The sequence below is a fragment of the Battus philenor genome, unplaced genomic scaffold, assembly GCF_028537555.1.
Source record: "Battus philenor isolate CCGP_79_NKW_IND1 unplaced genomic scaffold, ilBatPhil1.0.hap1 SCAF_22, whole genome shotgun sequence".
Taxonomy (NCBI): Eukaryota; Metazoa; Arthropoda; class Insecta; order Lepidoptera; family Papilionidae; genus Battus; species Battus philenor.
The window spans coordinates 11141368-11213456 of NW_027181685.1; the positions used below are offsets into that span (position 1 = coordinate 11141368).

General features: G+C 32.9%; 1 protein-coding gene across 1 annotated transcript; it reads right to left on the reverse strand.

Moving 5' to 3' along the window:
• Positions 1-43879: 43879 nt before the first annotated feature.
• On the reverse strand, positions 43880-45607 carry LOC137923842 (leucine-rich repeat-containing protein 24-like). The gene has a single exon (XM_068767121.1). The coding sequence runs from the start codon at positions 45605-45607 to the stop codon at positions 43880-43882; it is 1728 nt and encodes a 575-aa protein (XP_068623222.1).
• Positions 45608-72089: the final 26482 nt, after the last annotated feature.

Below are 72089 nucleotides of genomic sequence, written 5' to 3' on the forward strand. Positions count from 1 at the left end.
GCAAGCGGTCTGTGAGACCGCGCGTCCTCAGTTAAAGGTTAAAAGAAATTCAAAGTCTCTTTGCACTATTCTTCTTTATTAAAAGTATTACGTATAATTACATTGGTCGTGACTTAGCTTTTTGGTGATAATTATGAATGAATATCCAAGTTTCTATGTGATCATTTCCATGACAAGACATATTATGTCTAATTTAACCTATATATGGCGTAAAGTACGAGAGAACTAGAGATTTCATGTCGAGTCTGATTAATTTATAAAACAGTATGGACATAGCGTGGGAGAACATCTAAATCTCTTTGCGCAATATCTCCTGTCAAGGTGGACAGGACACGTATATCACGTGTGTGCGTGTGTGCGTGTGTGCGTGTATGCATGTGCGCGTGTGTGCGTGTACGTGTGTGTGCGTGTGCGTGCGTATGCTTGTGCGTGTGCGCGAGTGTGTGTGTGTGTGTGCGTGTGTAAATGTCGCATCGTTGTCGATTCTTTTTTGTTAAAGTCGATTCTCGAGCTATGTCCTTTTTAATTGCGTTTTAGCAGAGAAACTACTAGCGCCATCTGTCGAAGCCAACAAACTACAAAAAATAAATATGTGTGTGTATATGTTTTGAGCATAAGAGATAATAAAAAAATGTTATAACTGAATTTCGTTGAAAAGATGTCAACAACGTTTTAAACCATAAGTATATCACTTGCACCATACGTATTACACACTAATTAATTAATTTTCTTTATTAACAAAATTTTATACTTGGATAATTTCTACTCTGCAATTAAAGCTTCAACTCGGCTTTCCCGCGTAATTGAGCTAATAGTCCATAATTAAAATGTTACGTTTAAACATTTTCTTATTTCGGTGGACATAAGATTTCAAGTTATTCAGGATTCGTAAATAAATTAACGCGAATTTATTTATAAAATCCAAGATTTCTTATTTATTGAGATAGAACCCTTTCAGAAATATCTCATGAATAAATACGAAGGTTAAACTCCTCACGGTATACGGGGCAGTAAATTTTCATTTATAATACTGCCTACAATCTATATTTGATAAGTAATAATCCAATTTTATAAGATTTACGTTCACTAAATTGTGTTTCACAATCCGTTTCCAGAGAATCTCTAATATGGATTTCGGTATTGTTATCTAACTAAAAATATCTCTATGTTCACTATAAAAATGTGTAATTATAATTATCTTTATTTAATAATAAGGACATAAAATTTTGTATGTTAAAATAGTCTTATGAAATATAATTTTCTCTCGATGTTTCCGCCATGCGTGGGAAAAGGACAGTACGAATCGGGCAATGTATTTTTTTCATTTTCTTTCTATCCTTCACAATCTCTTTCTTTACATTCAAATCATCTTCTTCGCATCGTCTTCGTTCTTAGAGCACAGGTTGGTATATTACCACAGTTTTGACTCGATTTAATTTCATTTTAATATTTGTGGTAATTTTTATTTCTGGTTTTATTTTAATACTTAGTTTTATTTTTATTATTAATTAATTTATGGTATTTACAACCCTTTATCAAAATCTAAGGTTTTAAAAACAGTAAATAAAGCGAAAATTGTAATATGGTAAAAAAACGTATTCGAAATTCGGAATAATACATATTTAAATTAATTACTGTTTGCTATCTGTCCCTACGGACTTTGAACTTCCAGAAGAGATTGACTTATGACAATAGAAAAAATATATTAATGTAATTTGTTTCAGAGTGTTTAATGGAATCAGGCGTTACCTTGCGGAAGTCCATCCTAAGTAAGAAAAAAAACAATATTTAGCCACTTCCGCACATGCAGTGGTAGTCGTGCAACAAAGTGCACCGCCCGCCAGCCCGCTGATAAATGCGTATGCGGGAAACAATGCGAATCACATAACTGCCACCGCCAAATCACTCAACATGTGTTTCACCCCTTCACGGGGCATTTTCAGGAGTTATGTTACACCGATTAGTGGCACTCTGTGTTTGGCACTTGTGAGTCTTTGTTTTGGGTGGTCACAAATAGGAATGCTAGTCTAGTGGTAGTCGTGCAACAAAGTGCACCGCTCGCCAAACTTGCGTATGCGGCAAACAATGCGTACGCATTTATCAGCGAGCTACTGCTAACAATAAAATCCTTAAAGCTATAAAAAAAATACATACATTCACTCCTATAACAGTTTTAATACCTAGAACCAATTACACTCTGTATATCTATATCTACTATATATAAAGGATCCTAGGGGAACAAATATTTATATACGTGAAGTATATGTTAAAAAGGATTCGTTGGCCTCTGTCTGTTGTATGACTAACTGTAATGACCCTGTAATACATCGGACCCTTATCTCGGCGGAACACAGCGTCGTCACACACCGGATTGCAGGGTCGGAAAGTACCTCATAAAAACCATTTTGCTTCACCGTCTATGTTAGTGTAAAGAATATACGCGGCCGTTATCTTAATATTAACGTTCGTAACTTTACATAATGGCATTTTATAAAGTTTTCTGAACTTGCTACACATGCAAAAAAATGTCGATAGCTTTTTTTTTAAGTGAGATGTTTACAGGTAAAGCTCACATGATATCGTCATTGTTTCAGCCGATGAACGCCCACTGCAAGGCGCATAACTTTCCCAAAAATGTCCATAGGGGGATATAACATAATCGCCACGCTTGGCACGCGGGTTGGCGATCGCAGTGTGGTATTATGGTAGGCAGAGGACGCTGCTGCCCATCCTCTAGAAACTTGTTTGTGAGCAGTGGCAATTCCATATAATTAATGCACAAAATGTGAATTATGTGTAAGACTGCATTCCGGGAATCGAACCAATAAAGTCTCAGTTCTTTACCACTGGACTGCCATTGCTAATATTATAGTGTATATCATTTCATGTTCGGGACATTAAGGTGTAAAATTCTTCGAGATAAACCAACGACTCATTCTTACTATATAATTACTAGCTGATCCCGCAAACGTTGTTTTGCAAAAAAAAAATTGAAGTTTTTTATTAACAAATAAAAAATAGGGGTGGTTCGTAGAGAGGTGAAAATTTAGGGTTGTATGTTTTGTATGCTGTATCAAAAATCAAAAATATATATACACTTGTATGTATGTAAGTATATATATATATATATATATATATATATATATATATATATATATATACATATATATATATATATATATATATATATATATATATATATATAATAGCCAATTTATAATATTAAGTAAATAAGCATTCATACTATGTGAACATATTAATCGGATGTTTGAAAGAGAAAAGAAATTATACGTAAATATAAAAAAAATGCAGATAGCAGTTAGGGTAAAAAAATAAAGGTCAGAAGCGTAATGGGACCATATTTTTTAAAATAATTTGTGATATACTTTACTTAAACTTTAAAATTGCAAGGAAGCGAACACAACAGTTCCAAGGTGTCTATTTCCCTTGAAGTAATTTACAGTATTTACTACATTTAGTACACAAACATATTTTGACATTTCTTTTAAAATCTACAATAGAAGTTTTCTAAATATCATCTTGGATCCTATTGTAAAACCAATATGATAAGTCGAGTTTTAAGTATACACAATCTATTTTATTGCAACATAAATATATAAAAGTTAAACCGCATTTTTATCTTTTACATCGATGTAAAGATTTTGAAAGAGGATGAAACTTAATTATATATTTAGATATGACATCATACTATGACCAATCAAGGTAAATTTGTTAATAATGTAAATTATTTATTCACTACTTCAAATCAATTTCATTCCCATTAAAGCATTCCCGCCCAATAAAAAGCACTTTTACCAACAATTTTTTCAGTCCTCGGAACAGTTGGAAGTCTCTTTTTCAGTATAGCCTTCAAGACCTTCGATTCGGTTCTTATCTCCTTAATTATGACAAAATGGCAACCTCACATTGAACTTGTGAATTTTCTGAATAGCCAGAACACGGAGTGAATTCAGGCGAATACGGTGGTGGGACGATATGAGTCGAGTTTTTAACGCCTTTTTCAAAAAAATAGCGCCTTTGAGACACAAAGCGTCATTCATTTGTTTGGGATGTGCCAAACGATATTTCAACTTTTGTTGAACAGACACTTGGCGAATGTTATAGACAGTCCTACCAACCTGGGAAAAATACCTGTCTTTCTAATGCCAGGATTTTTAAATTTTAATTTCACCTTTTTATCACAGATAATTATACAGTACTTATGTTAATCCGAAACCCTAATCTTAATATTCTTGATCCAACATGTCTTTACTTTCAACTTATAAAGTATTTATGTAATCGAGGGGAAATTTTGTTTTCAAATTTATAACATGATAATTCTAAGATATGAAACGGCAGTTTATTACTACAAACAAAAGAGTTAATTTATTTATAAAGCCCGAAGAAAGATAAAACAACATCATTGTTTCTAGTGTTAATTTTATGTACCGTTTTTTTTTATAATTTAAACAGTACTTATGTGCACACACACACACACACTTATATATATACATATATATATACATATATACATATACATATATATATATATATATATATATATATATATATATATATATATATATATATATATCGCTACGGAAATGGAGTCTTCAGACCGAATCCTATAGAATGTTTGTAAAAATCCTGTAAAATGTAATAGTGATCTTTATGTTCAGCAGTGTACATACATATACTGAAATAGTGATACATATGAATTTGATATTGGACAAAATTTTATATAAAAAAATTTCATCGTTATAATTTATTAGTGAAGAATAATCAATGACTATCACACTTACTTTAATATTAAAAAATAACTAACGAAACAAGGAAATACAATTTCATTTCGATTCGGTTTAGTTGATGGAAAATCCGGCCCATTTCCTACAGTTGTAAAACCTTTTATCCCGGGCGTTCAACCGTATTTCACACAATAGTACGGTATAGTAATAAAAGCATCTGGGCGTCGTAGGAGTAAGCGATTGTTGCTTTCTCATTTACCCTTTCCACTTTTACTTTTAATCTACCATAATATAAAATAGTTCAAAGTAATTAAAATAATATATATAAATAAATAGAGAAACTATTACACTTAAATTTACTTATAATCCCGTGTTACTAGAAATATTATAAGAACGAACACAAAAAAATACTCGTCAAAGTTTGTAAAGGACTCTTCTTAAATCACGACACGTTTGGAACTCTCGTGGTTTCAAGTTAAATGATGCCATTGTAGTAGAGTGCAGGTAGAGTTCTGTAACCTTTTTCTTCTCCTTTTCAGCCGATGGACGCCTACTGCAAGGTATAGTCCTTCTAAAAGGTTACCACAATGACCGATCCTGAACTGCCTGCAACCAGCGACTCCCCGCAACCATAAATTTGTCGTCAATCCTAGCTATTTTTAGAGCAATGTCGGTGATCTTTGTTCTTCTGAATGATGGATCGATTCTTGGATCTTTTCATTATTGACTCGATCTCGTAGCGTAACTCTGAGTATAGCCCTCTCCATTGCTCTCTGGGTGATGTTGAGCGTTCTTATTAAGCCCGTCGTAAGGGATGATGTGTTGGATTTGTGACTCAATACTGGCAACACACATTGGTCAAAGACTTTATTCATACGCAGCGGTATTTTGGAGTTTCCTGAACGCTGCCCTTCCGAATCTAGTTTATATTAAATTGGGCTTTTAAAATTTTTCTCATGAAGTGCACAAATGGTAACTGTGAATGCTTCTTTCTATGTAATAAGAAATAATCTGAGCAATGGTAGCTTAGATAGAGGAGTGAGACTACAATCCTATGTAATTCACATTGTAAACAAATACGTAGGATTGTTACGACTTACGAACAAGTTTTAAGAGGATAGGCAGCAGCACCCCTTACGTACCAGAATACCACAGTGTGATCGCCAACCGTACCAAGTGTGGCGATTATGGTATATCCCCCATAGACATCTTTCGGGGAGGTTTATGCTTGTCGTGTGTGTTTATGGACTGAAATGTCGAATAATATTTAAAAAAAACCTTTAAGGTCTCTCTGTGATCTGTCTTGCATTTTACTTTACCTCTTTACGCGATTTTCTGCTGCATTTTTTCTAATAGAGTATATTGTCAAGTTTTCACAATATATTGAACGCCCATATAGTTTGAATAAAAAATGTTTTACTCGTTTAGAGTCATTTATTTCAATGCTATCAAAGCTATTTATATAAAAATCAATAATGAATCTAATAGCATTACACATAATAAGTATCAATCGATGTATAAATTCGAACAAGTGTGTTTTAACTTATTGGAAAAGGAAATCCACCATTTAAATTAACATTACTTTACATTTTCTTTAGTACGACAACGCTTATATTTTCTTTGAGTGTACCAATCTATTGCTTACCTTGGTATATATGCAGAAATCATACGTAACACATATTCAATACTATTGCTGTTTGATATTTGTGATAACTCTCAAGACGGCGCTGGAGAGACTTGTTGTCCAGGGTAGGGTGAAGAGTTTAGTGAAGATTTTCTGTTTTTATATACAATAGCACTGTAAGAGGCTTTTATATGTATATTGTATCTATACGTATTACTTATCGGTGTAGATGTATCGTTATAGAAGGCGAAATGATACCTTTGATGCTAAGTTCAAATAATTATAACTGGAGTTAGAATTATAATTTTCAAGAGTGAAATCCGAGTAGATCTTTATTAGAGACATGCGCTGAAATCTTCACAAATGCTATCTTGTTCAACAAAGATTTTGTACTGAAACGCAAATGTAGATTTACTCGTTAAAATTTCGTAATTTTTAGTACCATTATTGATGTATATACATGAAAAAATTAAAAGAGTATAAATAACAATAAGTTCACTCATCCGTTAGTTTCAATCAATAGACGCCCCAGTGCAAGGCATACGCCTTATTCAGGATATATTATAAAGGAGCAAATTAATCGAAGAGATAAAACCAGAAACAATACTAGGCGGATTTTTTTAGCACAGTTGAAATTTACAAGGATTGTATTTTTTAATTAAAATTCTATTTTTTATTTAATCCTTTGTGTCTTTTTTCTAACCTTTTTTCTTGGTTAATATATTAGTTATATTCTTTTTAAAATTGTTTTTGTTGTATCTAATTTAAATACAAATTTCGTCCTCGTTTCAGGCCATAGATGTATGCCATAGGCCTTCCCTAAAAATATCTATGGGGAGGATATTCTGTTATATAAAGCAACTGAAATTAATATGAACAATGATTGTATATTTATTTGACGTTCTCTTTTTTATTTAATCATTGGTGTCTATGCTTTTCAAAATGTTTTCGTACCTGGACTTATTTGTAAAACTATTGTAGTTGTATCTAATTTAAATTAAAATGCTATCGTCGTTGTTTCAGGCTATAATTCGCACTGCAAAGGCATGGGTCTTCCCCGAAGATATCTATGGGTGCATATACGATAATCATCACACTTGTCTGGCAGGTTGGTATTCACAGTGTGGTATTATGGTACGCAGAGGACGATGATGCTCATCTTCTAGAAACTTGTTTGTGAGAAATTATATTAATTATTTAATTAATGCAAAAAGTGTAAATAATATAAGATTGTATACCAGGAATCGAAATGCGATTTACTGTCGCAAGTCTTCGTCTTCTACCGCTGTGCTACCGCTACTTACTGATTATATAAAAATAACAAAAATTAAATAAACTAAAATAAAAATAAGAATTAAATAAAAATTAAATGTGCAATGATTTGAACATTTTGTCGCCAGTTTTAGACATCTTTGAAATACTATACAAGTTTCAATGAATTGATATAGTTGGTAAAGTTGAATAATGATATTAATTTTGTTTTGTTATCTAGTATATAGTATATGTGTATATATAATATAATCTATGCGTGAAATTAATAAATCTTAACTTATTTTTGTAAGTAATGTTTTGTAGTACGCCACAGGCATTGCAACATATGTACACATCTTACATAAATAAAAAAATATAACACTTAATTGTACCATTTTAATGCATCTATTTATGGTGTGCTTTTGTATATAAATAGAAATATTATCCATCAACAGCACTGCTAGAAATGCGCCAGGAATTTTTTTGAAGCTTTGTATCATAGAAAACTTTTCGTTGAAAAATCTAAATCACGCTTCTATCCTTTAAGGAAAATTCGTAAAGGCATATTTTACCAGGAATAAAGCAATTCCTGGAACCTAGGATTCGATAAAACAGTCTTCTTCTATTGCACATAGATATATATTTAGTAAAATACACGACTATTGCTTATAGGAGATATTTTCGAATTTTCAAAATAAAATACGACCGATAGTTATATTTTCAAATTCAAAAAACGCTTAAGAAATTCTGTAGGATTAACATTTTCTGAAATTAATTTTAACAAAATAATATAATACTGAATCTATGTCAATAAGTAAAAATTCTTTTGAATAAATATTGTGTTCAAAAATTAGTAAGTAACTTTGATCAAAATATGTTTAAAAATTCGTAGTTAAAAGTAAGCGAATAAATTTTGCAAGCGGTTAGTAAAAAATACAACCATTATACAAACATATGATTCGTATACATACGTATATATACGATATATATACACATAAACATATATATTGCATTTGTTGTGTGTCAAGTTAAGATACTAGCCGATTAAGGCTTTGTGCATCTTCATCGAAATTGAGTCCGCGGAAACAGGAGGTCCGCGCTCTAAAAATTTACTCTGAGCACGCACAGAGTGTAGATGTACAGTGTAGTGAATGAGGTGTAAGTTGTGAATGCGATGCGAAGACTACTTGGCAGTCAACATATATATATATATATATATATATTAGCTGATCCCGCAAACGTTGTTTTGCAAAAAAAATTAAAGTTTTTAATTAACAAATGTAAGATAAGGGTTGATCGTAGAGGGGTGAAAATTTATGGTTGTATGTATTCTTGTATGCTGTATTATAAAAAAATAAAAACAAAAAATTTCGTTAAAAAATAAAAAAAAATAAAAAAAATTTTTTAAGTGTGAACAACCTTTATCACTTAGGGGTATAGAAAATAGATAGTAGCCGATTCTCAAACCTACTGAATACGCATATTAAATTTGGTAAAAATCAGTCAAGCCGTTTCGGAGGAGTTCAAGTTCGAACACCGAGACACGAGAATTTTATATATTAGATATATATTTGAAAGTGTTTCTTTATTGGCAATTGGCATTTGTAAATCATCATTATTGCTACTATTGCTGTTTCATTTGAGTGACAAGAATTTTCTTGTATATGGATAATATGTTCCAGAATCTAAAAATTTCTAGTATAGTGTTCATGTATTATTTTTTTATATCTTCGGAGACGGTCATTTGTGGTAGATAGTTTGAAGCACACATATTCTATCTAGATATCTAGCTATGATTTATATGTTCGCCCCCGTAACTAGTGATATATATTCTGTTGTAATGATAACGTATATTTATTGTAATTTTTTTAACCTTCATGGGCTAAGCATTTGACTTCTGTCTCGCATGATCTTATGCGATGACTAGGCCTTAGATGGGACATGCTTACTCAGAAGAAACCTATTTTGAAGACTCCTAAGTTAAAATTCGCTGGAGACAAAGACGACAATATTGTTCCACTCCTTAGCTGTTCGCACTATAAAAGTATTAACAAAACGCTTAGTGTGAAAGTTAGTTTCCGTAGTGTAGCAATTATCACGTGTGCTTCTTCAAACGCACAAGGTCTTCGGTTCGATCCCAGGCGCTCCGTGAACTCTTATTAGACAACATTGCAGCAATAACATTATCGAAACAATAGCTTAGTGCGATTTTTAAAGCGATTATTTGTGTACATTAGGACAATAATGCAAGAAGAGCCTTATTGTATGTAATAAACTAGAATTATATTCATTTCCCCTGTGTGTAAGTTCCAAATTCAAATTGATGTAACTTGAACTCACATGAAGTTCAGAGCGGAAATTTTTTTCTAATTTCGTTTTAAAATTCGAAAAATACGGCATAATGTATACAGTTAAGATATATGAAGGAAAAATATATATAATAATATATATAATTTACACATATAGCCCGAGTTCGTAAAGGCGGTGAACTTTTGCGGAGTAGATTTCAAAGGAAACAGAGCGCCAGCGGTCGTATTTCTTTCCGCAAATTGCTTATAAATTTTCATTTCTACGTTTTTTATATCATTGTTCGACTCGAGTTTCGACCTAAAAAAATTTATGTCTATAAATGAAATAGAGAAACGTTTATTTTTTTAAAAAAAATAAAGTACTAGGAAATATATGTAAAATTTTGTTATTCCGGAATCAAAATCTAATCTAATCGGTTCAAAATGCTAAGTAGTTCTTTAAGCTTGATGATTCGATAGATTGCCAGAAGTAATTGGACTGTCGTATTCCAACATATTTTAGAGTAATTGAGATTATCACTGATGATGCAATAAATATATAAATTTACAGAGAGTGAAGTCTCCAACGCGCGAAGTACAAAGCGAGCTGCCATATGTGCAAAATTTCAAATTATCGAAATGTTGCTGTTTATAAGTAATTTACAGTTCAGAGCAGTGATAGTCTAGAGCTAGAGGAATGAGACTTGCAATCATATATCGCGGTACTCTTTGAACGCACGATACATATGTACTTAGTACTGTAATAATATTGCTACATAAAAAGCCGCCATATATGAAAGTTCCCGCGGACGTCGTCACAACGCTCAACCGTTTGCTCGTCTCGCCCACTCGTCTCGCTTACTCGCACGGCGAGCACTATACGCGCTCTTGCTTGCGCCTGGCAGGTAGCCAAGGCGCAGCACGTGCGCTCGCGGCAGTTCTCGGGGAGTCGGATTTGTACTAGGGAACGATGCGCAACCGCTCGTAGGCGCATTATTTATTTTCCGGGCACAAATTATGTTAATTATTCAATAGACATTTTTCCACGTCGCAGTACATCTTTATCTCTAAGCCCTATCTTAAATCTATGACTGCGACATTTGTTTTAAATAATTTTCCGTACATTTTTATTAGCGTTCTCTCCTGTCATTCTTTCATTCTTTTCGATTTCTTATATACTCTTTTCATTTCAATTGAATTCAATCCCTTCACACATGGCCTCTTTCTTCGTCGCATTTAGCATCACAGTTTTTCATTTTAGTCATTGTATCTATTATTACTGTTTCTTAATTAAATTATTTTGAAACTTTGTTAGGTTTATTTAGTTTATTTTAAATAAGGCATTTTATTATACGACATATCTCAAAAATTTTTGGTGTAAAATGGCGGAATTTAACATCGTCAAATCTACAGCTTCGGTGGCGTAAGTAGCAAACATTCGTCTTCATCCTTTCAGTCCACAGACTCCAACTGCACGGTATATGCCTTCTCCCGAGATATCTATAGTGGGACATAACATGATCGCCACGCTTGACTGTTAAGCAAAGGACCCTGTTATCCATCACTTGGAAAAATGTTTTTTTTTTGCGCAGTGGTAATCCTGTTTAATTAATGCACAAATTGCGAGACCACGATAGACGATCGTAAGTCGTCTACCGCTGGCCTGCCACGTATCTGAAATAAAATATTCAAGAAATTAATAACATTATATTTTTATATTTAAAGCGCCCTTTATGACCATCCTTACTTTATGTAGATAAAAAAATCATTTTTTTTAATGTCAACAGAAACAACGTGAGTGCAGTATATTTTTTATTTCTCATTCTGTTTACATACACAATGTCAGTGTACGGCTCGAACTGTAGGTTGATTGATGCAGCCGTAATAAACGCCGACGATTTTTGTGCGATGTAAATCGTTTTTTTTAGTTTTTTTTTTTATAGAAACTCCCGGTGCGGATTCATGTGGGCGAAAAGACTTGTCACTGCGTTATAAAAACATAGTGTTCTCTTTTTAAAACGAAAAGTTTAATTGGTGTGCCGTTATACGGTTAGGTATTCCAAATATTTTGTCAAATAAATTCTTAAGTTATTATGCCCATGTCACTCTAATATTAAAAATAGAGTAACTGGATGGTAATTTGTAAACAAAAAATTAATTTGCTTAAAACAAACAAATTTATCTGTAAAGGAACGTATCTTGAAATCAAACGTAAGTTTGTCGAGTTATTGGTGTGAACACGTAATCCTTTATTTATTGAATTACAATAAAAACTTCCATTCATTCGTGGAAAACCGCCTTCTTTTCAGGAAAATATCAACAGTTACTTTTTAGGCCATTTACTTTTCCTTCTTCTTTTCAGCCGTTAGATGCTCACTTCAAAGCATAAGCCATATTTGTTAATAAGGATATATATTATTATATGATCTATGTCTTATATATATACATATATATATACATACATATATATATATATACATATATATATACATACATATATATATATACATATATATATACCTTACTCTATATATATAGGAAGCCTAGATAAAGCATTCTTATATAAAAGTAAAGTTATTCACCATCAGATTTGTTTCAGTCGTAGAACGCTCTATTCTGCTGGACGGAAAGAAGCCTGCACTACGCGTCACCACTACCTTAAAGCCCCCTCGTGAGGAAGGTGACCGTCCTAAACTATAAGGATTATAAAGAACAAGTTCGCAGTTTAACATTGCACTGTCATGGGTTGACCGTATCGTCCACTACCTGCGTCGCTATTTATGAAAAAAAATATAACTGAGGCTTCGCTTTTCCAATATTTTCACACGACTTTCCAGTTCCAGTTCGCTTTTTGACCAAATTTAATTGATACCTTAACGAACAGCGTTCTTTTATTTTTGTACGAACGTTTTACGTCAATATTTTCAATATAAATATATACGGGTAAAAAGAAATTTACCAGGATAAATGTGCCATAAAAGGCATCACAATAGTTGCTGAAAGTTAGCGGATTAGGAGAGCAGTATTCCAGGCTTTAATTCAAAGTTAACATTTACTAATAATAAAAAAGCCTACTTATGTAAACAATGCGGAAAATTGTTTATTATGTTATTTAAAAAATAAATGTATTAGTTGAACAATAACAAAAATTGAATACATTAGTTATGTCTGCGGCAAAAATCGACTCCTAGTTCTGTATTTGACGCTGATTGTAGAGAGTCGATCTGTCATTTTGAGAAATTGAAGTATCGCCTGCTTAGCATGGAAATAACTTTGCAAGGTGAAATCGGAACTCTGATCATGACGTTTGATAAATAGATATAACTTTTCTTTGTATACCTTGTGCGAATAACATTACCTGTATCATTTAAAATAACTTTTATTTATGGCTTGTATGTATCAAAATGTAACTTGCTTAAAGATAAAGATAAAATTAATTTATTCAATATTGGAACTTAAACATCAACCTATTAACTACATATTTTTACTACTGCTTTGCAAAATGTTATAGTTCTAGAAAATAAACAAGAAGAAACTCCACAACAACACATATTTTAATAAAGTTTAAAAATACAGATTTATTCATATTCAATGGAATCAGGCGTTATTTTGCGGAAGTCCATCCTAAGTAAGAAAAGGACCAATATTTAGCCACTTCCGCACATGCAGTGGTAGTCGTGCAACAAAATGCACCGCCCGCCAGCCCACTAATAAACGCTTTTTAGTTTGAGAGTCGAGAATTTTAGAATTAGAGAGAGTTTTCTGTCATTAAAAAAGTAAATAACTATTGTGTTAACTAAACCGCACCATATGAAATGCCTATACAGAATGGTTATAAAAACAATGCGAATTACACAAATACCCCCGTTAACCATTAGTAGCCTGATTTACGAAAGTGATTTTTTTAAATATTACTGAGTTTGCTTGAGGGTTTAGATGAAGGGAAAAATAGATTTGTTTTTAATTTCGTTGGAAAGAATATTATACAACAGTAAAATACGTACAGCCAACCTATAAAAAAACTTAAACATTTAAACATTCATTCGGTTTAAAAGATTGGTATCAAAATTGAAACTCTAGGTTATTAAGGATTAAATCACTCAACACGTGTTTCACCCCTCCACGGGGCATCTTCAGAAGTTATGTTACATCGATTAGTGTCAAACACAGAGTGAACTCACTGTTGCAAGACTACCACTGCATGTGCGGAAGTGGCTAAATATTGTTTCTTTTCTTACTTATTCATATTCACCTAATTGGATATAGCCTAATTGAAATCAAAATAATCAGATGGTATCACTGCCAACAATTATTTTCATTTAAATATTCGTTTATTGAATAATAAGCTTTTGCTTAAATGGACATTTTTTAAGTTCTTATTTTGTTACCACGTTTTTCGATGACGCCATTTCGAATTCTCTGATTATTTTCTAACTGCGAATCCAGAATTCTTCTCGTCATTTATACAAGAGATCATTGTAAATGATCCCCCATTTTAAAAAAATATGAATAAATGAAAAAAAAATTCTTATCATGGGACCTCTTACCAGGCAGAGCTTGTATTGGAGATATCATTAACATAATTTGGAAAATTTTGAAATTAAATGAGTCATTTCAGTTTTAAATCCTCTATTGGCAGGCTCAGGCCTTAGCCATAGATTTATAGGGGGACCGGTTGGTAGCGGTCCGAATCTAGCGTCTTCCAACTATCTTAACAAAGTCGTCTGTCTACCTTATGTACATCATGCCTATGATGCATTTGATTATCTATGTGGTTCAATATAGAACCTTAAGGCCTCTCTGCTGGGAAAGCAACATAGTTCGATCTTCTTTCGATCTCGTAGAGAAATGTCAAGTATAGCCATCCCTTATATGTTCTCCAATGAGACCCGTGTTCCTTTTTCGTAAGTTATCAATATTAGTACATATTGGTCCGAGACCTTCGCCTTTAAGTACTGAAGCATTTCGTACCTTCTATCATATTCCACAGATGCTTTAACTTTGATACGTAGTGAACTGTAGTGTGATACGTGGAGAAACTCTTTTTTAATACTGATTTTTATATAAAAACTAATTTATCCAATTAAAACTTAACTCTGATTTAAAAACAAACTTAAACTAATTAATATAAACCATCTATGTTACGAGGTGATGTATGTGAGAGATACAGTACCTCGTTTTCTACTTCCTGAGCGCTGGTATGAGAGATCGTCACCTGTCATTTCTATCAAATCTTGGAAACGCTAGACTTCCGTAACACTGGCCATAAAAATATAAAAAAAATAATTCAAGTTATAAACATTACCTTTAAGAACACAATTGTTATAAACTAATATTTATGTGTACATAAAATGTTTTTACCACGCAGTTTCTCTATGAGGATATAAACAATATTGCAAAAGAATTTTGCTTTGAAAAACATATGAATAAAATTGAACATACTCCGTTTTCAGAAGTGACGTAATCTTTTCTCTTTAACCGAAGGGTTTAAAAATCTGTCCAACGACCGAGCTTACCGCTAACGAGGGCAGGAATTGGCGCGCTTAAGCGCTTTTAGAGTAAAGAAAAGCTCTGGAAAAATGTCATTTAGCCAACCCTTCGTATCCGTATGGAGTGTGTGTAATTTTTCTTCCACAACACTTTATATCAGTATGACCTCATATAAGGAGCTATTTTTATTTATTTCCACTCTATTTTACACTTAAATATAAAAAAATGTAAAAAATAACAGATAATATCTAAAAATAAGATACAATTTGTATACAGGTACAAGAGGCGTTCTTGTCGCTCGAGGCAATTTCTACCGGATAACCTTTGGAAGGAGATGAGATACATGAAGGAGAAGGCAGTACTTATTATTAATTAGCCTGAGGAAGAAAAATAAGGAAATCATTATCTGCGGTTAAATCCTCCGTCTGACTACTCCGAGTGACTTGGCACCCCTTTAGATGGACCGACGACATAGTTAAGATCTCGAGGAGTCGCTGAATCTTTTAAGGAAGCCTTACAGTGAGCGTATATTGGCTGAAAAGAAGAAGAAGTATCCTCCGCTGATTTTACTCCGTATTATTGACAGTAAAAATGCGTTATGTGTCCAAATTACTACGCTTTGTAAGTTTTACTTGTCTTTTCACCATTAAATTCACTAAGTAACCCTTTTGCAAGCATTATTTTTATTTAGAGGAAGCCTTGCAGTGGGCGTATATTGACTGAAAAGAAGAAGAAGTATCCTCCTCTGATTTTAATCCGTATTATTGACAGTAAAGATGCGTTGTGTCCAAATGACTGCGCTTTGTAAGTTTTACTTGTCTTTTCACTATTGAATTCACTAAGTAACCTTTTTGCCAGCATTATTTTTATTTGGAGGAAGCCTTGCAGTAGGCGTATATTGGCTGAAAAGAGGAACTCCTCTGATATAACTCCGTATTATTGACAGTAAAAATGCGTTTTGTGTCCAAATAACTGCGCTTTGTAAGTTTTACTTGTCTTTTCACAATTGAATTCACTAAGTAACCCTTTTGCAAGCATTATTTTTATTTGGTAGAAGCCTTGAAGTGGGCGTATATTGGCTGAAAAGAAGAATTCCTCTGATTTTACTACGTATTATTGACAGTAAAAATGCGTTATGTGTCCAAATTACTATGCTTTGTAAGTTTTACTTGTCTTTTCACCGTTAAATTCACTAAGTTACCCTTTTGCAAACATTATTACTTTTTGGATACAAGTCTAAAGGTTAGTAGTCGTATATTTCCGTTCCTATTTCAATGGCGCCGTGCTCATAAACTTTTTTTTAGTTTAAAGACGAGAGCAGTTCGATTCACATGATTTTATATTAAAAAAAAAAAAACTTTGGGTAAATACATTATAATATTTACGACCTATTATTAAACGTCATTTTATTATCGTTTTATTAAAATAAAAATATCTAGAGTTCGGTATAATAACATACGCAGCACTGTGCTGCTAGACCAGGGGTGAGCAACCTTTTTTGGTCGGAGGGCTGCAGTTTCAAAAACAGTGGGCCATGAAAAAAAAAAAAAGTATATATTCAAGGTTCAAACCATGTTCTAAACGTAATTTATGTTCGTAATCAACCGATATACAACTAAAGACTATAAAACTTGACACCTTTATTATCTTTAAAGCCTTAATTCTAGCATTAAAAAAATAAAAAATTAATTAAAATTTACTTGCCTCGAGGACCGAATGCGGCCCTCGGGCCGCGGATTGCTCATCCCTGTGCTAAACCAATAATCAATGTCACGCACAGTGTATTCGGACAGTATTACCGCACAACACTCGCCACACCACATCCGCCACACAGCATCAACAGCCACTGCACCTGCGATACACCGCACACGACATCGCGTTCTCTACAATAGAGCGTAACATTATTAACCACATGACATGATCCGTATTGGGCACATCCTTCCGCCCTGCAATACGATCTGCGAGAGAATCCGGATCGTTCTTTGCATTCCCGAGTGGTCCACGCCGCCGTTCCAACCATACACATCTATCACACTACACATCTCTACTCAGGTAGAGCTGTTTGCTACGTATGAACGTCATAGTGCATCTGGAGTACGACTGTCCTAGAAAATTTCTTGATAAGTCTATGGACCCTTCTGTTCCGATGAAACTGTAAAAGCCCCTGGGCTAACAGCATCGACATCAACAGGAACAGTCCTATATTCGACTTGCGGAAATATTGAAGGACAGTGAGACATACAAGAACGTATATGCAAATGACAAGCAAGAACTCATCCGTCTGAGAACTCTTAATGATTCCGGTAAAGTTTAAATTGATTCCGTCCCCCAACTTAGAATTTCTCATTGCCGCAGGCGACGAAATTGATTATAAAATTATTGTTAATTTATCTAACTTCACTTATAAACTCTTGTACGATTTGAACGTGCACATAGAGACACATAATTTTAATTTTATATAAGACAACGCTGTTCAAGGGCTAAAATGAAGACTTCGGAATGGCAAGCATAAGTACGCATGCCCATAATGTAGACAGATAAAATTGTTAACGTTGATATTCCGTCTGACTTGACTGAAGACTTTGTCAAGGTAGTCGAAAGCCGCAAGATGCAAGCTGTTTCACACCAAAACTATTGGAAACCAAGAAAGAAGGCCCGTGTCCAGTATTAAACACCTTATGATAGAAATACGAAGATTTTCTTCTTTATAGTTGAGTGATATTGATAGCCTAGCATTAAAGAAATGGGTATTGTGATCTTAGATCCTGGAAAACAAGTTTAAAATATTCCCACTTAGTGCTTTCATTATATAGGATCACCAATGCTCACAAACATACTTCCAGAGGAAGATCAGCAGCGTCGCGTGTACTTGTCCTGTATATTTATTGTATATACCTCCATAGGTATATTGGGTGTTTATGTATTAAAACGATGCTACGTTTTAATACATAAACACCCACAGCAAGACATAGACCTACCCAGAAGCTACGAGTATGTATGGGGAGATATTCCATAATTGCCGCACTTGGCAAATAGGTTGGCAATCGCAGTGTATTATGGTATTATGGTACGCAGAGGATACTCCAGCTCATCCTCTGTAAAATTGTTTTTTTGGTCAGTAGAACCCTATGTAAACAATGTTCAAAGTGTAAATAATATAAGTTTCGATCCCGAAAATCATACCTACGACCTACTTTATCAAGTTTAACATCTCGACCGCTGGGCAATTAGAGAAACCTCAAATGTAATCACTTCACCAACAGAGGACTAAACAACATTATATATCTACATAAATTTTCAATTCCGGTAAAGTTATTTTTTTAGCGTTTACACGAGTAACACGGGAGTTGTTAAAAGAACAAAGATTGCGCTGTGAAGGTGAAAATTTTTTTCACAGCCAACATAAGAAATTACGGTCTCCGGAGGCCGTATTTCTACCCACAAATAATCCATAAATTCTCATTACCGCCTTTTATTACGACCATATAGTAAATCAGTTTTTGTTATAGCGTTAAAAAAATTGGCGATGAATTCGTGTAACATGAAAACGTTTAACAGAAATCTACATTAACTGTTTTGCGCAGTAATGTAATAAGTTACATATACATTATATTGGCAAGCGGATTATACACGCGATATCTACGAAATCGAAGCAGAAATAAGGAGACCTATTGACGAACGAAAGAATTCGGTATAGTTCAGCGAATTTGCTACTAGAAATGGTAGTAAGCAGGCCACATAGCACGCAAACAGCTGTTAATACATAAAGGTTCTAGCGTACATACAACGAACCACTCGGACTCTGTGTTTGGCATTAATCGGTGTAACATAACTCCTGAAGATGCCCCGTAGAGGGGTGAAACACGTGTTGAGTAATTTGGCGGTGGCGGTTGTGTGATTCGCTTTGTTTGCCGCATACGCATTTATCAGCGGGCTGGCGGACGGTGCACTTTATTGCACGACTACCATTGCATGTGCGGAAGTGGCTAAATATTGGTCCTTTTCTTACTAACGGACCACTCACAAGGTCGACAGATGACCTTGTTCAGGTCGTCAAAAGACGCGGAATGCAGACCACTTCCAATAGGTCTCATTGGAAATCTGGAATCTATAAAATGTCAATGGAATCTATAAAATATGATAATATGGAAATAATCTAATCTATATCCAGCTGTGAATATCATGCGTCTGAAATAAAGAAATCGATATACACCATTTCAACTAATATAGTCTGTTTCGTAAGATCTAATTTGAAAAATAACTTTTATAACCAGTTAGTTTTGAATTAGTGTATAAAGTTCAAACTACATAAAATTTTTTGGACATTGTATCAAAATATAATATTCAATAATACATTATAAATTATCTTTAATATAATTTAGTAGCGTATTTAAGTGTATATTATCTTTGTATATACTCTGTGATCGAAAGGTAAGGTGGAATTGTGTTGTGATGGCAGGTATTTTTGTTTCTAGGTTGGTAGGACTGTCTATACCATTTTCCAAGCGTTCTTTCAGTTAGACAAACGCATCAAGTCTCGATTGGTGCCAAAAAGCTAAAAATTTAAAAAAAAAGCTTCAAAAACTCTCCTTATATTGTTCCGCAACCATTTTCACCAGATTTGACTCTGTGCGACATCTGGTTATGGAATTTAAAGGGAATGAAATTGATTTGGAAAAGATAAATAACTAATTCATATTTTATAAACAAATTGACCTTACTTTTTGAGCACAGTAACCATAATTATTAGTTTCTTTTTATATTTTGTTTCTTACTTAGTGACTTCCCTTCTTATGATTTTCTGATGATTGTAATTTTCTTCAATGAAAAGCAAGTGTAATTTATTCACATACTTTCAGTTTCATAATAAATAATATATAAAATATAGCAACGTAAAATTTTAGTTAAACTTAATGTTTTCTAGTAAACAAATATACTCAAAGACCTCACAACTAAACCAAACAATTACTGCGAGCTAGTCAACGAAGTAACAAGGAATATATTCACAATGAACTCATATGCGATGGAGGGAAAGAGAGAGAGGTATAGCAGCGAAATTTCTCTATATCCTGCTGAAGAATTTCGACTTGTCAACTCATATGGAAAGAGCTTTCAAAGCATTATCGGGACAAATATTCCAAATTTGAATAGATAGGCAGAGGACTCTGGTGTGCGAAGGTGAATGCCAATACAATTCCTGGGAGGACGCCCTAAACTACGATGATCATCAGCCCCCTGTGCCGTACCCTGTCACTCTACTACTCACTACCTACATGAAATCATGAAATTCTATGTTATTTCACAACATTGTAAATAGTATGATAAGTACCGTTGTATACTTACATTGGGCCTTATAAGAAGGTTCAGAGACCCAGAGAGCAATGGAGAGAAATCTATTCGAGGTTTCGCGAGATCGTATCAGAAGTGACAAGATTCTCAGAAAAACTAAGGAAACATGGCATGAAGTGTGGAGCACGTTCCTTGTGCAACCAACGGTCTTTTGAGACGAATGTTTTTAGAGTGGCGCCCATAAGCCGGTTGGCGTAGATAGGTTCCTTACTAGATAAACCGGCGATATAATCAAGGCCACGGAAAGTCGCTTGATGCGTTCATCGCAAGATCGGACGAAGTGATCTTTGAAGAAGGCCTAGGCCTTTTGAGCTGAACATCTATCAGCTGACATAATTAGGATGATAGCTACATATTTTGAAACCTGTAAACTTTATATTTCCTTGTCAACTGACAAACATATTTATTATAATTATAAGTATCGCTCGGAGCTACGATATTAAAATTAATTTCATATTTCAGACGAAACTAAAAGGCAATAAATGTAACATTTATGACAGGTCTCAATAATTAACATTCCAATTACAATTTAATGCTATCATTAAAATTTATTAAATATTTTATTAAACAGATTTTCATTTTGAATGTAATAAATTTTTAAATAGCGGAAAGTTCTCATATATAATTAATTAAGGTGGATTTCCTCTATATATATCTTTTTGAGGTTCACTGCGGACATATACCACCATAAAAATATATATTTTTTAAGTGTCATTTTTTATTTTATTTTAAATATTTCACAAAAACTACTCGACATTCCGAGCCGGTGATAGTTTACCACTTATAATGTTAAAGTAATCGATGATTCAAAAACGTATGTGAATTCCTACTTGAATATGATAATCTGAATTTGAATTTGAATTTGATAGGTTGTATGGTGCTTTTGAATGCAACATTAATGTAACAACCAACAATCAAGGCAATTATTGAGTTACATTACTCTTTATTATATCCATAACACTAACATACAATTAAATTTAAGAGTACATTGCGTGTTAGATTAGTAAATGAAATAAAATTTTGATAGTACCATGACTACAACACACTACACACACTACCCTTGAGCATCGTCGTCGAGCTGCCAGCTTATCGTTTTTTTATAGGATGCACTTTGGAGAGTGCTCGAAGGCTCTTTTCGAACTGATTGAGCCATCTCCATTCTTTTCTAGAACTACCAGGATATACCCAAAAGTAAAACTAAACAGTTTGACAGCTCGTTTTTGGTCAGAGTCGCCAAGATTTGAAACGACCTGCCTTGGTCTATTTTTCCTGATGAGTTGAACTCTGGAGCCTTTAAGAGTAGAGTGAACAGGTTTCTTTTGGATGGGCGTGTACCTTCGTCTTCATCTACACTTTCCATCAGATGAGATGGAAGAAAAACACCTATTCCATTACAATTATATAAAAAATACCATGCAGCTTACATGTAGAACTTTGAAAACAATAGAAAAGATTTAAGGTGGATATATTTCATAGAGGAAAGTAAAATTTCATTTCAAAGACGTTATATTCACCGAATAAATTGCCTATAAATTTTTGTTACAACCCTTTCGTACAACAGTTCTGTGAATTATATAAAAAAATTGTTTTCACTTTACATAGTTTAGATTCCCTCTCGTATCGTTAAACCCATTGCTCCATAGACACGAGGTCAACTTCGTCTTATTTTTGCTCCACCATTACCATCATGGCGACAAGTTTCCGACCAACTGATGGGATTATGTCATACTCTATTACGAGATCGTAGCTCTCTTTCGTATTTTCCGTTCGGTAATACATCCAACCTTTTTGGCTAAGTGTCGGATAAAGTTCGAACTTAGTTCAGCTTTAAATTTTAGATTATTGAAAAATATATAAGATACTAATATTTGTGTAAAATAATTTGTTACAATATATATATAAACCTTTACTATTGCAACGTTCAAACAATCTGTGATCAAAAAACTGTGATCTTATAGAACTATGTAATCAAATAAGTGTTCATTCTACATCAAGTTTTGTTCAGGAATAATTAATAGATGGAGAAATAGAAATAGGATAAAACCTAAAAATCTTTTAGTGCGTTTTGTCAATTTTTTGGACATTATAGGGGTATACTATAATATACAAATAGAAAATTCGTCTACACGAACTAAAAGATATGGATCGAATATTTTTTTTTATGTTTCACAGACATAGGCGTCCGTGTCTTTGTTTTAAAAAGTTATATGTTTTATTTAAAAATTTCCGTTTCCCTACATTTCTGCATGTCACAATGATTACTAAGTCTCTTAAACTATTTCATTACTTATATCTTAGGTTCTTAAATCATTGGTGCCTTGTTTGTTTTTCACGACGCCCTTACAATATCCAGTTTTTAAAATGACGACTCGTGTGGCCACTTCTTTATTTCTACTTCATATACCCATCTTCAGATTGTACGCTAGTATCTGTGCGATAATAGCTGTTTTAGCCACATCGATGAAATTTACGATCGCATCTTGAGTCTCGTCCGTGCAAAACACGCACGAGTTCGTATGACGTGTTATTGCTAGCACCGCATGATGGACACAGACCAAGGGTATCTGTGGTTCGACGAAGAACTAGGCTTCGCTCCTAGACCCTGCCTGTATACAAAAGCCTTGGCTAATGAGAACTTATTTATTGACTTAGGTGTGAGTTATATATAGGCTATAATTAGGGATATTCTTCCCAGAGTAATAAAACCTAATCAGAGAGTGCACCACCAAGAGCTTACTAACTGTAAAAAGATCCATTTCAAATCAAGATAAATGTTTTAAACAATATATTTCATAGGTTATTTTTAAATAATTTATGTCTTGTGGATGTATATGTATACATATATTATAAAATATAAATCGCGCTGCTTCACCTTCTTCACCAATCTTTGAAAACTGAAAGATATGTTCTTAATGAGAAGCTATAAGCGTAGTGTGTCTGTAGTATATAAATAAATAAAAATAATGTAAATAAATGTATCTTCTATTTCTTTGTGAGATGGTGCTCGTGATGGTATATAACCACAAAACAAAACACTAGCTTCTGTTATACCTACTAGATCATAGTTAATTTTAAGTTTATTTCTTTATTTCACACAATGCATCAAAATTTCATTATAAATTTTGGAATTATGTAATTATTTAGTAGTCGACTCAAAAGTCAAGAATTAAGAGCTGATGCCAATAATGCCATCGTTAAAAAGTCACCTTTACTTATGCTCTTTGCATTAGGCTTGCAGGCCTGTATCGCAGACATCATGGTGGTTACAATTTTCTATAATTTATTAGTTTTTTTTATTTATGTTGTATTTTATAAAATAAATAATTATATAATTTGTTAAAGTGTGTATTTGTGTTTAAAACTGGGTGTTCGTACGTATTTGTTTGGTTTAATTTATTCCTTCTTTGGTAACAAAATACATAAATACGTATAAGTTAAATAGAAACATAACATAACCAAAGTTAACGATGTAGTTTGCATAAATGTACATCTGTAATGGCAGTGAGCAGAGTATATCGCTCATATAGCCAATGGCCTTTGTGGTTTTTTTTTAATTTTTCGAGTTTTTCAGGATCTCTCATATATCCTCTTTCATAGGCAGACATTTTACAGGAATATTTTCACATGCTTTATTATTAGCATTCTCATCATTTTCTATCTAAATGTCATTTACTCATTCTCCTTTTATTCATCACAAACTCTTTTATTGCTATATTTTTCTCTATTTCTTTCATACATCGTCTCACGTCGTCTACTTATCACTAAAGGCTTACATTTTGTTTTATTTTAATTTACTTGAATTTATTTTTACATTCTCTTTACTTTCTATTACGTTATCATTTAATTCTTGCCTTTCTATTTTTCTTAATATTATATCACAGATTTACCACATGTTTTAGTAACTCGTTCTTTATGTTCTTTGTCTTTCCTACCCTTCTATTCCTCCTTATGGTCTCTCTTATGACCTTCCTGCAGTACTCCAAGAAGTTCCAGCGACTCTTCTCGTAACCAATTAGCGAGGCGACGAGGTTCCTCGACTCTTTGCTCCAATATACACTGGTATTCTGTTCTAATTGCGCCAAATGCAGGACAGCGGGTGATTAAGTGCGCTAAGGTGTTGTCCTCTGAGGAGTTCAGGAGTGACGATCACGAGCCGGTAGACGCGGCGTGGGTAGGTATACTACTAGTTTGACCGATGACATAGTCAAGATCGCGGAAAGTGTATTGGAAAAAGAAATGCGGAAGCCTATACCTTGCCATGGGTATTTATTAGCTGACATGACGATAATGTATATTGTCATGTAAAAATAACCTAACCTTTAAATTATATATATATATATATACTGATTATCACTTACTGATAATTCGTCGTCTTTACTTAGCACCATTATACTCATAGCGAGCGATAGCAAAATCACAACCAGAACGTAACCTCCTGTGTAACTTTATTAATATACTACTACTACTACTACTACTCCGCTAGCTCAGTGACCCAAAGTGGGTCTTGGCCTCCGAAGCGAGAGACTTCCACTTTCCTCTATCTTGCGCCATCGTCTGCCATTGGTTTACATTCAATTCGCGCAAGTCTGCCTCAACGCGATCGATCCAGCGATACCTGGGTCTACCCACTGGTCTTCGACCTCTCGGTTTTTCCAGGTACACTACCTTCACGCTCCGATCCGATACCATTCGCTCCTAGTGACCAAGCCAGCGGATTCGTTGAGCTTTATATTCGCCAATGATATTTGGCTGTGCTACTAAAGTCTCAATTTCGGCATTCTTTCGGAGCCTCCAAGATCCGTCTTGATTTCTCGCTGGTCCCAAGATCTTCCGAACTTTATTAATATGGAAAACTAAATTAAAATTTGGAATAAGATAATTAGGATATAATTTGTACTAAATAATAAAGATAAAATTTTATCGCTCTCAACTTTGGCCTGTTTTAGCGAAGTCAACGAATCAATTAAAACTTTGTTGAGATTCTTGCATTTGACATTTGTGTGTAGTGAAGTTCCATATTTTTTTTAAATACTGTACAGACAGACATCGACTGCCATTTTTATTCTGTATATATATACATATATATATTTTTTTTTTCAAAAGTTAAAGTAGCCTAAGTTAGTCTTTATTACATCAACTACCTGCCACAATAAGTGTCGTCAAAACTGGTCTAGCCATTTCAGAGATTTGCCAAACAACAGGCAGTATTTATCTGCCTGTTGTTTGGCAAAAATTAAGAAATAGTAATTTTGGTATATGTACCGTATATATTCAAGTAAATAGCAGTTTTTTTACTACAAACAGACACTCTAATGTTATATATTTCTATAGATTAAACCTTATTTCTCTTGGTCACGTTATAACTTGTACAAATGTGGGTGAACGTGGACGTTTGCATAGATTTGTAAAAAATTATTTCATTATTTTACTTATATACACATGCATCAAAAAAAAACATAAAAGCAGGTTATTTATTTTAATGGTTAACTAAAACAATAAAATAAATGTTATTGTTACCGTACATGTTATTGAACTAATGATTTATACTTTTTTTTATTTCATTTTATTTCACATAATACAGCGTAAAATTTAAAAATGTAATGTTTTTAAATATTGCACCATATTAACTATTTGTTTTGGTGTCCACATTCACTTGCATTTCCCCTTACATTATAGAGTAAATGAATTAGACCAAAGTATCCCCAGCAAATTACAGGAAAAAAGATTACGATGGTATGGCCACATTCAACGAAAACCAGATGACCACGTAGTAAAAACTGCCTTAAGCCTCCCAAAATTCCCAAGAGGGAGAGGGCGTCCAAAAGCTACGTGGTGGTCTAATATCAGAAAGAAACTGGAAACCCTTCAACTTGATGCACGGACAACCCAGGATAGAGTGGCCTGGCGCAAATTGATAAGGAGACCCGACCCCTAATAAAGGGAAAAGGGAAGGAAGAAGAAGAAGAAGAATTAGACCAAAGTAATACATAAAGAATAAATAGCTACACATTTCAATATATGATTTCTGTTATTTATTTTTAATTTAAACTTTTCGGTTACAACACTTTGTATGATTAAACAGTACAGTATTTAATTTTAAGATTATCATATATGCAACCTTTATGTACATTTGTTTGTTTTGCTAATAAAATTTAAAAAAAAAAATAACATGATTAAGACTAACGATTTCTTTCATTTTTTTAATTCAAGTTTTCTACAAAGTATCCTTTTTAGAAAGTACCTAAAAACTTATTGATAATAAAATGACTATTCAACCTTACCACATTTGACAGTTCACTCGCTGAAAATCTATATTGTCGTTTAATAACTACTTCTGTATATATCAATCATATTTTTATTAATTTACTTTACATTTAATTAGTTAATTAATTGATCACTCCAAAATATGTTACAGTATTTTTTTTATTGGAATGCGAAAGGACAGTTACTTCTTTTTACTTCTGAAGTTACGCTGCGAGATCGCATCAAAAAGAATATTCGCAGAAGAATTAAGATCACCGGCATAGCTCGAGCAATTGCTCGTCTGAAGTCGCTGTGAGCATATAGCCCGAAAGAGCCGGTAGACGTGGCATGACTTTGCCCTCCACTAGTTGAACTGACGACATAGTTAAAGTCGCTGGATGTGGTCAGGACAGGAGTAGTCACCGTGGTGATCTTTAAGTGAGGCCTATTCCATGCAGTAGCCTTCTATCGAAGCTGAAAAAGAGGAGAATAACATCTGCCAGTACTTCTGTCATGACAGCTAATTATTTATAAAACAAAGGAACGTATCATTAAAAAGGTGAAACTTCGTTATAACAGAGGAGTTGACAACGCAATCGTCGCATAATTTCTAAGCATCTCACGTCAGAACGACAGACATATCCCATTAAAAGCCTTGTGCTAATTAGCACTTTGTACTGCATATGATAACACGAGATGTATTCAACAACACGTATGAAAGCAAGATAAATTAATGGTTGAACAAACAATTAATTTACGATATATTTTCACACTTTGTAAATATATCGCATTACTTTTTATCAATGGTTATGATAATTGAACGCCGTAGTGAAATATGGCTAATTTATCAAAACTCTGGACATTTGCAATAGAACTTCTAAAACTTCTACTTTTCAGCCGATGAACGCCCATCGTAAGTCATTGGCCTTCTAGAATGATCGCCATGATGATCAGTATTGCGCGCATTTAGCGACATCCCGCGATATTAAAAAAAATATAGTCATAGTCATAGTAGTCATATTAGTCGTACCTTATTCAAAGTAATGAGTAAAGTACGACTATGATCATTCGAAGGCACTAGATCAACGTTTTCTAACCTTTTTCTTGTGCCCCGCCCCACTTAAACCTTTTCAAAATTCTTACGTCCCCCTGTGTAACATATATAATATTTATATTAAAACGAGAGGATTAAATTATATTTTCAAATTGCTCCACTTAGCAATCAAATTGCCCTCCTGTGGGGCATGCCCCACGTTGGGAAACACTGCACTAGATGCAGACCTATTTCTACCAGTCGTATTGAAAATTTTTAAATAAGGCGTGTCCAGTAGTGGACGTCTTATCGTTGACATGGTGATGATGATGAATACCATAATTATGATAAGAAGCAGGTATACAACAATATATTCCAAAAATAATAATAATATTAATACGATTATTATAAAATAAAAATAAAATCTTTAAAAAACTGTAAACAATCGAGTAAATATATTAGCATAAATATAATATTATGAATAGACAAATGATACTGGGACTTGCGACTGTGGGTCGCGGGTTCGATTCTTGCGATACACTCTTATGTAATCCTCAATTTGTGCATTAATCATATAGTTTTGACATTGCCCACAAACAAGTTTCCAGACGATAGGCAGCGGCATCCTTTACTTACCATAATAACACACTGTGATCGCCAACCTCCTTACGGAGGGCGTATGTTTTGATGTGGGCTGAAACAAAGATGATGAACATTTTTGTGTTTCAGCCTTCCGAACCGGTAGTAGATTACTAATTGTATTATTAAAAAAAATAGATCAAAATTGCATGCCAATTCGTACTCGAATAAAGATAATTTGTTGAATAACATCAATCAAAACCTCATTTGGGTACTCGTGCCTCATATTTTCTTTGTATAACTCTGTTAAGCATGAAGAGAAAAATAAAATACATACTTCATCCAACACAACTTGACCTTTAAAGAAAATTGGAGTCAAAGGAAATAATCAAATGTAAAATTCATACCCTGTAAATGATTTTTTTTTTTCAAAGGAATGAAAAAGTTACTCCAACTTGAACGTTCGTTCTTAGGTAAAACGTTTGTGAATATTAAATTTCATAACATTACCCATCTTACCTCTTCAACGATAAGAGTTTTCGATGAATTTAAATTCGTTTGATGGAATGGATAAATTTCATTATTTATCACAGTCTGAAACAGACATAAGACAAATATGTTCTTTTAGTTTTTTATGGCATTTGAAGATTCGTCTTAACACCTCTTTTCAGGTGGCGAAACTCGAAGGCTTCTTGGAGAGCCTTGGTTCGGGCCGCTATATACTAGGATTTCTTCAAATTTTGAGCCCGCAAATCTCTTAGATAGCTTAGACAGACGCAACATCGACAAATTAATCTCAAAGGCCCCTCCGAAAGGACCTTGGATTTACCTGTCATTCGATATCACCGTTTTTTGTCACCTTTTGACAGTACTTCTGCAACACACAAACTCCTCTACGAGAATGTAAACAGAATTCCTCCACCGACGACATTGAGTGATTTTACTAGCTCTTTGGAAACACGGTTAAATTCCTAGCGCTTTTTCAAAAGCAGTGTTCGTGATTTTTATTTTGAATATCGTAACATTTTTACATGCTATCCTTACGTCTTAACCTAAAGTTGAGATTATTAATAAAGTAATAACAAAAACTACTACTACTACTACTCCGCTAGCTCAGTGACCCAAAGTGGGTCTTGGCCTCCGAAGCGAGAGACTTCCACTTTCCTCTATCTTGCGCCATCGTCTGCCATTGGTTGACATTCAATTCGCGCAAGTCTGCCTCAACGCGATCGATCCAGCGATACCTGGGTCTACCCACTGGTCTTCTACCCCTCGGTTTTTCCAGGTACGCTACCTTCACGCTCCGATCCGATCCCATTCGCTCCAAGTGACCAAGCCAGCGGATTCGTTGAGCTTTATATTAACAAAAACTAAAATAAAGAAAAATATATTCCTGTCATTTTTTTCTATGTTAACCTGATATTTATCTATTTATTCATATTATTATCAACATAGAATAGTTTACAGTATCCTCTTGTGTACTCAACTACTCGAGGTTACCAAGAGAGCTGTTCATTGCGCAATGTTCGAAGTTTAGCTGCGAGATCAAATCAGAAATTAGTAGATCCGCAAAAGAACGAAGGACATCGACGTAGACTGAAGAATTTCTGTCTTAAGTGGCAGTGGGTGAGGGACATTGTATGTGTAACCCATGGCCGTTGAGGCCTAAAGATTCTCGAGTGGGAACCACCAGCTGGTGGATCGAGGAAATAGTTAAGCTCGTGGGAAATCGCTGCATACCGGCAACGCAGGACCAGCCGTCGTTGCGATCCTTGGACCAGGCTTATGCTTTGCAGTGAAGAAGTATAAATTAATATATAAAGTAAGTAAGAATCATCATAAGAAGAATTTATGTTCCCAGCGGTATTTTTAACTTACAAAATTATTTTTTCATTTTATTTTTTACACATACCGGGCACTATGTCAAACATTAAATTGACCCAGCAATGTCTAAAGCCATGATTGTGTAATTGCCAGTGCGTTTGATCATTATTAGTTTGACCATAAATTTTATATTAAATGGTGTAGACTATGCCTTACTGTGGGCGTATATCAGCCTAAAAGAAGAAAAAGACTTGTGTATTTCATGAGAATAATATCAGATGAGTCTAATTTGAAATTGGAATCAGATTGATCTCCATCTGTATCTCCGTCGCAATTATTCTTGTAAACCATTCGAAACAACGATGAACTGCAAATTGAACAAAGTCATAAATATTACCTGATTAAATAAATAAATCTAATTATAATTTTCACTACTCAATTATTTTTTTCTTTATAATATACTTCTACATAATTCAAGAGAGAGGTTCTATGACATCGCAATGTATTTTTCGATGTATTTATATCAACTATTGATTGTAAAAGTATGTCTGTGTATTGTAGACGAGAAAATGCGGATAATGAAATGAATCGTCGTGGGAAATCAGAAGTGCTTATTAACTTGAAATATAAGATGCCATTGGTAAAATCAATTAACATGGACTGGTTTTGACAATATTTTTTTTAATTACAAATAATTTTGCAACAATCAACAATCACAATACAATCTTTACTCTATGTTAACATTAATACATGTACATACTTTTTCACTTTATCCATTTTATTTCATTTTTCATGTATATGAATGATTATAAGCTGCAGGTGATAAAACAGGGTTAAAGGTTACAGAATGTATAATTTTTTCAGCTGATGGAGGTCCCTTCAAGATATAGGCCTTCCTGAAGACCACGGCCCTGCGAAGCCTGCGCGATTTTCCACAAGTTTTTTTCATATATATGGATGATTAAAAGCTGCACGTGATAAAACAGGCTTAAAGGTTATACAATGTATAATTTTTTCAGCTGATGGAGGTTCACTTCAAGACATAGGCCTTTCCTAAAGACGACGGTTCTGCGAAGCCTGCGCGACTTTCCACGAGTTTAACTTTATCGTTGTTCTAGTAGGATGCCGGCCAACGCAACCTCTTCCGCCTAATAATTTTTTAAATGACCTCACAACTTTTATGTCCATACAAAACAATATAAATTAAATAAATATATATCATATTTGTATATACAATTACGAGAGTTGATATATATGTTATATTTATTTAAAACAATATTATTGTATTATTTTTATTGCACACTGTACATAAACTATCATCATTTCAGCAGGCTTTCCAATGTAGGATATAGGCCTCCTAAATAGATTTTCAATGGAAGCGAATGGAAGAAGCCTGAATCCTTTGTCTTCCGATGACTTTAACAAGGCCGTATGAACCTTGTAAGTGGACCTCCTATGCCGCGCTAGCCGGTTCGTGGTCTCATTTCCAGAACCTTATGATCCACATTTAACAGTCTCGGACAAAGACTTCAAATATAAGAAAAATTGTATGAAATTAGATGTTATTATTAGGGGTACCGAAAAGCAATGTCGCTTTGACTAAATTTTTATTTCTAATCAACAATATAATCACCTTCGTGATCAATCACTTTCTTGCCATCTAGTATACAATGCCGGAGCGGTAAAATTTAATCGGTTTTTCTGTTAATATATAGGGCCATTATACTATATTTTTTCTGCATTTATTCTGCAATTTTCCTGCAAAGTTAGAGGAATATTGGACTCTTTTCGTCCTCCTTTACTAGCGAGGCCATTATACTTATTAGGCCATTATATATATAATGTATATATATACACACAATGAAATGCTATAAAAATGAAATGTATGTAGAAAAAAAATGTTTAAAATAAAATGAAAAAATGTATAACTGAGGAATAAGGTGAGAAATGAATAATATCGAATGAAAGAAAAAGGCGCAAGAAATGTGGAAAGAAAGATGATGTACGAAAGATTATCAGAAAAAATACACACGATTTGCGGAAGTAGCTTTCTTAGGATGGACTTCCGCAAAGTAACGCCTGAATCTATTAGATATTATAATAAGAATGCAAGAAAAACGCGCAAATAAAAGTAATGTGAAAAAAAAAATGAAATAAAATATAACCCTGTCCTTCCCAAAGATAGGGGAAAGAGAAAATAAAATAAAAAAGAAAATAAAACTTGGACCAACCTTAGGGTTTCAAAGTTAGATAACCTTGAAAATTCAAAAACTATACAGCGATGAAAGACAATACACACATTAGTAATAAACAAAAATAAAAAGATATTACCTTTAAAATAAAACAAAAAGAATTGAAGGTAAACTGTGAAAAGGTTTATACACGCTATTAAAAATGGAGTTAAAGTAAATATTACACAGAATTTTATGATATAATGTATTATATCGAACTACATAGCGTTCGTTCGTATGTTTGTATATGTTTTTATGTGTGTATTTCTAAATTAATTTATTTTTAATACTTTGTAAATTTTGATCACATTTTATCTACAAAATATTTGTGAATCAATTTTACGAATAAACCATCCGCCTATGATACATTTAATAACACTTTCGGTCAAATTTTCCTTTATACACCCCGGATCATAAAAATGATATCTCCAGAGAGGTTTTTGTCGGAAGAGTGACAAAATACAATAGCATTCGGTCCCAGCGGAGAAGGGATTGAATAGATTTATCGAGTTGTTCCGAAGTAAGGTGCTTGTTATAACAGACATATTTTCCATGTCGCAGGACATGGTGGAGATTTCGTAAGAAAAATTGTTACGCGGACATTAGGTTTGCGAATTTGTAAGGAAAATTCGTCACTTTATTGACTCAATGTAATATTATATTAACATTAATACAATGACATAATTTCTGTTGAGTTATATAGTTTTCAAAATTATGCAAGAAAGATAATAAATGAGAATTATAATAGTATAGGCCAGTGATTCCCAAAGTGGTCTATATCGACACCCAGGGGTCTATGACAACCTGCAAGGGGTCTACGTCAGCGAAAAAAAATTTGGGGTCCATGAAATGAAAATAGGGGTCCACGATAATGGCTTACACTGATAGTACCTATTTACTTACATCATATTATCTTATAATATCAAAACATTTACATTATTCATAAAAGTACCTATGAAGTAAAAAAAATATTATATATGTTTATAAAATTGTGTAAGTTGTAAGATGTTTGTATTCGCTTTTTGTGTGTTCCCACTAAAAATATTGACTATGTTATTTTATTTATAGTTTATTTTATGTTACGTATATTTTACATAACAGATACAAAATTTTATTTTGAGTAGTTTTAATTTAAATTTAATTAATAAATGTTTTAATTAACATGTGTTTTTTCTTTAAGTTTTTAACACTTAACTTCACTACAGTTAGAAATTAACAGGAAATCAATACCAGGTAAGTAGGGGGTTTACCCAACACGGAAAAACATGGCAAGGGGTAATCGCCACGCTTGGCAGCTTGGCAGTCGCAGTGTGGTATTATGATACGCAGAGGACGCTGCTGCCTTCAAGTAACTCATTTGTGAGCAGTGGCAATCCTGTATAATTAATACACAAACTGTGAATTATATATAAGATTGTAATTCTCAAATCGATCCTACGATCTACAATTGCAAGTCTCAGCTTTCTACCACTGAGCTACTAGTATATTATGGTGTAGTTTAAATACAGAAATCACATTTTTATTAACTACATTTATATAATATTATATTTAATATTCCGAAAGACATATTGTCAGCAGTTATCGACCAGCTTGATGTGCACTAATATAAAGAATAAAGTCAGATTACATATTTCGTAGATCAATAAATTAATTTTATAATCGATGAATACTTTTTTTCTGTGGTCGTTTATATGTCTTAAAGTTTAACACAGAGAGCAACAGAGAGAGCTATCTTCGGAGCTTTCAGAAGAACCAAGATCACTATATATAATGCATAAGAAATGTCTGCATTATATTAAAAAAAAAGAATTACAAAATATTAGAGAGAGTGCCAGTGCGTATTCTTGTGCATCACAGATGAAATAAATAGAGTAAGCCAAATAAAAACATAACCAACGTCACTAACATAGTTCCAAGAATAGGTCGTAGAGACTGAAAGGTTCTTGAGTGGCGACATAGTAAATGTCGCAGAAAGTCGATAGACACATGGACACATGATGGGTCATCGCAGCTTTTTTTGGCTTATGCCTTGCAGTGGGCGTCAATCATATGGTATGATGAAGGTGATGAATTCTAATCATTTTATGATATGTGCGGTAAAGAGACAATTAAATAAAAAGTAGGTGAAATAAACAAGTAAGCAATATGTATTAATATATTTTTTTAACCTTAACAGGGGAAAAATTAGTACTTTGTCTCGTCTGATGCAAAGCGATATCGAAGTTAACAATGCTACACGCTTAGAAGAAACCGATTCTCCCTATGCTATGTAGTACGTACTATATACAAGTATTGTATCCTTTAAAAATGATTACGGCTCTTTAGATTTAACTATTCGTCCAACATTGAAAGTAGATCGAAATTCAATAACCAATAATTGAAAACATGTAATTTTATAATAGTTAGCAATTTTACAGAAATTTCTGTTGTTGCTTCTTTTAAAAATTGTTTTTCATACAATAATGAATTAATCTGTATTTATTATAGGTATTTATTAATAAATGTATGTACGTAAATGTATATATAAGTATGTAGGTTTATATATGTACACATTGACTAAGCGCTACTTATCTTTCTTCTGTTACAGTTCTATTTCCATATTATGATTGTATGAAAGAAATTGTCTCGTGTGATATGTCCGCCCATTGTATTTTTTCTTAATTATTATGTAACTTTATATGTATTATTTATTAAATATATTTAAATGATTGATTTTAAAAAAGAAATATTCCATTACATACAAATTAATAATAGATTTTTAGTTATAAAAGGTGATGTGTTTTGGTGATGTGGAGTCTAAAAGTCCGTAGAATAACTTACAAATAATTTTTTTTACAAAATTTCACTATTAACACTTCAGTTCGTCTTTATATTGTTTAATATAAGATCCTAATTATATAAGGATTCGAATTTATTATACACTTGTGAACGAAAGTGTTTGAAGTGAATTAAAAAAAACACGAAATAAAATTTCACTTTCCCATTCCTACAGCATACTGACACACGTGTTGTCAAACCATGTGGGGAAAAATCCCTAAACGTTTAAACCTATCAAACGCTCGAACACTCGAAAATTTACATTGACACATAAACAAAGTGGGCGTAGAACAACATTTTCTGAACACAAACCTCACTATTTGACACGCAAATTCAGTTAAACCACGTTTTGTATGCGCCGCGCTCGCGACGCCCGGACGTAGGACGAATGACAATAGCCTCTATTATATTGTACAAATTGAAATGTCACCGACCCGATTTCACTATCCTCTCGTTATGTTAGTACCGAAAACTTTTTTCTTCGCGACTGTACCATACAACTTATGACCCTTTCTTTTATTTCACTGTAGACTTGACAGTCCTTCCCAGTTCACTTGCGGGATAATAATATTTTTCGCGGTATAAATGTGCTGTATTTGTGGGGCGCTTGTAACAATTACGCGGTATGAAACATTATGAGGAAAAAGAATAGTAAAATAGAAATCCTAGAGACAAGGAACTCACCATATGAGTATTAATTCTGGTCCTCAGAGTCCTGAGAGCGGCGTGGATCTTGATCCTCGTTGTAGCATTAATTGTCTGTTGCACAATAAAACCACACGCAGCGTGGATGAGGTTAGTGACATAGTTAAAACAATAATAATAAGCGGAAGGTTTTTTCACAGTTTTTAACTTAAGTGTCAGTGTTGCCACTTCACAGCACAGCTTGTTCATTTGTTTTTAATCGTGAGTAGGAAAAGGATAGAAATATATGAAAAGGACAAACTGACAGCTACATAGTTATTTATTAAATTTTGAGTGTGAAATATGATCGCGAAAAAGTAAATGCATTGATAATTAGAAAAATTGTAAATATAATATAAATCACGGCGTAAACACTCCCTGATACAAGTAAACTATTCTGTGCTATATATAATAAAAAGGTCTCTATCATAAAATGTTATGAAAACCCGACGATAACTGTAAGAAGTTTTCAAATATACGTGAGATTAAAGTCTTAAACGGTGTCCAAGTAACATATCATAGGCGCTGAACTTACTAATAACTTTATAGAGAAAGATATAAAGTTTATAATCAAAACACTAAATATTTTTAAAGTTGTATCACTGTTACAATTCTTGTAATTTTTGACCCGTATGTCTACCTGGAGAAGATTGAAGATAGTTAAGTCTAACTAAGGGAGGTAGCGTTCGAGAAACTACGACATATCTTCTCCATCTCTTGATCTTACTTTGAGCCATAAATTCTACAGAACAGGTGGCCCCAAATGCCTTAAGGCTCTGTAGTAGAAGACCAGGTGTATTGGACGTCCACACAGGGTTGATCGACGACTTTGTTGTACGCAGTCCGATTTTTACATAAAAAACCTGAGTCCAGCTGTGGACGCCCTATGACTGAAATAATAGTTATGTAAGAAAGGGGCCAATATTTAGCCACTTCCGCACATGCAGTGGTAGTGTGTTTCACCCCTCCACGGGGCATCTTCACGACTAATGTTACATCGATTAGTGCCAAACACAGAGTGAGTCACGTGTTGAGTGGTTTAGCGGTGGCAGTTGTGTAATTCGCATTGTTTGCTGCATACGCATTTATCAGAGGACTGGCGGGCGGTGCACTTTGTTGCACGACTACCACTGCATGTGCGGAAGTGGCTAAATATTGGACCTTTTCTTACTTAGGATGGACTTTCGCGGGGTAACGCCTGATTCCATTAAACAATGGTTATGATTTTATAAGGCTATAAGACTAATATATTCTCGTTTAATTTAAGCGAATTCATCATAACATGTCGGCAGATCGTCAAATATTTAAAAAGCCATTTAAAATTTCACAGAGTCCGTTAACTAAGCAAATAACATGTTAGTAAAAAAGTATATACAAATACGTCGATAAATTCATGGTTCAATCCCCGAAAAACAAAAATTTAGTTTTTTTTTAAATTTTCGAATTTTTCAAGAAATTTCTGGAAAATTTTCGAACGAATGGAAGGTTTAAATAAGTTACAGCATATATTGAAAGAGTAGAGATTAAGATTAGCAAGCTAATGTCAAGAAAAAGTTCCCGAAGAGCTCTTGAGGAGTATATGAAGCAAAGAATAAAAAAAAAACTTTTTATTTTTCTGGTAAATACTTAGAACTGTTTTATCATACTTTCTCTAAAAACCTACTAGATGGCGCTAGCCAGATGTTCTACCTCCATCTGCCATAATGGTGGCGATAGTCGCTTCCTCAATTCTTTTCCCTAAACGGCACTCGGTGTCGGTTTGTATTCCTCCGAATGTGGGACAGTTGGTTACCAGGTGGACCACGGTCTGGTCCACGCCCGGCTTATGATCCTTCTTGAGCTTAAACCTGTGAACCTACTCAAGAACCCACCGTGCCCCTTGAAAAGCTGGACCAAGAGCACGTTCACCCCAGGCACGGTGTTCAGTGTTGTATAGATCAACGTGGGAGTTTCTTGATATTAATGGCAGCGATGTTTCTCAAAGTCGCATTGGCTCCTCGACGAGCCGCGTCTTTTTCTCGTATATTTTGTTAGTATTGGATAGCACGTCTGAAACTTTGCCCAGAAAATCCCAACCGATCAGCCCAACTTTCTGGAACGATAGTTTTGCTGTGCCATATGTAAGCTTATGTTTTCTTTACCTGTGGAAATGGACACAAGACCTTAATAAGTTAAAAACGCACATATTCATAATATGAGTAGTGCAAGTAGTATAAAAACAGTGGTATCCCAGTGGTTAAAATAGAGACTTAGCGATCGTAGGTCGCGTGTTCGATTAATGGGATACAATCTTACATAATTTAGACTTGGTGCACACAAACAAGTATTTCGAAGATGACAATAGCGTACTCTGCTTACCATAATACTACACATATATCTATGGTATATCCGAAAGTATTTTATAGGAAGCCTATACCTTGCAGTGGCGTCTATAGGCAGAAACGACAAAGACTTTTCTCTTTCCTCGTGTTCCTTCTATCTTGATGCTCGCATAGTCCATTGTTTATCGACTTTACTATTGACATTACTTCTTGACTTTGAAGGCATGCGTTTTCTTGTGGTAAAACTATTTTTATAATTAGTTCTTAAATGGAAAGGTATAAATAAAATAAAAAAGTAAACCATAATATTCCACTAAACATGCCAGTTCTAATTTTAAAACAAATGCCTTTAATTTAAGTTATTCTTGTATACAAAAAAATTAAAGACTAAATCAACTGTGTATATTTCCTGTTTTTGGTTAAAGCTACAAAAGATTTTTAACTGACGCTGTCTAGGAAGTAACCCCGATTTAAACTCACTCTCAAAACACGTTCAAGTTTACTTTTTAACCGTTTGTCGTATTTTTAGACCGTATGTTTATACCAGTCGGATTTGTTGAGAAATCAAACACCGACATGGCGACATTATCGTTGTAACACAGTCGGTGTTACAACGATAATGTCGCCATATTGTTGATGTATAAGAATTATTCTATTGTTGTAATATTTAATACTAAAACATATAAAATTGTAAAAAGCGATTACTAATAAAATTAAAATATAACTTGGTATGTTAAATCACATCTTATACTATAGTCAATTCCTGGCTGTGTTCCTGAGAAATCGTCTGCGTGGAATTGAAAAAAAAATTATAAATCAAAGTAGGCTAAGTTACTCCTTGTTACATCAGCTACCTTCCAGTATAAATCACGTCTAAATCGGTCCAGCCGTTTCAGAAATTAGCCGAAAAAAACAGACATACAGACAGACGGAAAAAAATTAAAAATATATATATTTTTCACATATATACCGTATACATATTAGTATTAAATGAATTTAGGAAAAAGTTCTTAATTTAATATTACAAATAGACAGTCTAATTTTATTTATTTATATAGATATACGAAATATAAAATATTAATTCAACAATTTATAATAATGACCTATACTATTTAGATATATAAGGAAGACTTATACTTACATGTATTGTTAAAACGAGATGTAAATACTTAAGATTCCATGGCTTCAACGTGGTGGCACATTGCATAGGGCTGACGGATACCTTGGAATGAATTGACGTTCGTATCCAACTAACAGGCTCTTCTTTCTGTCTAATCAAAGTGTAAATGACTATAGGATTTAGAAACCAATTTCAGAACTAAGCTGTGTTTGCTCATGACTTGCATAATCTTTGTATAAGTTATAGAAAAATTTTGCCGTTTTGTACCCAGAGGCAGCTGGTAGACTCCAGCGACTAGTTATTTCGTAATTATATTTTATTTTTATGTACATTAACACCATACATATTTTCTTATATTAAAGATAAAGTTCATTTATTTAATATTAGAACTTATAACAGAACTCTCTGTGATCGTCTGTTTTTAGCAGGTTGCAGGTTGTTATATTTGTGGAGAAGAAGCAGGAAGAAACTCCACAACAAAACTTTTTTAAAAAATAGGAAAAGGACCAATATTTAGCCACTTCCGCACATGCTGTGGTAGTCATGCAACAAAGAGTGAGCTCCTTTGAGTGAGCTTGGCACTAATCGGTGTAACATAACTCCTGAAAATGCCCCGTGGAGGGGTGAAACACGTGTTGAGTGATTTAACGGTGGCAGTTGTGTAATTCGCATTTTTTGCCGCATGCGCATTTATCAGCGGGCTGGCGGGCGGTGCACTTTGTTGCATGACTACCACTGCATGTGCGGAAGTGGCTAAATATTGGTCCTTCTCTTACTTAGGATGGACTTCCACAAAATAACGCCTGATTCCATTAAATCTTTTAATAAAGTATAACAATACAGATTTATACATGTACAATTTAACGAATATCATTGTCAAGGATTATTGTCATTTAAATATTCGTTTATTGAACAATAAGCTATTTTCCGTCAATTTACTTCTCATAATATATTAGGATAAATGTTTAGATATAATAAAACTTGGGTTTATTTGGCGTGTTTTATTGAAATATTTAGTATTTTTAACTTTTAAAAAAGTATACGAATATTTAACATATCCCAAATTTTCAACATTTTTCAATTTAAATACGGTTTAAATCTGTTACCTCTAGAGCTATGTAAAAACTAACTTTTAAAATATAGGGTAGAATAATAATAAAAAAACATTACCATGTTATAAAATTTTATTAGTTCTTCGATATTTAAAACATAATTTTTTAACAAAGATTGTGTGGATTTACTAAATAAATAAAGTTATAACTAAGTTATATTAAAATATAATTACTATAAAATATAAGGTATCATGTATATTTATATTTTTACACATAAAATTAACTACATACATATTAAAAACACTGGTTCCATTTCTTTTATTTCGTAGAAAATCCTAAATTTTATGTTTCGTATTTGAACTAAAGTAATATGAGAATTCAATAAGATGCAAAATATTTTACATATACAAAATTATAAATGTGAGTCAATATAAAGTTCACTGTTGTTTTTTAAATAACTTCTTGCAACCAAAGTTCCAAGACCTAGTATAATCAGGATGGTACTTGGCGAATATCTTATGCCAGCGTGGTAGTTGTACGAGAAATGTTTCCATAAAAATTTAAATGTATGAAAGGTGATATTGACCACCCCGTAGTTCATATTTGTCGGTGATGTGAATTTTAAATATGTCAAAACATCTCAAGAGCAGTTTGGTGTAGTTTTGGTTCGTTTCAAACCATATACGTCCACTGTAAGGCTGTCTCTTTCTAAGATATCTATATGGTGGGACCTACCATAATCGCTACGCACGGCATGGATTTTCGATCGCAGTGTGGTATTATGGTACGCAGAGAACGCTGCTGTACATCCTCTGGAAACTTCTTTGTAAGCTGTGGCAATTCCATATAATTAATGAACCAAGAGTGCATTATAACATTGTATCGCTGGAATTTAACCCGCAACTTGCAATCGCAAGTCTCAGTCCTTTACCGCTGGGCTACCAGTGCTCTTTTGTTACTCTCCAAAAATACTGGCTGAATTGAAGCAAAATATTCGATAAGAAAAAGCAGCGGTTAAATAGCTTAAATTTTCAGGCGTGTTTTTAAAAACATTTAGTGTGTTTAGAAGATTGTTACCGAAGATATGGAAGACATCTTGATAATATAATATCAAAGAAAAATTACGTTCCTTCCATTATTGTAGTGTCTATATTGCAACCGTGAGTTAGGGATAGGGAAACGAAGACTCTATAAAAATACGCCTTTTAATTTTCTAAAGTTGGGGCAACAAAACTGTTAGAGTAGAACAGCAGCACTCTGCCCGTTTCTTACTATTGTGAATCTTCTTGTTTTTCATTTCTTTTCAGCATATAAACAGACTTATAATGCCCCCAGTTAAGGCTTTTATGCTAGTCAATAAGCATTCTAGTACTTAATAATATTGATATTTGAAAGTTTTAAAACGACATTGTCAATTTTCTTGCAAGCCATATGCAGTATAAAACTTCAGTAGATACCTAATAAACTGCACGTAAAATAACTAGTCGATTAATATTAGGAAAAATTAAGAATTAGAAAAGTATAGTAATGTATTAAGAAAGCACAACCCAAAGAAAACTGTGATAAATAATAAAAAAAATGTACCTAGCCACCTAAGAGTAATAAGATGATCGAAGGAAGGCGATGAAAGCAAGAAGGAATGAAAGAACAAAATGAAAGATACTGTGATGGAAATAAGGTAAGCATAAAAGAAATTGAGAAGTATGACAGTGAGTGAAGAATAAAGATGAAAAATCTGAAAAACTTAATTGTAAACAAAGACCCTGATCCCAACTAATTAGGGGTACGAGAGGCCTCCAATAGCGGGGACCATTAAAAATAGTATAAAACCTCTGCAGTTGTTATAAAAGCATGATTTGGATACTCGTTCTTATTTATTTTAGTCATACCAACTCCTTGAACCTTTTCTAAACATTTTGTGGGTGTCAACTATATTGACATTTCCTGCCTTCGTGACCATATTATTTTTTTAAAAGTGAACTGTATTATGACCCAACCTGTATATACTGATATGTATAATTATGTAAATATTTTGATCATTGATTAATTTTTTTTCTTTTCGCCGATAGACGCCCACTGCAAGGTGTTGCCTCCCTCAAAGATGACCACGAAGACCGGTTTTACGCTGATCCAATTACCTCTCGCGAACTGAACTATGTCCTCGGTCCACCTAATGGAGGGGACCATCCACGCCGCGTGCATCGGCCCTCATTTTAATATTAAAATGTATTAATGTCGAATAAATGTGTGAAAAACCTGTGAATAACCACTACTCCGCAAATTTATTTGTTATTTTTTTCGTTCTTACGAAACCGCGTTAAACGATGCTACTCTTTTTCTTAGTAACAAATGAATTGAAAATTTATCGGTCATCTTAGTAAAGAGTTTGAATATAAACAGTAATCTTTCAAAATTTAACTAAGTTTCTGTATGGAAAAATACCTAAATTCCCTATGAAACACTAGATGTAGTTGTTCTAAATAATTCTAAGACGAACGCTCAGACTGAGCTTCCATTGAATCAGTTTTTCAGTCTATCACTATATAGTATATAGCATACGCCGGACAAAGCTAATACCCGAGAATACACAAATTATCTCTTTGATTATTAATTAAAACTAAGGATGCGTTTACACGGAGCAAAGCTTATATATATATATATATCTATATATATATATATATATATATATATATATATATATACATATATATATATATATAAATATATATATATAAACATACATATATGTCGTTTTCTCTTATGTTTATTGCTTAATTTACCCTAAGACACGATGTATATGTAAATTGATTCTACACCTATTTAATCTGTGATTGCTAATTTTCATTGAGAATTTAATAAAGCCTGAAATATACAGAAAAACTGTATAAAATTTTTAGAAAAAGTAGTCACGTGTAAACGCATTCTTAGATATTCCGTTGCTGACGCCTTTTACAATCATTACTTACTTTCGATTCAGTTTCTTACATATCTGCAGTTAATACAAATTATTATTTGTTTTAGTAGTGTATAAATAAAATAAACAATGTACTTAGATAAAAATTGCTACTGTAAAAATTGCTTCTATTGTTTATTACTTGTGCTTAATCTATATTTAAAAAATTTAAAAACGATTATGCATATCTTTGGTCTAAAGTCGTAAAATTCTACAAAATGTTGCATTGACATATTTTTTCTTCTGTAGGCCGATAGGTACAAAACATTTGACAATCACAAGGCTGTAAACTCTGTTGTATATGTGGGAAACGGTGTAATGATATTTTTTTCAACTACTCTTTTCTCATTGTCTTTCGATAAAGACCATGTTGAACTACCGGCTGCAGTTACTCTTGGTCCCATATTATCACTAGCAGATTTTAAAAAACGGGTTCTGCTTGAGTGCGGTACTGGTGGAAGATCATCATACTTGTCTGATAGCTGAACAGATATGAAAATATTAGCGTATGATGCTGGTAAAGCAAACTCTACGGGCGGTGGAACGAAACCTCTAGAACCTTCTAGAGTAATTTGAAGAGCATCAAAGCATCGCTGACTATCTCCACTGTCCATTGATAAAGACCTGTCGAACATTTCAAGATCATACGCTGAACTCATGTCAACACTATGCCTGTCGCTACTAGCTGCTAACGACGAGTCCAACAATTTCTTTTCTTGATCTGTAAAACTTTTACTCGTTGGTATTCTCCGGCGCCTAGTCTTCCAGCAGACAAAGGCTGCAATAAAACCTAAGCAGGTCATACCAACCATGGTTGACATTACAAGAATTAATGCAGAAAATTCTGGAGCCGATCTAGCTGTGGCTGTCCGAGCTGTGGCTAAAAGCAAAGTCATGTATGCACGTACTTCACCAACAGAGCTATTCGCTTGACACCACCATTCACCCGAAAACTCTTCAGTTATATTTCCAATACTCACATTAACCCATTGTGAAAATTTGTATACAACTTCGTTATATTCGTCAAATTGTGAGTTAATACGTTCATGTTTAAAAATGTTTATAACTGTTTCATCAGTAGTCAGGTTTTTCATGCCTTCATGTTTGAAGTACCATGTTACGTCTGGTTTTGGATCACCGTTAACGAGACAACCAAATGTTATATCAGCACCAACTTCAGCACGTAATACAGAAGGAGTAGAAATAGCGTTGGGTGGACATACCAAGTCAGTTCCTCTTATGTTCTGCCAAGATTCTTCTGCAAAATTATTTGGTCCATCGCATAATACTTCTTCGTTTCCCACATTAGCGTTAAGAAACCATTCATGGAAATCGCGCAAGGTACAGTCACAGTACCATGGATTTTCAGACAGCGTTAAAGTTTTTAAATAAGGCAAATTGAATGTATTTGGATGAATATGAGAAAGTAGGTTTTGATGAGCATGTATAGTTTCTAAAGCTCTTAGATTTGTTAAAGCAAATGGGTGGATATTTCGAAGTTGGCATTGAGATATTTCAAGCCTTTTTAGGTGAGGCAAGGCAGGGAATTGTTTGGCAATCAACTGGTTTAATGGATTATTTTTAAGGACTAGAAGCCTCAAGCGATTCAGACCTTTGAACATGTCTGGGGATATCTGATGTATTTCATTATGTGAAACGTCTAACTCTACAAGTATTCGTAATTCTCTAAATGCGTTTTTGTGTATTCTCCTTAACTTAGCATAACTTAAATTTAATCGTTGCAAGTTTATTAAATCTATCCCCGCAAATGCGTCTTCGTCCAGTTGTTTAAATGGATTGCCATTTAAATCCAGTACTTGAATATCTGACGCAAGTCGCGGTACATTTGTAAGAGCAGCTGAAGTGCAGGAGGCGGTTTTCTTTCCAGATGACCACTTGCATTGACATTTTGCAATGTGAGCACAGTTGAGCCAGTCGCAGCCGGAGTGGTTAAGGAATAGAAGGATCAACCAGGAACATCGTAAAATTTCCCGAAATTCCATTTCATTTTAACATCGTTTTCGGTGGTTCATCTGAAATGGAAAATGTTTATTTAATAATTAAAAATAACAGGTAATCGCAATAGACGACAAACGACACTTTTATAGTTTATATTCAATTTTTACTAATAACATATGTATATATTCTCAAATAAATATGTCATAAATATTTTAATTCAAAACTTTACTGTCTAGATAAATGTGTAATGTTTTGTCCTAAAAACACTTATTTAAGTAACTAACACTAGTTTCTTAATGTTTATTTCTCAATATTTCTTTTTCTCAATATCTCTTACTAGTACTTAGTACTTTGTTTTATTTTACAATCTGTTAAAATTTTGATTGTATTTTTATACGATGCGAAATGTGTATTCTTTTTCAGTATTAATATATTAACTGTTATTTATACGTATCGACATCCATCTTTCAACAACGTTCAACATAAAGCTACAAATAAATATTCATAACGAGATCTAAACAAATCTATTTCTTGTGGAATTTTTTGTATACATTTAGAGAAGTATATACCTAATTTCTTACTTATTTCTTGTATTTACGTCATTTTTCTTTACAAGTCTCCAATGATCTTTAACAATTTATTGCGTAACATATCCAGGTTATTAAAGTAAATTCACTGTAAAGGCGTAACAGCCCACAAATAAGTTAATAATTTAATATCCTAGAGAAAGGTATAACAAGCTAGGATTTATTTCTAGTTCAGCTATCCCTGTACGTATCTACACAGAGTTAGGTTTTGTGTCTATCACAGATTTTAGACTAATAAAGACAATTTTTTATTAACTTTTTTATTTATTGATATAATTTTTACTTCGTTTTTTGTTTTTTTTTTTTAGACTCTGTCAATATTTTACTATTGCGTGACATATCTAAGAAAATAAAGAAAATTAATTGTAAACACAGCCTAGAAAGGATTTAATATAAACATACATAGCTTAGAGAAAGGTATAAGAAGCTAGACTTTATTTATAGTTAAGCTTGTATGTACATAAACAAAGTTTGTTTTTTATGTATATCGCACGTATTCTACACATACAGAAAACGTTTTTATTAATATAACCGTATATTTTTCAATTTAAACTTGATTAATTTTTCTTGTAAGAGAATGAATTTTGTCCTTCAAATGTTTACTTCATTTAAAGTTTTTATTAGAAGCCTCTAAAAATAGGACGAGCCGCGCAATGAGGACGCTTTCTTGCATAACTTGTGTGGCTTATACTATTTACGTACGAAATAATTGAATAGTACATATATATATAAAGATATAAATTAAAAATATGTTTACAAACATGTACATACATAAGTTCCTTTAACATATTTATTACGTTTATATATGTAAAAGATACCTAAACGCCCTACTGGGGACAACTTGATTGGAAATTCGAAAGTTGCTTCCACATGACTTCAACCCTTTATCATTAATTCTAAATTATGTATGTTACATAAGCGCAAAGATTTTAAAAGGCTTAGGTGGGGAACAGCATAAAAATTCAAAAGAAACACTGTTATAAACAGCCTTCCAACCAAGGAAAAAAATTACTTGGCTTTTTAATGCCTGGGAGTTTTAAATTACTACTAGCTGATCCCGCAAACGTTGTTTTGCAAAAAAAAAAATTAAAGTTTTTTATTAACAAATGTGAGATAAGGGTTGATCGTAGAGGGGTGAAAATTTAGGTTTTTATGTATTTTTGTATGCTGTATCATAATAAAATAAAAACCAAAAAAATTGTCTAAAAAATTAAAAATAAAATTTAGGGGTGGACCACCCTTATCACTTAGGGGTATGGAAAATAGATAGTAGCCAATTCTCAGATATACTGAATACGCATGTAAAATTTGGTAAAAATCGGTCAAGCCGTTTCGGAGGAGTTCAAGTTCGAACACCGTGACACGAGAATTTTATATATTAGATTATATCTTACTTTTTGATCACATATAACGAGCTTATCTATATTAACAGTGAAAAAGAGAAAGAATTTTATGTTGTCTCTCACAATTACCTCTAAATACTTAACATAAACTTGTGCAAGAGGTCTGGCATAATGGCTTCCCATTAACCCAAAAACTACCTTCCTAGCTGAATTACTTTTAGAGCGTACGGTATAAGTTATCGGTGGAAATTTTCACTTCGATAATGAGGTCGTCAGCATCATAAGACTCTTGAACTACTTTCCTGTCATTAACATCGGATCTGTCCGCCTCCGTAAGAATGTTACGTGTTGAATTTTCCGATAATTTCATAGCATAGTTTCAGCACTTATTTGATTTTTTTACAGCACTAAAATCATTTTATATATCAAAGGAATAACTTAAGTGGTGTTTCCAAAATGTTTGTTTTTTTTCATCTTATATGATTTAAGTGATTACAAGAAACATCCTATCGTCTTATATTCGACTATCAACATTTTTTTTCTGTCGGGACTACATCGCTGGCCAACTGCAGCATTTGTAATATCCGTTAGTTCAAGAGGCCAGAGTGCGGATGGAGCGCAGCCTAAACCTGTTTTATAAATACCAAAGTTCTAGAACATCCTCAGAAGCCTTATATATCGTTACACTCGACTATTACCGGATAGGAATACAAATGATTTTTTTGTACCTGACTTACACCACCGCCCAAAAGGAATTTACTCTTTCCATGCGTTCAAAGGAGCAAGACGCGAATGTAGCTTAGTTCAAAACCTTTTTCATAAGTAACAAAACTCCGGAATTCCCTTGAGAGCCTTTGGGGAAAAATCAATACTTGACAAATTTACCTATGATACCAACTGCATTCAAACGATAGCGTGATGTAAAATACAGTTAGCGCCATCTAGAATAGAATATAGAAACTTTATATATCTTGAATAGACATTCTAAGTTACATAGTTGTTATAATTATTAAGTCAACGAACGGATTTGAAGCCTTCTACGGAAAACTATCGTCTAAGTAAATTACTTAAATAAACATATCTATTATACATCAATCATTAACATGGTGAAATGCAGTCGTAGACCAGCAAGAAAAGTTAAGAATATTTTAATTAAGAACTAAAGATTTAAAGTATTAGGTGCAAAATAAATATATTAAAATATTGAATTAATAATTTTTAAAGTGAATTACGTAATAATATACTGACACAATTGTACCCGAGATTTTTGACTATTATATTTTTCTTATAATCTAGTATAAAATGATCTGTAACCTTCCTATTTTTTCAGGACATTACATGTATCATTTCGTAATCCCGTTGTTTTAATAATGATGATCTAGTTTCTGTCATTCCTAACAACCATGATGTATGACAACTGTCGGAAACACACTCATGAGTCTATTACATCTCTATTGTACGCAATGCTATAATGGATCAGAATGTCCGTTAGGCTTTGGTTTACGACATTGGACACGACCGGTGGACCGAAGGCTTCATACAATACTTGACATCTTAATGGCTTTCAATTATCTTCGAATACATATAATAATATTAGTAATGGTATATTACATGTATAGATCTTTACACACAAAATTTATGGAGTAATTTTATATTAAAATAATTGACAGCAATCATTTCACTGAAATGATCAACATCTTTACTATTTTAGTCTTAGTTTTATGTTGATTAATTTTCTTGATTCTTGACGAATTTTAAATGTATTAAAATTGTATTTGTAATTATTCTTTTTAAGACAATATTGATAAATAGGTGAATCTAATTATAATGGTATTCATCACATCATTTTTTCTACAATAGAAGGTCCAGTACTGCACATAGCCTCTTCCTCCCATAGATTTGCAATTGGTTCGTCTGGATGCAGCTTGCATACGATGTCTTCGGACGACTTTAAGAAGGTCACCTGTTCACTGTTTCTTAAAGTTATCTTTTTTCTTTACGCTTTTTAAATAATATTATTGAAAAGGTTTGATAAAAAGAAGCCTTTCATTGTAATATAATTTCATCACCAATTTTAACTTACTTATAGAAAACGTGAAATTATCAAGCAAAATAAATTATTTTATAAATGTATTTCTTAAATTTCCTGTAAATAGTTTTTGATTTTTTTTGTTGGTAAATATCATAGTCGCATGTTCAACTTTTTTCTTATTAAACAAGTCACTATCTCTCGGTTGTGTTGAATAAATCTCTGTGATAATAACACGTTTTACACTTCATCCTTTACCTCATTGGAATTCTTTTTTACTTTCTATATCAACCCTGTATTACAATGAGTTGTAACTAAATTTATGTAGTACATTAGAGATATCAAGCATGTATTTAGTGGTAGAATAATTAACACGTGGAAAGTTAATTATTTATTTGTACATGAATCGTTTCGAACATGAGAATATGTTTGAATTAATGAAAGTACAATGTAATAATATCTATTATTATATTGTTATTACGAATAAGGGTATAAACAATTCCCATAGCACAGGGGATAGTGATTTATCTTGGACCAACAGAATCTCAGCGTGGACGTCGCGGCTTATGGCCCGCTCTGGGAGTTATGACACGAGAAGATAGTTTGTTACCGTTTTGAAGTTTATTGAAATGTTTATATTGAACATTTTTATTTACGTTATATAAGTACATATATTTATTACTCCAAAAGCAATGTTTTAATTTTAATCCAAACCGAAAAACTTAAAACTATTACAATTCAAAAAAAATTCTCTTTCAACAATTTTAAATATTTTTATGTTTTCTTATAGACGACAGAATACATATAGATAGTTAAAAAAACATACTTCAATGGCATAATTTTAAAAAAGTTTTTACTGAACCATATTCACTAAAATATTAACACGTCACTTTACCGGCTATACATTCTGAATATATTTTTTAAATAACTTTATTGAACTTGCTACTACATCGGGTGATGTGATGTGTTCATTAAGATGGCATATACACTAATATATACAGGTTAGGCCAAGAATTTGCTAAAATTTAAATCTTGAACTCCAAGCAAGTAGGTCGTTTCATGAAAAATACGACGCATCCGATCGCTTTACGAGGATCTAAGGCGCTTACTTAATATGAGACATTGCCTAAATTCAAACCAGGAATTAAATAACATGTGTCGTTGTTGATTAAAGACGAAACACTTTAGTGAGTATAGTCACATATATTTCCATAGAAGACAAAGAGTCTTCATGGTTGTTTAAAAAGTCATGTCTTCATCCGTAAACCAAATACGCTACATCAACTGAAATAAAAAAATCCGCGAAGAAACTTCGGTGATGATGCGTTCTCTTTGACAACCAGAATTAAAAAAATTGTAAACTTGTTTACAAGGGTGCTAAAAGAGAAATGATTTCCATTTCTAATTTAGACAACGTAAAATTTTTCAAATAAATTTCAATGACTAAACTTTTCTGTTTAGAAACAAATGTTAAAATATATCTAATACCGGTATATAAGTATACAAGGTATACACGTGTACTAGATATACATATATACATGGTATATATAATTGCATGTTTTCATCGGATTTTAAGGTCGAAGGACGCTCCGACCTTTAGTTACCCTCAACAGATTCATTCCCGCTTTTAAATCGCTTAAATCACTTACTTCACCCTATTATCACTATACCCCAATTTTAACATTTCCTGAGCTTTTTAGCACGTTTTTGCAACTTAGACAATAGTTTTATGTTAAACTTGTTCGAAATCCACGATGCGCTACAAATACAGTAAATATGACCTCACTCTTATAGCTGTGGAAGCTGATAGACAAGTTGCATCTTGTCGCAATTTTGCTACAGACTATTTCAATGAACCAGACTATCTAACTTATTCATTCAAATGTATGTGCGTAGATACAGTTGTATCTGGTATATATATAAATATTACTTTTCATAGGATGCTATATAGCAGATGATAGAGCCTAGGTGATGAAAATTTTCAATCGTGTAGTGTTACAGAATGAATGGTTTTATCAGTGGATATTTGATGATGTTTTTGGAGTTAATGCGGTTTAGTAACTTTGTACATAAATACAATAATAAAATTTGTCTCTTTCTTGCACTTTCGAATCATATGCAAAATCGAAAGAATAAATAAAATGTAGTTAGAAATGGGAAGCGTGGTAGATTTTTATAACTACTAAATTTTTCGTACCGTAACTTGCTTCGTGAGTAACTATAGAAGTCGAGGCTAAGAGATTGAACACTACACGCAATATAATACGAACTAATCACACTATTTTTATTATAAAATCAAACATTAAGAATACAAGTACTTGTTCAATGCTTCTAAATTTGGAATATCTATTTCATATAGGATTAAATAATACGCTATTGGAAAGAGTGATGACTACAACTATTTAATGGAATCAGGCGTTACCTTGCGGAAGTCCATCCTAAGTAAGAAAAGGACCATTATTTAGCCATTTCCACAAATGCAGTGGTAGTCGTGCAACAAAGTGCACCGCCCGCCAGCCCGCTGATAAATGCGTACGCGGCAAACAATGCGAATTACACAACTGCCACCGACAAATCACTCAACACGCGTTTCACCCCTTCACGGGGCATCTTCATGAGTTATGTTACACCGATTAGTGCCAAACACAGAGTACTACAACGTCACTGTTACACCGATTAGTGCCAAACACAGAGTACACAACTAGACTACAACTGTTTCAAAGTGTGAGTTCAAAGTCGTTATATCATCCAAACGACTATTAAAACGAGATTAAGTTTTATCAGCAAATTTTTAATGATCTTAAATTCCATTTATATATAAATAAAAATCATTTGCTGTGAAAACAGGAAGTAGGTTACAATAATTTTATACTTCAGTTCTAGCTGATCGCAAAACTGCATTAAAAAGGAATTGCAATAAAAATTTTGATTGTACTTTCTGTACTTGCAGTTTGGGGATTTGGCTTAAAAGATTAGTCAGAATTCGTTTTAGCTGTTCCGTTACTCAAGCTTTACGAAAGCACAGATTTAACTTTTTAATGGAGTTCCCAGCACATTCGTTCATAATACATTTTTATTTGTAACTGATCTAATTATTTACATTAATACGAATATTGTGAATATTCGACAACTAGTTTAGTTATAATCATGTTTAATAAGACATTGAATATCATAAAATGAATGATCCAAGTCTGCCTTAGTAAAGTCGTCGAAAGATGATGGATACAGTTTCCAATCTTATAAGAAATATATAGGGTAAGCTTGGGCCTTGCAGAGGACATTCTATGACTAAAATAGTCATAATAATTCTAATTTGATATTGTCTTTGTTAATGTTGTATATATAATATTAACCGTGTAATTGTTTATTATTTTATGTTAAATTGTAAGACATTCCTTTTTCTATAATGCTACCATTATTATTTATTATTCGGAAATATAAAAAAAGCCTGGATGATGTTTGGCAGTAGATGATCTACATCTGATATGATAATAATGATGATTGCCTTTAGATTGTGTTTACGTATCAATCTTTTATTCCTTTATTACCTATTAATTCTTTAGTCCTTGAGTCAGTTCATTTCAGTTTAGTTTATTAGTATTTAAACAGTGTGTTACCGGTGATGACATACGAATCTCAGACGTGGTTATTTAGAAGCCTCATGAGATAGTTCAAGGTTACCTGGAGAGTAATAGAAAAAATTATGCTCGGAGTTACGTTGCAATATCGAATCAGATGTGAGAAGATTTGCAAAAATAAACAAGATTATCGATGTAGCTCGAAGAATTGCTTATCTGAAATGGCAGTGGGCGTGTCACATCATTCGTGCAACCGATGACCTTAGAGGCCGACAGGTTCTCGAGTAGATACTACGAGGCGGTAGACGGAGCGTGGGTACGCCCCCCACGAAGTAGACCGACGACATAATTAAGGTCAATGGAAGTCGCTGGATGTGGACATTTGCCTAGGCCTTGCAGTGGAAAAATAGTGTTCGCATGTACAGTAATTTTGAAATTTTGAAACTTGATTTATGTATATAAAATTTAAGTTAGGAAATCATGATAATTATAAAGAAAATACGTGTTAAATATTTGAACAATAAATATAATGATGCAAAATAAAATAGTTAGGAAACCTAGAATGTAGTGGTTGAGGATGTATGGCTAATGGAATGAAAGAGAAAGACTGGGAAAATTGTAGAATGAAAGAAACAGTACGACAGATAAGAAATGATACATGAAAAAGGAGAATGATAATAATAAAAAATATGAATAAATTACTAGAAATAAAAATTACCTGTCCCACACGAGAGGTCCCCAACAGCGGGGACAATTAACAAAAAAAAAAGTTATGAAATCGTTTAAAAAACTTAATGAACACTATAACATACAGAACTGTGCAAAAATAAAACATTAAAGAATTGTAAAAACAAAGAGCATGGAGGTTAATGTCTATGGAATACAGAACAAGAAAAACCTCGTAGAGTCTGTTTAAAAGTAACGGGAGAATTCGCTGAATAATTATAAAGGCACAGACATATCAATTTATACTGAATAACATCAGCCGGGAGAGCTGGGAAGGCGGGCAACTCGCTGGAACAGAGCACATTTCATGGCCAATTAACAAACTAAGCATAGAAGTCGAGCTAAGCCGGAGCAAGTTACTGTCTCGACTGCGCCATTGACTAAGTTAGCTGGAGCGTATTTAATCTTCCTTATCAAAACTAAAACTTACGACTGCGCTAATGCATTTTGCTAATTTCAAGATTATACTTTAACTTGATAATAGCATTAATCGCTTCTATTATATTAGGTCATTTTATATAGTTTAGTATCAAGCAGTGGTAGCTCAGAGGTAGAGTTCTGACTTACGATTGTAAGGTCACGCGTTCGATTCTCTGGATAGAATTTTATATAATTCACACATTGTGCATTATTTATATAGGATTGCTAATTTTCACTAAAACAGTTTCCAGAGTATGGAGAGCACCGTCTTATGCCTACCATAATATCACACTGTGATCACCAATATGACAGCCAAGCGTTGTGATTATGGTATGTCTCCCATATTTATATTTATCGGCTACGCCTTGCAGTGGCTTCCATCGGATAAAAAGATAAAAATTAAGGTAAAATTCATTTATCCAACATCATTCAGTTATTAAAGATTTTTAATCTATTTTATTTTTGACTCTGCTACGCTTTGCAATGTGTTATAGTTGTGGAGAAGAAACAGGAAGAAAGTACACAATAAAAGAAGAAGAACGAGGAATTGGACTAAATACGTTGTTTTTCCTGTATTTATTATACTAAAAAAACATTACTAAGCGTCTATTTCCAAATATTTAATAATGAATTTATTTAAGATACCAAAATTACAGATATCAGCTTCATATAGCAACGATTTGCATATAGCGTTTACTAGTTAAACAGAGATGATATTTAGCTTATTAATCACAATATAGTATAACATTTAACAAGAACGTATAAGTAAAATTAGAATTGATTAAACTGGTACAAAACTTCTAGACAAATCATTATGCGGGCCCACCCTCCGGCGTGGGTGTTTTGCCTGTAGCTAGAACGTATTCGAAATACACACAAAACTGTTTTAGCTTTGCTTAAACTCGATATATTTTTTATGTTTATTTTATTAACTGTATATTTATATATACCAATGTGATTATATGTTGCAGTGTAGGTAGGCCTCCTATTAGGTGAATCATAGACATAGTTAAAGTCACAGAAAATCGCTAGACTTAAAAAAAAATTAACGAAGGTAACGTCAACACTTTGCAATAATATTTAATGGAATCAGGCTTTACCTTTCGGAAGTCCATCCTAAGTAAGAAAAGGTGCCCTCTGTGTTTGTCACTAATCGGTGTACCATAACTCCTGAAGATGCCCCGTGGAGGGGTGAAACACGTGTTGAGTAATTTGGCGGTGGCAGTAGTGTGATTCGCATTGTTTGCCGCATACGCATTTATCAGCGGGCTGGCGGGCGGTGCATTTTATTGCAGGACTACCACTGCACGTGCGGAAGTGGCTAAATATTGGTCCTTTTCTTAAACACTTTGCAATAATATCAATACTATGCAAAAGCGCGGACATTACTTATATATATGACATATTTTTGTTTAAGCCTGTTAAGAAGATTTATACTTATGTAGATGGTCGAAACAGACCCTATCATACATTGTTGAAAAAAAATAATTACCAAATTTCGTTGTCAAATGATAAAAATGCAACAGTTAGAAAAAGAGTTAAACTTGAAATTAAGTTTAAATATTACTTATTTATTCAACACTTTATATTATATCATGACAGAAAATATAGAAATAGACATATAAAATAGGCTATTTCTTCCAAACAATGTTTAGATGAACTTATTTGCCAAAGAAAGATAGAATAGGTGGTCATCGGGTAAATAAAAATGTTGGAAATCTAATGTATAAAAAGGAAAGGTAAAAGACTGACAATTATAAAAATAATTTCAAACATTTTTGAAGTCTACGACGAGGTCTACGACGCTACATGCTTGCTTAAAAGAAACTTATTGACTTTTGTCTTGAAGACTCCTAAGTTATAATTGTCTAGAAACAAAGACGCCAGTAGATTGTTCCATTCCTGGACTGTTCCCACTATAAAAGTATTAGCAAAACGCTTAGTTAAGGTAAAAGAGATTTAAACCATACGGATGTCCTGAACCCGTACGGCTTTTTGTGTGATGGAAGAAAGGTGATGGGGAAATTAATTGACATCATTCCGGTGGTCACTCTCAAAAATGCCGACAACTTTTCACCGATGCTCCAAGCTTTGAAGTGTAGTGCTCACCAAAGTATTGTTACAAATTAGACTCTCAAATAAAACTATACATTATAATTATATAGCTGCATAGTCAGTCTGTATAGTAAATGGTTTACCCACACCACATCTACTGGATAGTGGTCAAAACTAGAGGGCCTTTAAGATAACATAAATATAAAATACGTATACCTAATAGGAGAAATTTTAACAGAACTCTTATTGATCAATTTATTATCTATTTATTTTTAATTTATTTTATATTTGACTCTACTCCGGTTCGCAAAGCGTTATAGTTGTGGAGAAGAAGTAGGAAGAAACTCCACAACACAGCTTTTAATAAAGTTTAACACAGATTTATAGATATACACCTAATCAAATGTAGCCTAAATGAAACCAAATAATTAAGCGAGATACCGCTAAGGATTCCTATCATATCTTACGGTCTTAACGACCCTCTGTAAAATCAACGACATGCTGTGGGGCACAAACAAGTACACGCTTGAAGTGGCAGTCACCAACTGCCACTTCGAACGAGTCATTGAGCTACGTCGGCATCTTTGGTTATTCTGCGGATCTTCTAGTTTCTGATTCAATATCGTAGCGGAGATCTGAGCTAAGCTATTACTTTCTGAATGACATTGACTTTTGTTCAAAGGCTTATCGTGAGCAACCACGTCTCTGATCCATATATCATGGCAAAGCACTGCTTAAAGACCTTCGTCTTCAAATATTTACGTTATTTCGGACGAAATTATTTCGCAACTTTCCAAACGATTTTTTTTCGGCATTGTACTTGACTTTTTAAGGTTGGATCATTTCTTATGTTGCTAGAAATAGTACAGTCGTGTAGAAATACGAATTCACGATCAACTAAACTGAGAGATAACCCAACTAATCCATCATCGCTAAGTAGATTACCGTTACACCTTAGATTAAACAGAAAACAATGTGGAGTATGAAGGATTTTAGCGTAAGCAGTTTTGCGGATTATGCGGATTTGTTGTCGACGTACTATCCACATGTTGGTTATGGAAAAAAAATATGTACCAAATATATAATTAATTTTGTATATTTTATATACACTAAAGTACTTGCTACAATATTGTCAAAACATTGAAATTTTGAAATATTTGTTCCAGAAAATACTTCTTCAATATTGCTGTTTCTAGTTTGTTTAGAAAGCGTTGTGTTGAACATCCTATCATAAAGTGCACAGATGATCTTCTTAAAGTCTATAGAAGTCGCTGGATGCTTTCAACCGATCTTATTGGAATTTTGGAACGACAACGTCCAGCGTTGAACGTATTAATTTACAATTATTTAACTATTCATATTATTCCAGACATTTGTAGAATATTGTAGTCATGTGTGAGATGGACCGGGGAAGTATTGAATCGTAACTTAGGATTCCTTTCAGAGACGAGACAAGAGACTCATTGGTAATTGCTTAGGTAAGTGCTAAGCTCTTAGCTTGGAGCATCTACAGATGTTACCAATTTATCGGTGTTCTGTATACTATATTTTGTGGAGGTTGCGTCGGAGTTACATCAATAAAATCCCTCATCCCTATTTCACGACATCCATACACGGTTAAAGCAGGGGCCCCCACTACTCACACTAATGGTCTTGTTACTACTTTTACACTACGTACAGCTAAGAAATGGTTTCTACCTGCGTCGTTATTTCAAGCAGAGCTAATTTGGAAGTCTTCAAGTCAAAAGTGAATAGGCGTCTTCTAGGCGACCGAAATCGCTTTTCATCAGGCGAGACACAGGGCAAATTATTTGCCTATTGTCGTTTACAATATAAGTCTTTTACAATGACCTTTTGTGTTCATTAGGGTTCAGTGCTAGAAGAGTCTATAAGAGAGAAATTTGTTTTTCTTTTCTTTCTTTTCTAAGGAATTAGTTTCTTTAAATTTAATATTATTGGATTACATGCTTTATTCTATTAGAGAGAGCAATCGTTTTGAAATTGGAACCATTATGAAACGCATTATATTTGCTAAATAAAGAGAACAATTAACAATTTAAATTTACAACAACAATCCTAGAACGTTGTGATTTATACTAATTGCAGCAGAGGCGAATGCTATTCATTACTTGCCGCCTAGCACCTCTTTAGTCGTGTACTGAATTAATTACCACTTGCTTAATTAGCTACTAAACCACTAAACCGACGACAATGCGATGTTTAGTTAATTGTTCTACTCGCTTTATACCTTGATTACAGAAATATAGAGTTATTTTACAAGAACATTGTTTTACAGCTCGTTTTAATATCACAAATTTAATTACATATAACTTTGTCAATCCCGTATACAATGCCTAAGTCTAAAAGTAATGTTAGTATGAAATAAATAACAGAGAGATCTTCATCAGTGTAAAGCAGAGTTCCCCAAACTCTTTTGTGTTGTAGACCCCTTGCCATGTTTTTCCGTGTTGGGTAGACCCCTACTAACCCGATATGGATTTCCTGTAAATTTCTAACTGTAGTGAAGTTTAGTGTTAAAAACTTAAAGTAAAAACACATTTACATTTTATACATTTATTAAATGAATTTAAATTAAAACTACTCAAAATAAATTTTTGTATCTGTTATGTAAAATATATGTAACATTAAAAAAATTTTTTTTCGCTGACGTAGACCCCTTGCAGGTTGTTATAGACCCCTAGGGGTCGATACAGATCACTTTTTGAATCACTGGTGTAAAGTAAGGAAAGAAAAGGTATAGCGGGTACAGCTAGTAAAAACTAGCTGTACCCGCTATAAGGCTACATAAATTCTCACTTATTTGTAAGTCAACATATATGATACTGACTGTAAGTAAATTTAAGAAATATATCTAGCACAGGCTCTGCCAAGTCAGGGGTAGCCCAACGATATAAGACTGAGACGTGAGATCGTAATTCGCGGATTCGATTTCCAAAATACAGTCTTATATATAATTCTCACTTTGCATTAAGTATATAGGATTGCGACTGATCACAAAAAAGTTTCCAGAGTATGGACAATCAAGCGTGACTAATATGGTATATCTGCCATAGATATCTTTAAGGTAAACATATGCCTTGCATTTGACGTCTATACGCTGAAACAAGACCCTAAATAAATTGTTTTAATTTGAAAAAAATTGTTAATATTATCGTAAAAATACAAACTCCAGTGAATTTTTATTTGCACCATACACAATAAATAGAGGGAAAAAAAGAAACAATTCATACAGTGCAAGAGACGATCTTATGTCTTGAGGCGATCTCTACCAGACAACCTTTGGATGGAGATGAGAGACATGAATTCGACGTGATTCATATATATATAAGCAAACCAATACAAATATATATACATGTAAAAATAAAAACAAATACATATATCAATACATACACATACAAGAATACTTACATATACATAATATATACATAGCAATATACATATATATAAATATTTACATGGGAAAGGTTCTAGATAAATATGAATAATTGAGAGATGCTACACAATATCCTATTTTAAAGGGAAAGGAAGTGCTCTTTTGCCAGTTTTTTAAATGTTGACAGCGATTTAGCGCATATAATTGATTCTAGTAGATCATTCCATAACCTGTCAGCGACAAAAGTAAAAGATTTATCCATAAACATAGTGGAATGAGCAGGTATAGTCAATTGACAGTTCTCCGATGATCTAAGCAACTTATCATTTCATTTTTTAATATGATTAAGGATGAAATAACTTAAATTTAATTTTAAGATGACGATTATTGTAAGAAACTTTTGTAATGTAGTTATAGTGATTTTGTCATTGACTTTGTTTGTACAGGCTTTAATGGGGAATATGTATAGATCATTAACGGTCATTTTATAATACTATCACTTTGAAATATAGTATTTTTTTTCTGAAATATGACAGACATATCACTTCTGGCAGTACAGTCTATAGGGACAAATAGTAAACAAAAATTAAAAAAAAATTGAGAAATCAAATTTCGAAAAAGCTTTGTGTTACTATATTATTATTATCTAATTTATAATTTCTGAAACCATTGATTTTTTATTTCGCTTTACTTTTTTAGCTGACAGCAAGTGAGCTATATACACTCCACATTAAAGCTTTTCCGCTTATTTTCAATCATCCCGTATAATTTAAATTATTTAAATATGATATTAACGCCATTTACGTTACGACTGTATTCTACTTACCAATAGTAGTACTATACAAAAGATTAATTATATATATATATATATATATATATATATATATATATATATATACGAGTTATATGTACACGCCAGTAAACCTTTACAACTTCTATCACCCTGTGTTATTACCCACATACTGATTACATAAAAATATTAGCAATGTGATTCAAAAAGAGTCAACTTAATCCGTTTAGTTATTATAAGACATTTATAATCAATTGTTGTTTTTTTTTTTGTTAGAAGTTGTCGTCGTCCTGTCAGCTCATAAACGCCCACTGCATGGCATAGGTCTCACCTAAAGATATCTATAAGGGAACATACCATAATCGCCATGCTTGGCAGGTGGTTTGGCCATCGCAGTGTGGTATTCTAGTACGCAAAGGACGCTGCTGCCTATCCTCTGAACACTGGTTTGTGAGCAACAGCAATCTTATATAATAAATGCACAGAGTAAATTATCAAACATTATTTCGCTGGAATCGAACCCGTTACCTACGTTCACAAGTCTTAGTCGTCTACCGCTATTGTTAATACCTCTGTAAAACTATGATTTTATCAAACGTTTTTATTCAGAATAATCTACATTAAATGTTTGTTAAAAACAACAAAGTGTTACCTATTCTAGATTAGGAATAACTAATACGCCATTACATATTAGAAAAAAAAAAAACACTTACAAAATCATGGAATTTGTGTGTTTACGTATATTTATATAGAAGTCGTAGCATACATTTTTGTTTGAGAATTAGTTTAGTTTTAGAATGTTCAGATACCTATAATGATAGGAACACCTACTAAATTAGTACCTAAAATAGGTAATGACATATAAAAACTTAACCTCCTTTTAAAACTGTTATAAATTTACAATTAAAAAGGTAGCGTTGGTAAACTGTCGTTAAAATTTATTTTTAAAATCCTTTTATTAATAAAATCAAAATGAATTAGTTGAAATGAAAATTAAAATTAATTATGGCGCCTTAATCAATGCATTGTTGAGTACGACAGTATAATAGTTGACCCATTAAATATTACGTAGTAATTAAAATGATTAAAATGTGCGACTTCATTCAACTGATTAAGTGTGGAAGCGGACAAATTAAGTCTCTTATTATTATTTTCCTTAATTAATTCTGTCCTAAATTAACGATAATATAAATATTCATTTAAATACGTAAATATAATAAATGCACTATATTTCAATTTTTAATTAAGGATAAATATACAAAAATATATTTTTTAAAATGATTAACACTTTATTTTAATGCACTTAAGTAAAATATGAATAATATATATAATATTCCACCAATGTTACTCATCACGATATCTCCGAAACTATATGGTTTAGAAACTTTAAATTTAATGAAAAATATTCTATTTACTTAGTAAAAGTCAGCTAAGAAACAACTTTATGAAATTATTCCCCCAAGGGGATTAGGGGCGTTCATTACTTTCGCGAAACGGGTGACAGCTAGTGATAAATATATAACAAAAATATTGTTAAATAGATTTCATATTAAAGCGAAAATTAATCAAAATTTAATCGTCAAAATATTAAAAATATATTTGTTTTAGTCTTGTTATATCTAAACTAGATCAATAAATAAATTGATATAATAAAACACTTACCTAAATCAATTGACAGTTTGGGCGCACGCACTTCACAGCATAACCACAAATTGTGTCATCAACTGGATAAATCCGATAAATGAGACGCAAAATGGATTAATTGTCCGACTAATCCAATCACGAGTCCGGTGTCCCGCGACACGTGCTTGCGGCGCAAAGGCGTCTGCCATTCTGAAATCCTGATGACGTACAGCGAACGAGGTCACCCTTAAGGACTTTTTGGATGCATTAATTAAAAAAAAATTACAACGTTCATTCTAATTGTATCATTGTTACGTTGTCAAATAATTATGAAACAGATTTTATAATCACAGTTCATTTCGCTATTGGGGAAAATAAATTCTTTAAAACGTTCACTTTGATTGAATTTGAATATCTAATTAAATTTTCTTATCTTATCTATATGTATCTAAATATTTAATAACAAACGTATGCCTTAACAAAATTCAGCCTAAATTTTTTAATTACTTATCGCAACCAAACCTTAAAGAGCTTGCAACAGCAAATTTAAAATATTGTTTAGAAAAAATGTGAAATTATGAAATAAGAAAGTAAACAACATAGTGTTAATAAAAGGAAAAGCAATAGACTGTGATATATATATATATATATATATATATATATATATATATATATAACATGTGATAATTGAATTGGGAAAGGAATGTTAGAGAAGTTTAAGTTATGATAGAAAAATGATCTTAAGGCGTGTGATAGATGGGCATGTTAATAAACTATTACTTGAAAACACTTAGTAAAAATGTAAAGCCCTGTCCAAAACCAGATAGGCTAAACCTTCAAGAGTTCCATGTGAATAACTCCATAACTTGGTTTACATTTGCATTTTCTATTTGATTTGCTTGAAGTTTTGCTGCTAGTCGATTTAGGCTTTGTGCAGCTTCATCGGAATTGAGTCCGTTAAAAAAGGAGGTCTAGGACTAAAAATTTACCCTGGGTGGTCGTACCCCAGTTACATCGAAGACGCACTCTTGTGGAGCGACTATACCCGTGTAGGTGCATAGTGTAGTAAACGAGGTATAGTGTAAGTTGTGCGAAACGGGACTACTCGGCCGTCGAGAGTGACACGGACCTCTCCAAACCACACTCGCTTGAACGCGGGTTAAACTTGGTTTAAGAAGAACGGGGCCAATCGTCACATTGTAAATGCCAGAATGGAAGTCGTACGAAAAATGTTTACAATAAAAGTCATATCGAAGATGGATTACATCGACTGTCGATCACAAAGTGCAGATTTATCGCCTTCTTTTTACGGGGAAATTTTAAAAGCAGTCTTCTGTAACTCTAATAAAATACTAGGTAAATTAAAAAAACATTCGAAAATAAACAATAGCGTTTCCACTTGCTGGTATGTTATTAAAAACCATCTCTGTTTTCGGAAGATAGTTCCAGAAGATCTGAAGCACATCTTGTCGATACGATTTTTAAAAAACAAATTACATTTCTTCTTTTGTTTATTCAAAACTAATTCGTTAAAGCACATGTTATATTTTGTATTATTTTTAAATGCGTAGTTTACGAGTATTATGGGAAACGTTATATGATGTCAGTATGCATTATAATATATGTTGGTTGTACTGTACAACTTGTTCCAAGTTAGTATGTATGATTTATTCTACTGAACGTTAACAATGCTTGCCGGGCCTATATTAAAATAAAGTAAAATTAATTGATAATATTTTATATATTGGTTTTATTTTTCAGTATTTTATGTAATCTTCATTTATAATTATCTAACACTATTTATTTAATGGAATCAGGCGTTACCTCGCGGAAGTCCATCCTAAGTAAGAAAAAGACCAATATTTAGCCACTTCCACACATGCAGTGGTAGTCGTGCAACAAAGTGCACCGCCTTTCAAAGTATAGGTAAAATGTCATCGGATGATGCTTTTTTATCTTTTGTACACGAAGCATGTCACATCTGTCTCACTTGATATTAACCAATAATAGATCTATTGGTACATGCTTGCCTAGAAGAAACCTTTTAGGTTTCGGTCATTTCAGAAATTTATGGAGCAGATCTATGTCCAACAGTGAACGTTGATCAGCTGAAACAATGATAATCGCGAAGAGAAACAAGAATCACTTTGTGTGTGTATAATTATGCGGCATTACAGGAGAGCTTATTGCGTTTAAGTTTACATAATTGCTTACAATGTAGTTTCTAATTCAATGTGTGTAAACCCGTGTTGTTTCAGAACAAATACTCTAGGGTTGACAAAGTTTCTTGATAGTATCGATGTAATTTTTACAAATTTCAATACATACGAGCCGCGTAATATATATTTGAATATATGAAATATTTTTTAACAAATTATATTACAGTAATACCCCGCTTTACGCGAGGGATACGTTTCAAAAAAAATCGCGTTAACTGAAATTCGCGTATAACGAGGTTTATGATTAATCATAATCAAAAATTATTACAAAAAAATACAAATCATTTTAATCAATTACTTTAATTCTAGGGACAATTTGTGCAATACATACTCTTATTTTTTACGGAAAATACATCTATTGTCTTTTGGGTAACGTTTTGTTTACGTTCTTGTAAAATACGTTCATAACACCCAACACTGTTTTAATTGTTTGACAGATGGTCAAGACACCATAGAGAAGTTGATGACTACATTATATTTATATGCACTCTTTCGCGTAATTTGAGGCATTTGAGCGCGAAATTTGCAATTCGCGTTATAGTGAAACCGCGTATAACGGGGTCGCGTAAAGCGGGGTATTACTGTATTTGAAAAACTATTAATAAAATAAAAAATATGTATATTGAATTTAAGTGTCATTAATAAAAAAAAAACACATTTATTTTGCTTCTCATGATAGTTTTTTAATATTTAGTGAATACCTACAGAAGTAGGAGAATATAACGTCTGAAGTGGCAGTAAGGCATATCGCTCGTGTAACCTATGGCTAAAAGGTTGAGTCTGCTAAAAGGCTAAGTCTTGAGTTCTGGAGGAACCATAAGCCGAAGCGTCGTGGGTAGGCCGTCCGCTAGGTTGACCGACGACATCGTTAAGATTGGAGGCAGTCCGGTCATCGAGGTAATCTTTGGGGAAGACCTGTAGCTTGGAGTGGGTGTCTATATTAGCTAATAGATACGATGTAGGTAACCCAAAATACCCAACAGATGATATAGTCAGGCTTGCAGAATTCCTTAATACGGGCAGTACAAGACAAGTCATCGTCGCAAAATTTGAAGAAGGCCTTTGCCTCGTATTGGGAATCTATCAGCAGACATGATAATGATGAAGAATATCTAGTGACTGTATTTATCAGGTGTATAATTCCGACTGGAGAGATCGGCTTCAGTCGGTTTTCAACCGGAACTACAGGTCTGGTTGAAAACTTCGTGAACGATGGGTAAGGTTGATTGGTGTCGGATTCGAAGTGCATATGTGGTTAACACCAAACATCGGACATATTAGCCTGATTTGGTATTTGATGTCGTGGGGAATGAGCGATCATCGTCACTGGTCTTGCGAACTTGGTCAGGAGCGGCCAGCAAGTTACCACAGCTCGGATACATGCTCAGCAAGAGGTATATGCTAGATAATACCCATTACAGCCAGGTGTAGTTTACGCTAGATCCCGTGATGGTAATCCGGAAGTGAATGTGCCAATAACTCCGGTACCATACCAGGATATCATAGGAGCTTATCAGTCGTCCTGAGCAAGGATATCGTTAGAGCTTCCTTGGTGACGTACGGGAAGTGAGTGGGCCTTACAAATCAAACACCATCTCGAAGAGTCAGCCGCTTAAAGAATTCTGCTTTCAGAGACGATGGTAGCAAAACTTACCGTAAATAGATGCCTGCCCTTGGGCAGATGTACTGTCGCCTTTGTTATAACCTAACAGTTTGAAACTGGTGACATAAGAGAAAAGGAAGTTGAATAATATTATTTACATGAAAAGTCCGTCAAACAATCAAAATTAAAAAAATCATTTCAAAACCGCACATGACTTTTTACACCTCCAAAATCCACCACCTCCTTTGCATTTATTTAATATTTACATATTCGTAAGTTTATTTACTGTACCAACCTTTATGGTAGGACAATAATCATGTCCAAACGAATGAATTAGACAACAGTTTTATTGAGTAATATTTTGGGTTCAGTTTAATGATATCACCAATATATCTGTGGAGAAGAACTAAGGGTTAATACAATGTAAATGTATCAAAATATAGTGGTCGCTTAAACAATGTTAGATACCCCATTATTATTTATTGCATTCGCACATTGTTTGGACTGGATACTTCAGGTTTATGGCGGACATTATACCGTTGTGCCGTTGCTAAATTAGCATATTAATACGTCGAGTAGACTGGAACCGTCGCTTAACATTGCCACGCTACCCCGGAGTGTATTGTGGACTTCACTTGTTAATTTTTAAACCATACATCTGTTTTTGTTAATTGATTACTACAATAAATTTATACAAGGTTATATATAACAGGTGCGAAAGATTTAAAGAATTGAATATATCTTAACAAAAAGCTTTTACATCTATTTGCAATCACTCTTTATAAAGTGATCACAAAAAAATAATCTTATATTTAAAATAGTGACAGACACATGATATATATAAGAAATGTAAATAAACTCGCAACTGCTCAATTTTGTCTTAAAAAAGTTGATAATTATATTTAATGGAATCAGGCGTTATTTTGCGGAGGTCCAACCTAATTAAGAAAAGGACCAATATTTAGCCACTTCCGCACATGCAGTGGTATTCGTGCAAAAAGTGCATTAGTGCCAAATACAAAGTGCATTCTGTGTTTGGCACTAATCGGTGTAACATAACTCCTGAAGATGCCCCGTGGAGAGGGCAAACACGTGTTGAGTGATTTAACGGTGGTAGTTGTATATTTCGAATTGTTTGCCGCTTGCGCATTCATCAGCGGGCTGGCGGGCGGTGCACTTTGTTGCACGACTACCACTGCATGTGCGGAAGTGGCTAAATGTTGATAATTATATTATTGGTGTGTATGTGTAAGCATATGTAATAAAGCCCACGCCCCACAGGGGGGCAATTCGAAAGTGAACTCGACACTAGTTTAACCCTTTCGCTTTAATATAAAAATATATAGTATGTTTACATATGGATAAGTAACAATTTCAGAAAGGTTAGGGTGTTGCATAGCACAAAAAAGATTGAAAAATACTGTCTTAGACCTTTCTTTTCTTAGTTTAATATCTCAAATTAGAAGTATATCATTAAATAAATCATATAAAAATTCTAGTGTATAGTTGATCGAAATGTGTGAAGCTTTGTTTGTTAACTCATTTATATGATTGATATTATAAAGTACACATAAAAATTTCGTTTCTTCTCAACAGATCAACCTTTTGTAGATTCCGAGGCGATAGTAGCTTATAATTTTAGAATAATCGACGATTCAAAAGCGCATGTAAATGTTTACTCGAATTTTAATTTAAACTCGAATTTCTATTGGAACGCCACTAGTCAATATCAACGTCTTTAGCGCGTCTGTCGCGACTCTTATTAAGTCTATAGAAACAATTTTAATAACTATATGTATCCATAACACATTTTTGATTTTAATTGAGTATTTTTAACCACACGGCCTTGAATATTTTTTTTAATTAAGAGCTCTTTTGATGTCTAAAGTCTTAAGACAAATGTTTCCTCTTGCGTTCGATCACTTTTCTCTTCTTTTTTATTTATTGTACTCTGATTTTTTTTACAGTGTTGTATATAGTAATTTTTTAATATCACCTTAAAGTAACACATAACTGAACAATTATTTATAAGATAACTTTCAATGTACTTTTGAATTACGTGTAATGCTGTACCCGAATAAATAAATAAACTTCTGGCAGTAAAAATTCTGCAGTGACAGATATGCAGTTAAGTTAAAAAATTATTAAATAAAATTAAATAAAAAGGTACCACCACAGTACTAGAACATTTAAGTGATAATACAGTTAGGGATTTATCATTATGACTAATGTTTTTTAAAAATATATTCTCTCGAAAAAAAATAGATTTTGTGTTGGTATACAGATAAAAAAATATATTTGGTCTCTTAAATACGGATTGAAACCTAAATAATTTTTCGTTAAAGGATTTCAAGTTTTGTTAAATTGTTCTTTTTTCAAATTCTCATTTAGACAGACATATCATCACTATAAAAATTTTGTGTACGTACTGATATTGTGATTAAATCATAAAATAAAGTGAACTGCGGTACCATGTGTAAGATATATTTCTGTGTAACTCCATTACATCAAAGTAATAAAAACAGAAGACTCATTAAAAACGTTTCCTTATATAACAGTGTATAAACAGCGCTTCTAAAAACGTCAAAGTAAATTCGAAATATAAACAAACATTTAAACTGAAGTACTACGCCATCTCTAACATGAAAGGGGCTCAAAACACACATCGAGTTTAACGTCTTTGAACAAGTTAACACCTGTAGCCCACTTTAACTGCGTTTTCTAAGAAAACGTTAATTATTATGAACTTAACAGAATAAATGGAATGAAATGTTTAAGTTTTCGAGTTATTCAAAATGTATGAGGTAATTTTTTAATGTATGTTTATGGCTCTTTGTAATTTTTTATATCACATCTGTGGAGTAAAAATCTTGTTTTATTTTTTGAAGCATGACTTCGAATTAATACTAAAGAGTACTGTAAGTCACTCTTAATATTTACCCATGTTTTTTTAATCCATTCTATCCCTGTCATGAGTTAAGAAGGTCTTCATTTACATTATAACTTTTCAAATAATTTTATTTACACCAATACCTCACTTTGCGGCGTGGTTACGTTCCAAAAAAACAAACACGACGCAAATTGAAACGCCGCAAAGTGAATTAAGATCTTTCTATAGCAAACCATGTAAAGATCGAAGATAGGTTCCAGTGTTACGAAAAAACAACATTTTTTTTTTAACAGAAAATTGGACAAAGTTAACATTTAATAAACATAAATAATATAACTCAACTAAAAATATATACCCTTTTTTGTAACCAGAAATAACACGTAAAAATTTACACAAATTTATTATTCTCTTTTAAAAAAAAGCATAACACACTACATTACAAAACACTACGAAATTGAAACTGAGCTCCAAAATTAGCAAAACAAAGTGAAAATAAAACTGTATTAAAATAACGTTGATTTTTAGTTAGAAAGGGAATCCCCGAATTTTGATGGCATGGCGCAATTAGAAACAAAAGTGTTTCCCTCTTTTAGAAAAAAAAGAATTTTTTTTAAATAAATTAAAGACTCGAACCCATAACAACACAACCTCGAAAATCTAACGACGCACAGTGAAAATTAATACGACAATTAATTAATTCGACGCAACTTCGAAAAAAAAACGCAAAAAAGGAAATCCCCGAGTTTTGATGGCATGGCGCAATTAGAAACAAAAGTGTTGCCATCTTTAGGAAAAAAAGAAGATTTATAAAAAAATTAACGACTCGAACCCAAAACAACGCAACCTCGAAAATCTAACGACGCACAGTGAAAATTAGTACTAATCAAGCAGCGACGCAACTTCGAAAAAAACGCAAAACGAAACGACGCAAAGCGTGGTATTGGTGTAATTTCAATACTCATCTTTCGTCCTTTTCAATGTCTTATTATCTCTTATATACTTATATTGTAATGGAAGGTAAAAAGAATGCCAGATTATTTTATAAGCCAAGTGTTATAGATTAAGATAGAAGAACGAAAGACCCCAAAAAGGGAGACCATAAAAAACATGAAAAATGAGCTCTCAACAAATGATTTTATTGTTGTCACACATTCTTTTGTATTCATTTATTAAGTATAAATTCATTTCAAATACTTCAATTATTCTTTTAATTTTTTACATAGACATATTTAACTAAAGTAATTTTATACTCAATATTACAGAATCGCATTTAAGGTAGAAATAAACAAAATAACTTAACAATCTAATTTCGAAGTCTCTGGTATAGAACTTGGAAATGTAACTTGTCGTCTCACTCGCACAAGCTGATATAGTTATTCATCTCACGCGTACATTCGCATCGATAGATAGTTTAGCGAACTATTCATGAATAGGCTAATTTCAACATCCAAGCAGAAGGCAGCGAATGATCACAGTTTACATTGAATGTACTATGTATAGGGTTCATATATACCTTATTTTTTGTATATTTTTTATTCTATTACTATTATTGTGTAGCATAGTTTCAATATCCGTAGATGTATTGCTATAATTTCATTATGTCCCATTACAACAGGAGTGGACAAACTGCCGCTCGCGAGCCACATGCGTTTCTTTGAACGATTATTTTTGACTCCGATTGATTGATGAATTATTTCAATATTTAAATTTATATTACCTATGTCAGCCTGGGAAATCGAAACAAATTACTGGTGTGAATAATTGTTATTATTATTCCACCCTATAATTAGCGAAATCCAAAAACAGATCATAATTAACTAACCGGCATCTTAATTTATTATAAGGTGTGCTGTCATACGTGTGTGTATATCTAACTGCAATACCCATAATTTTTTAGTTTTGTCACGTAATGTAAATAATTATAAAATTAAAAAAAAAAGGTTTGCGTGTTTTAAATGCGTATTAAATTGTAGCTCGCGGAAATTTTTAAATTTCGAACAATGGCTTCAACCATCAAGGAGCATCAAGGAGCACGGTTCATGTTTTTTTTCACCTCATACTTTTATATATATGTTGAAACTGTTATAGTTAAAAGGTAAGCCTTTCTTTCTTTTAGATCGTCATTAAAAATTTAAAATTATCTTTGTTGAAGAAAACATTTACATGCACTTTTGATTCGTCGATTATTTTAACATTATAAGTAGTAAGCCACCACTGGCTGGGTATGTTAATTTTTTGAGAGTTCAGCCATGAAATTCAACAGTTGCTCTTTTCAATTTTTTTTATGTGTACATTATAATATCAAGTATGTTAATGAGTCAAAAGCAAAGCTAGACATATTTTGATCACCCAAAAACTCTTGAATGTTATAATAAGATTTGTTTAAAAATATACTTTTAATTTTAGATTTTAAACTAAGAAACAAAATGTAAATGCGTACACCCAGATTTATGATGGATTTGTAAACTTTTTGAAGACGAAACTTACGAATATATATTTATTTTATTTACATTAATTATGGCGCATAAACAATACGTTATTAAAACTGTATTGTGAAGAAACTTAAATTTAAAAGAGCTTTCCACTATTAGCCGAAACTTCATCTCAATATATCTCTTGTAATTAACACAAAAAATCGTAATTGAAATCACAAGTTGATTGTGTAATATACTCTTAATTGTACAAGTTCTTGTTTTCGTTTTTAACAGAATCCCGGGCGCGGTTCTGACTCCTGAAATTTTCAGATAAAGCCTCTTTTCTTAATTAACTTCCTTAATGACATAAGTTTGTGGGAGATTCACGTCTCCGGTCCGAGAATGCTCGATGATTGCTGTTTTATATTTTTCTTTTGTATCATCTGAAATTATCTTCAAATTTGTTTGAGTTTTCGTATTTTAATTTTTCTCATCAACTTTTTTATCGAATATCTTTAGCTAAATTTAATATATATTCAACACGAGCTTTAGTAATAAAAACAGATAGGTTAATGAATCTTAAATGAATATTAAAATTTTAAATTTTTTGTAAGTAATTTCTTGAATATCACTTACGTAAACCGCAGGTAAGAGATTTTTTTGTAATGAACCTATTTCTGGGATTATGTATATGTCCCATAGATATCTTTGGGGAGAGCTTATGAGTTGCATTGGCGCCTATAGGCTGAAATAAAACAAATTTTGTTACATATGACATGTTTTTATCGAGTTAGTAAATCTTTTTATCATACATTATACGCTTTTACAATGGAATCCCTGATGATGGTTAGAAAC

Coding starts and splice junctions, on each gene's coding strand:
- LOC137923842 (XM_068767121.1), bottom strand. CDS start 45,607: ATGGAATTTCGGGAAATTTTACGATGTTCCTGGTTGATCCTTCTATTC.